Source organism: Pongo pygmaeus, chromosome 21 (genome assembly GCF_028885625.2).
Source record: "Pongo pygmaeus isolate AG05252 chromosome 21, NHGRI_mPonPyg2-v2.0_pri, whole genome shotgun sequence".
Classification (NCBI taxonomy): Eukaryota; Metazoa; Chordata; class Mammalia; order Primates; family Hominidae; genus Pongo; species Pongo pygmaeus.
Window position 1 is genome coordinate 29,558,261 of NC_072394.2, and position 63,575 is coordinate 29,621,835.

Consider the following 63,575-nt stretch of genomic DNA (forward strand, 5'->3'; position numbering starts at 1 on the left):
CTCAAAATGATGTATCTTGCCCACATCACACCCAGACGGTAAATGGCAGGGCTGAAATTCGAACCCAGGTGGGTCTGACCCCAGGGAAGGTACAGAGACAGAGAGGAGCCCGTACAAGATGCACCTGGCAGGAGATACTGCTCAGCAAAAGAATAAAAAAAAAAAAAGGACTTTTCACGTCCTAGGGAGCTGCTGAAGAATTCTGAACCAGTGACACCATCAAGTATGAGGGTTCCAGAGGTTACGCAGGGTATGTGGGGAGAACTGAAGGGGGGCCTACAGCAAGACTGGGGGCCGGAAGGGCAGTGAGAGGCTTTTGCAATTTGCGGGTGCTTTTCATCAGCCCATGGTTACCTTGCGGTCCTGTGCTGCCCCCAAGCGGTAGTTCGGCAGAATTGATTCCTTCACTGAGGACCCTCTTGAGGACACTTGTTCAGCCTGGAGCATGCATTAGAATCAGCTGGAGGATTTATTAACACACAGCGGTCTGGGGTGGGCCCAAGAATGTGCCTTTCTAACAAGTTTCCAGGTGATGCTGATGGTCTGGAGACCACAGTTTGAAAACCACAGGCTTAATTGCTTTCAAGGGGCCACCCAATCAGGCTGCCTCGTGGGGAGAAGGCGGTTACAGAGGATCCTGGCCTCAGAGCTGCGACCTCAGAAGGGAGGCGCCTGAAGCAAGTAGGGAAGGCTTCTGAGGGCATGGGGTCCGAGAACAGTTAGGACTCAAAGGAGCCAAATTTCAGGGGAGGCAGGAGATTGGGGAAAACTGTAAAGTGGCTGCCCCACGTTCATGTGTCATTTCTGCATCTTAAACAATAGAAAGCAGGCTGGGGGCCAGGCGCAGTAGCTCATGCCTGTAATCCCAGCACTTTGGGAGGCCAAGGCAGTGGATCACTTGAGGTCAGGAGTTCAAGACCAGCCTGGCCAACATGGTGAAACCCCGTTTCTACTAAAAATGCAAAATTTAGCTGGGCATGGTGGCACGTGCCTGTCATCTCAGCTACTCAGGAGGCTGAAACAGGAGAATCACTTGAGGGAGGAGGAGGTTGCAGTGAGCCGTGATCGCGCCTCTGCACTTCAGCCTGGGCAACAGAGCCAGACTCCATCTAAAAAAAAGAAAGAAAGAAAAGAAAAGAAACAGGCTGGGTATGGTGGTGCACGCCTGCAATCTTAGCGACTCAGGAGGCCAAGCAGGAGGATCGCTTGAGGACATGAGTTCGAGGCTGCAGTGAGCTATGGTCATGCCACTGCACTCTAGCCTGGGTGACAGAGCAAGATGCTGTCTCTAAATAACAATAATAGTAGTAGTAAAAAGCATTTTCTATTCGTGTTCTAAGCACTTTACGTGTCTTAATTCAATCAACTCTCAAGTTTGTGAAGGAATAAATTCTGATATTATCCTCCAGTTAGGGGCTGATTTATGTCCCCCTCCAAATTCACGTATTGAAGTCCTGACCCCAGTCCCTCAGAATGTGACTGTATTGGAAGATAGGGTCTTTGGAGAGGTAATTAAGATAAGGCTGCTAGGATGGGCCCTAATACAATATGATTGGTGTGCTTCTAAGAAGAGGAAATTTGGACACAGACACAGACAGAGGGAAGATCCTGTGAGGACACAGGGAGAAGGTGGCCGCCTATCAGCCAAGGAGAGAGGCCTCCAACAAACCAGCTGAGACACCTTGAGCTCAGACTCCCAGCCTCCAGAACTGTGAGTAGATAAATTTCTATTGTTTAAGCAGTCCATTCTGTTGTACTGTGTTCTGGCAGCCCTAGCAAACTGATACACCGTCATGTTACAGGTAAGGAAACTGAGGCACACAGGGTTTAAATAATGGGCCCAGTTGCTTCTTGAACTCAAGTAGTCTGAGTAGTAATTAGTTCCCTCCCCTGAGTGGTCTGTAGATCTGGGGCTGACGTCTGGTTGAGACCCACACCAAAGGCCACACGGTAAGAGTTGCTCCCCTGAGCCCAGCATCAGTCATAGCTTATGCTGCAACAAAGACACACAATTCAGTGGGACATAATTTAGGTCCAAGCCATGTTTTGTTTTGTTTTGTTTTGTTTTGTTTTGTTTTGTTTTGTTTTGTTTTGAGTCAGAGTCTCACTCTGTCGCCCAGGCTGGAGTGCAATGGCATGATCTTGGCTCACTGCAACCTCTGCCTCCTGGGTTCAAGTAATTCTCCTGCCTCAGCCTCCCGAGTAGCTCGGATTACAGGTGGCTGCCACCACACTCAGCTAATTTTTGTATTTTTAGTAGAGACGGGGTTTCAACATATTGGTCAGGCTGGTCTTAAAAACCTGACCTCGTGATCTGCCCAGCTCGGCCTCCCAAAGTGCTGGGATTATAGGTGTGAGCCACCGTGCCTGGCCCCAAGCCATGGTTTTTTGTGGGTTTTTTCTTTTTTTCTTTTTTCTTTTTTTTTTTTTTTTTTTTTTTGAGACAGGGTCTCACTGTGTTGCCCAGGCTGGAGTGCAGTGGTGTGATCTCAGCTCACTGTAGCCTCGATCTCCTGGGCTCAAGCAATCCTCTCACTTCAGCCTCTAGAGTAGCTGGGACTGCAGGCAAGCCACCATCCCTGGCTAATTTTTACATTTTTTGTGGAGTTGGGGTCTTGCCATCTTGTCCAGGCTGGTCTTGAACTCCTGGGCTCACCCAGCACTGGGAAGGCCTGCCTTAGCCTTCCAAAGTGCTGGGATTACAGGCGTGAGCCACCATGCCTGGCCTTTTTTTGAGACAGTAGGCACTGTGCTGCTCCTAATTGTGAGTGAGTGAGTCTTGCTTTCAGCCCTTCTCCTCTACTGCCTTTCCCCCCGGCACCACAGAGCGGGAGCTTCTCAATCTCCTTGGACTATGAAGATGGTCAGCCAAACTCATCTTCTCTCCCTATGCGCTTCCTACTTCCATCCCCTCTGCCCCACTGCAGCACCTGAGAGGGTTTTCTCTGGCCCTCTTCAACCTCATCCCTCCTCTGCCTAAAGCCTTAAGGATGCAATTTTTTTTTTTTTTTTTTTTTTTTTTGAGACAGAATCTCGCTTTATCTCCCATGCTGGAGTGCAGTGGTGCAATCTCGGCTCACTGCAAACTCCACCTCCCGGGTTCAAGTGATTCTCCTGCCTCAGCCTCCCGAGTAGCCGGGATTATAGGCACCGACCACCATGCCCACCTAATTTTTGTATTTTTAGTGGAGACAGGGTTTCACCATGTTGGCCAGGCTGGTCTCGAACTCCTGATAGGTGATCCACCCGCCTCGGCCTCCTAAAGTGCTGGGATTACAGGCGTGAGCCACCGCGCCTGGCCAAGGATGCAACTTTTAAATGCCCATTGCAGATGTCATGACACATCACCCCTCGATACCCCAACACATGTGGTCACCCCACAGAGGCACAATGGACCCCAACAGTTGGCACAGCAAGCAGGGCATGTGGGCAGTGACCATGATGGCAGGGGTCTCTCTTCCCTTGCTTTGGCTTGTGAACTGGCTCTGCTGGCTGCTGGCCACCTGCCCTCTGCTCCTCTGCCCACTGATTCGTTTGTGTTTGGAGCTGTGCTGCTTTGTGCTGCATTGGCCAAGTCCTCTGAGCATCTGTTACAGATTTTACCAGTGCAAACTGGAAGTTTCAGTAACTGGTGTTTAGGGACAGAAGTATGGGATTGGAGCCCTCTTTAACGTGGCTCTGGGTCATGGACCTTGGCATGGCCCTATCTGTGTGTCTCACTGAATTGTGTGGTTCCAGCAAAAGCTATGGCTGATGCTAGGCTCAGGGGAGCAACTCTTACTGTGGGGCCTTTGGCTGTGAGTCTCAACCAGACGTTGGCCCCGAATCTGAAGAGCACTCAGGGGAACTAGTAACACCTTGTGCAATATTTCCACCCAATGATGGTCACTCATGTGGTGCAGGAGCTGTCACCATGTGGCCTGCTGAGGTCCACACCCCTAAAAGGCGATGGCTTTCCAAGTGCCACCTGCTGCTGCTGCTGCTACCTGTGCCTCTCTCACACCAAAGACCCTGATCCCCAGGGTTATAAGAAAAAGACATCCATGACACCCCATTGACAGACTCCTGTGAAAAAGGCCTGAATGCTTTATCTCAGCCCCTCCTAAGGGGTTAGAGGATACCCTGGCCCTATTGGACAACTGTAAAATGGACCAACAAAGATTCTGGGGTCAGCTGAGTGCCACAACTTATCAACACGCAACAGGACTGCTCTGCCCCTGTGAAGTCTGTGTCCCTTAGCCAACAAGGTAACCACTGCCCTGGGGGAGGCCCCGCCCTGACCATGCTAATGTGAGACCCTCTGAAGGATGAAGCTTACAAATATGGCAAAGCTGGAGGGGACCTGCCTCAAACCACAGTAAGTAACCACCTCCCTCCAGATACCTGGATACAGGGGGAGAAAACAAAAAACCGAGGTCCACAGTTGGGGATGACCCAAGTAGAAATCCAAAATAATTTTTTGTTTTTTGAGACGGAGTCTCGCTCTGCTGCCCAGGCTGGAGTGCAGTGGCACAATCTTGGCTCACTGCAACCTCCGCCCCCTGGGTTCAAGCAATTCTCCTGCCTCAGCCTCCGAAGTTGCTGGGACTACAGGCGAGAGCCACCACGCCCAGCTAATGTTTGTATTTTTAGTAGAGATTGAGGTTTGCCATGTTGGCCAGGCTGGTCTCAAACTCCTGGCCTCAGGTGATCCACCCATCTGGGCCTCCCAAACTGTTGGGATTACAGGCGTGAGCCACCGCGCCCAGCCGGGAATCCAAAATTTACTGAAATAATTTATACAACAAAAACATGAAAGGGTGCCGAATGGCTTTTGCGCCTCTACAACATGAGTTTTGGATTAAGTTCAACGTCTGCTGAAATGTACCGATTGGGAAAATGTCATTTTCTTAATCGTGGGGCTCAAATTACAGTTATACCAGTGATCCCACTAAATTAAGACAAGGTACCCTTTGTAATCTTAGGGAAGTTACTAAACATAACAGGAGAAACAGGTATGCCTCGCCTTAACCATCTGAACTATTGCCTTGCCTAAATTCCCTGTAGTCATAGCACCCATTATTCTAAAATGTCCTATAGTGGGCATGGACTCTCTGATCCAATGACTAATACATTAAAATTCATTTAAGTCTTTGGCACTTAACAATCAGGTTGACAAAACAGGACCCCATGGACCTACCTCTTCCTTTTCATTTAAAATAGTTAATGTGGCCCAACATAAATTAAAGCAGGGCCTTCAAGGATTGAAACTCATTATACAAGATTTATTCAGAAAAGGGGTGATTATCCACACTGTTTCTCCATTTAATAGCCTGTTTGTGAACCTGGAAAGAATGAATGGTGCCTCACAGTGAATTACCACAATACTTTTTTTTTTTTTTTTTTTTTTTTTTTGAGACAGGGTCTCACTCTGACGCCCAGGCTGGAGTGCAGTGGCTCAATCTTGGCTCACTGCAACCTCCGCCTCCCAGGTTCAAGTGATTCTCCTGCCTCAGCCTCTCCAGCTGGGATTACAGGTGCCTGCCACGACACCCAGCTAATTTTTGTATTTTTAGTAGAGACGGGGTTTCACCATGTTGATCAGGCCGGTCTCAAACTCCTAACCTCAAGTGATCCACTCACCTCAGCCTCCCAAAGTGCTGGGATTACAGGCTTGAGCCACCGAGGCCAGCCCTTTGCCCATTTATAAAATTGGGTTGTTTGTCTTTTTGTTGTTGGGTTGTAGGTGTTCTTTATATATTCAGGATATTACAACCTTATCAAATATGATTTACAGATCTTTTCTACCATTCTGTCAGTTGTCTTTTTACTCTGCAATAGTACCCATTCTTGATTGGGCTATTTTTTTTTATTATTGAACTGTAAAAAGTTCTTTATATATTCTAGAGGCAAGTCCATCATCGGATATATGAATTGCAAAAAAAAATCTTTTTTATTCTGTGGGCTGTGTCTTCACTTGCTCCTGGTGTCCTTTGAAGCACAAACATTATTAATTTTGACAATGAATACTGGGCTCTTGAAAAAGATGTTTAACAGAACTTTCACCTCCTTTATTGGCCTCAGACTCAAGGCGTCATAGGGCACCATAATGGTTTGTTTAAACAAGTTCAAATGAAATCAAATGAAACATGGCACATTTCAGTCATCGGGGGGACCTGTAATGAGTTTGACTCCATTTTTTTAATTTTTTTTTTATGTTTTGAGACGGAGTTTCACTCTTGTTGCCCAGGCTGGAGTGCAATGGCACGATCTCGGCTCACTGCAACCTCCCCCTCCCGGCTTCAAGTGATTCTCCCACTGCAGCCTCCCAAGTAGCTGGGATTGCAGGCATGCGCCACCGTGTCTGGCTAATTTTGTATTTTTAGCAGACACGGGGTTTCTCCATGTTGGTCAGGCTGGTCTCGAACTCCTGACCTCAGGTGATCCTCCCACCCCAGCCTCCCAAAGTGCTGGGATGACAGGCGTAAGCCACCGCGCCCAGCCAATTCTGACTCCATTTTTGATGATTAACTGCTGACAGCTGTCAAGCCCCATCCGTCCCTTTTTCCCTCTTGCCCTATAGCTGGACAAACCAATAAAAAAGCCCAGCTGCTCCCTCCCTTGCTGCTGGCAGATAGTTTCACCCATGCAAACCCAGCCCATGGGTAGGAGCCCTCACCCCAGCCTCACTTCCAAACACAAAGCCAGGCCAGCTGCCCCTCTCTGCATTCTCAAGCTACTTTGGGGCCTGTTTAGGAACCTGCTGTACTCTCCCCAGAATGACTCATTACATCAGTCACAAATCTTTTCATGCCTTCTCGGTGTGCAGACAGCATCATCGGTCTCAACATCCAAACCAAATTTCACATGGGTTAGGGGAGATCTATCCCATATCTGTGGGGTGATCACAGCAATGCACATCTCCTAAAACTCTCAACATCCTCCTACGCCAAGGCCAATACCACAGCTAAAATAATTAACAGTAAGTGGTGCCGATTATTTAAATCTATATACAAATATCCCCAGTTGTTTCCAAAATGTCTTATGTAGCTACATTGTTTTGATTTGTATTTTCTTAAATCAAAATCTAATTATTGTTTGTATCTGGTTTCTGTCTCTTTTGTGTCCTTTAATCTAGAACTGGACCATTCAATACAGAAGCCACAAGTGGTTAGTGGCTAGCTATTAAGAACTTGAAATGTGCCTGATCCAAACTGAGATGTGCCATAAGTATAAAACCCACAATGAATTTCAAAGAACTAGTACTCATAAAAAGTAATGTAAAATAGCTCATTAATAAATTTTTTATGGCTTACATATAGAACTGAAAATTTTTTTGATATATTGAGGGTGAGGCAGAATAATGCACCCCAAAGATGTCCATGCCCTAATCCCTAGAACCTGTGAATATATTACTCTACAGAGCAAAATAGATTTTGCAGCTGTGACTAAGTTTAAGGATTTTACTATAGGGAGATTATACTGAATTATCTAGGTGGGTCCAATCTAATCACATGAGTTCTTAAAAGCAAGGAACCTTTCCCAACTGTATCGGGGAGATGCAACCTGAGAAGTACTTGACCTGCCATTGCTGGCTTCAAAGATGAATAAAGAAAACCACAAGCCAAGAAATACAGCAGCCTCTGGAAGCTAAGAACATCCCTCAGCGTATAGCTAGCAAGAAAACAAGGACCTCTGCAAGGTAGTGAATTCTGGCAACAACCCAAATGAGCAAGAAATTGATTCTCTCCCAGAACCTCCAGAAAAGAACACAGCCTACCACACCTTGGTTTTAGTCTGATGAGACCTGTATCAGACTTCTGACCTATAGCACCGTAAGATAACAAATTACTATTAAGTTTGTGACAGCAGTAATAGAAAACTATTACATTAGGTTAATTATTTATTCTAATTTAATATTAATAAATTAGTAACAATTATTAAAACTAATTTAACCAGTTTCTTTTTACTTTTTTTTTTTTTTTTTTTGAGACAGAGTTTCACTCTTGTTGCCCAGGCTGGAGTACCATGGCGCAATCTGGGCTCACCACAACCTCTGCCTCCCAGGTTCAAGCGATTCCCCTGCCTCAGCCTCCCGAGTAGGTAGGATTACAGGCATGCGCCACCACGCCCGGCTAATTTTGTATTTTTAGTAGAGACAGGGTTTCTCCATGTTGGTCAGGCTGGCCTCGAATGCCTGATCTCAGGTGATCCACCCACCTCAGCCTCCCAAAGTGCAGGGATTACATGCATGAGCCACCACACCTGGCCTTTACTTTTTTAATGTGACTACTAGAAAATTGAAAATTACATACTGTATATGACTCACATTTTTGGTTCACTTTGTTTCTGTTAAACAGTGCTGATCACACACAGGCACATCACCTATGTTTTAACCCACGACACTACATTGACTTTTTATATAGAGAGAGAGAGACGAGGTCACTATGTTAATAAAACTGGAGTGCAGTGGCACAACACAGAGAGAGACCTTGACTATAGCTTACTATAGCATCCAGCTCCTGGGTTCAAGCAATTCTTCCACCTCAGCCTCCCAAGCAGCTGAGACTACAGGCACCACCGCCTCTGGCTTGACATAGACTTTTTGAGGACAGCACACTAGTTGTCTTGCAGAATATTCCCCCTACTCTGGACTTGTCAGATTGCTTTATCATGGTGTCATTTAACTTACTCCTCTACCCTGTATATTCCCTGTAACCTGGAAGTTCATTCAAACAGTTTCATTAGATATGGGTTAAACATTTTTGGCAAGAATACAAAGGTGGCACTATGACGTCATGTTGTATCACATCAGGAAGCTCATAATATTTGGTTGTCTGACTATAAATGATGGCAAGTTCGATTATTCGTTAAGGTCGTGTTGTGAGTTGAACTGTGTCCCCCGAAAAGATAAACTGAATTCCCAACCCCTAGTACCGGTGAATGTGACTTTATTTGAAAAAAGTGGTTTTTGCAGATATAATCAAGCTAAGATGAAATCATACTGGATTAGGGTGGGCCTAATCCCATACTGTCCTTATAAGAGAGAAATTTGGACACAAAGACACAGAGATGTTCAGGGTGGATGCCAAGTGATGACAGAGGCAGAGACTGGTGATGTGTCTATAAGGCCAAGAATGCCAAGCATCGCTGGCAACCACCAGAAGCCAAGAAAGAGGCATGGAACTGATTCTTCTTCAGAGCTCCCAGAAGGAACCAACCCTGCTGACACAATGATTCAGACCTCTGGCCTCCAGAACTGAGAGAATACTTTTCTATTGTTTTAAGCCTATTGTTTATTCTATTGTTTAAATTATTGTAATAATTTGCTACAGCAGTCCCAGGAAATAAGTTCAGGTGGTGACATCAGATCTTTCCAACACAAACGGAAGAAGGGCTGGGCACGGTCGCTAACACCTGTAATCCCAGCACTTTGGGAGGCTGAGGTGGGCGGATCACCTGAGGTCAGGAGTTCAAGACCAGCCTGACCAACATGGTGAAACCCCGTCTTTACCAAAAACACAAAAATTAGCTGGGCGTGGTGGCGCATGCCTGTAATCCCAGCTACTCAGGAGGCTGAGGCAGTAGAATCACTTGAACCAGGGAGGCAGAGGTTGCAGTGAGCCGAGATCACACAACTGCACTCCAGCCTGGGTGACAGAGTAAGACTCCATCTCAAAAAAAAAAGAAGAGGTTTATAGTAATATTCCATTGTGGTTTAATTTGCATTTCCCTATGACTAGTAATGTTGAGCGTTGAACATCTTTGTGTGAACTTATTTGCCATGTGTATCTCTTCTTTGGTGAAGAATCTTTTCCCATTTTTGTTTAAGTTGTTGGTTTTCTTAATATTGAGTTTTAAGAAGTTTTTAAAAAATATATTCTAAACATACATCTTTTATCAGTTATTTAACTTGCAAATATTCTTCTTCCAGTTTGTGGATTGTCTTTTTGTTCTCTCAAAAGTGCCTTTCAAAGAACAGGAGTTATGGCTGGGTACGGTGGCTCACACCTGTAATCCTAGCACTTTGGGAGGCCGAGATGGGCCGATCGTTTGAGGTCAGGAGTTCTAGACCAGCCTGGCCAACATGGTAAAACCCCATCTCTACTAAAAACACAAAAATTAGCCGGGCATGGTGGCAGGTGCCTATAATCCCAGCTACTTGCGAGGCGGAGGCTAGAGAATCACTTGGACCTGGTGGCAGAGTGAGACTCTGACTCAAAAAAAAGAGAACAGGAGCAAGATCACAATATTTTCCCCTGTGTTTTATTTTTGGTTTTATAGTTTTACGTCTATGATCGCTTTTGAGTTTATATTTATATGGTGCCAAGTATAGATAAAAAGTTCATTTTTCTGTATATGGATAAACAAATGTTGATGCACTGTTTGTTAAAACAGAAACTACCCTTTCTCCAGTGAATTGCCTTTGCACCATTGTCAAAAATCAATCGGCCATATATGAGAAGGTCTATTTCTGTACTCTATTATGTTTCATTGTTCTGTTTTTCTTTCTTGATGCCAATTTCACACTGTCTTGATTAATGCCAGTTTCTAAGTCTTAAAGTCAAGTAATGTAAATCCAACTTTATTCTTCTTTTACAAACTGGTTTTAGCTATTACAAGTCCTTTGCACTTCTATGTTAATTTTAGAATCAGCTTATACGTTTCTACCAAAAAAGACTGCTGGGATTTTGATTGGAATTGCATTGAATCTACAGATCAATTTGGAAAGGAATGATATTTTGTAATATTGAGTCTGCTATCCATGAACACATTATATCTCTCCTTTTGTTTAGATCTTCTTTAATTTCTATCAGTAATTTTCATTGTGATGTCTTGTACATCTTTTGTCAGATTTAGCTCTTAAGTATTTTATGTATCTCATGCTGTTGTAAATGGTTTTGCTTCATTTCAATTTTCTATTATTCCTTGCTAGTATATGGAAATAAATTGATGTTTGTGCCGGGCGCAGTGGCTCACGCCTGTAATCCTAGCACTCTGGGAGGCCGAGGCGGGCAGATCATGACGTCAGGAGATCGAGACCATCCTGGCTAACACAGTGAAACCCCGTCTCTACTAAAAATGCAAAAAATTATCCAGGCATGGTGGCGGGTGCCTGTAGTCCCAGCTACTCAGGAGGCTGAGGCAGGAGAATGGCGTGAACCCGGGAGGCAGAGCTTGCAGTGAGCCAAGATCCCACCTGGGCGACAGAGTGAGACTCCATCTCAAAATAAATAAATAAATAAAATGAATTGATGTTTGTATTGTGATCTTGTATCTTACAACCTTGCTAAACCACTTATTAATTCTAGTAGCTTTTTGTAGATTTCATAAGATTTTCTAGGTAGACAATCAGATGACTTGATTACTTTATCATCTGCAAATATAGTCTTACTTCTTTCTATTCAATGTGGATGTCTTTTTTTTGCATGGGATACACCTCCAATACAATTTCAAGTAGAAATAATATAAGCACACGTTCTTGCCTTGCTCCTGAGCTGAGGGAGAATGCACCACTAAATATGACATTAGTTAAAAGTTCTTCATAGATGTATGCTCTTTATCAAGTTGAAGAATTTCCCCTCTCTTCCTGGTTTTCTGAGAGTATTACCAGAAATGGATTTGAAATTATGTCAAATGATTTTTCTGCATCTATTGAAATGATCCTTTTTTCTTTTTTAGTATATTTATGTTGTGAACTACATTAATTATTCCAATGTTGGAGCAATGTTGCATTCCTGTAATAAATCCCATTTGGTCATGATATATTACTCTTTTTTTCTCCGCCTCCCAGGTTCATGCCATTCTCCTGCCTCAGCCTCCCAAGTAGCTGGGACTACAGGTGCCCGCCACCACGCCCGGCTAATTTTTTGTATTTTTAGTAGAGACAGGATTTCACCATGTTAGCCAGGGTGGTCTCGATCTCCTGACCTTGTGATCCACCCGCCTCAGCCTCCCAAAGTGCTGGGATTACAGGTGTGAACCACTGCGCCGTATTACTCTTTTTATATATTGTTAGATTTGCTTTGCTAAAACTACAATAAGAATTTTACATCCACATTCAGGAGAACATTGGTCTTTAGGGTTCTTTCCTTGTAATATCAATTTCTGATTTTAACAACAGAGTAATAATACTGGTCTTGGCCAGGCACGTTGGCTCACGCCTGTAATCCCAGCACTTTGGGGGGCCAAGGCAGACATATTACTTGAGCTCAGGAGTTCGAGACCAGCCTGGGTAACATGGCAAAACCCTATCTCTACAAAAACATACCAAGAAATAGCCAGGTATGGTGGAGTGCTTCTGTAGTTCTAGCTACTTGGGAGGCTGAGGTGAAAGGATCGCTTGAGCCCAGGAAGCAGAGGTTGCAGTGAGCCAGGATTGCACCATTGCACTCCAGCCTGGATGACAAGACCCTGTCTCAACAAGTAATAATGCAAGACCCTGCATTATTGCAAGACTTATTATTGCAAGACCCTGCATTATTGCAAGACTGCATTATTGCAAGTAATAATGCAAGACCCTGCCTCAACAAGTAACAATAATAATAATAATAATACTGTCCTCATAGAATTAGTTAGGAAGTAGTCTCTTCAATGTTTTAGAAGATGCAATGCAATGTTATGAAATGCAATGCTACGTAATGTTATGCATTTAGTTCTAAATATGTTACGAATCCCATGATAATTGTTAATCAGTTTGCTTTAGGCAGTCAATTATTATTTAAAGAAAAATTTTTCCTTTAAACAATTTTTAAATCATAATTTTTTAAGTCTTTACACTTACCCAAGAAGTTACTATTTCCAGTGCCCTTCATACTTTTGTGTAGATCAACATTTCTAGCTGGCACAATTTTCCTTCTGCCTGAAGGACTTCCCTTAACATTTTATTTATTTATTTATTTATTTATTTAGAGACAAAGTCTCACTCTGTTGCCCAGGTTGGAGTGCAGTGGCATGATCTCAGCTCACTGCAACCTCCACCTCCCAGGTTCAAGCAATTCTCCTGCCTTAGCCTCCCAAATAGCTGGGATTACAGGCTCTTGCCAGCACGCCTAGCTAATTTTCGTATTTTTTAGTAGAGACAGGGTTTCACCATGTTGGTCAGGCTGGTCTCCAACTCCTGATCTTGTGATCTGCCCACCTTGGCCTCCCAAAGTGCTGGGATTACAGGCATAAGCCACTGCACCAGGCCAACATTTCTTATAGTGCAGATCTGAGGTTGATGAATCTTTCAACTTCTGTATGCCTGAAAAAAAAAAAAGTTTTTATTTTCTCTTTAGTTTCCAAAAATGTGTTTACACAGTGAAGAATTCTAGATTGACAGATGTATTTATTTTCTTTGAGTAAAGATGTTAATCCACTGTCTTTTAGCTTGCGTTGTTTCCAAGAAGAAATCTGCTGTCATGTTTCTCCATACATTATGTGTTGTTGTTTGTTTATTTGTGTGTTCTCCCCTCCTGGCTACTTTTAAGATTTTCTCTTTATCATTGGCTTTAAAAAATTTAATTATAGTGCGATTTGGCATAGTTTTATTCATAGCTCTTGTGCTTGGGTTTATTGTGGTTTTTGGATCTCTGCGTTTATAATTTTCATTGTATTTGGAAACATTCTGGCTACTATTGCTTCAAATGTCTTTTCAGTCTCCTCTTCTCAGTCATCTTTAGAGATTCCAATTACACACACTTTTTGTTAAAGTCATCTCACAGTTCACTCATGATCTGCTCATTTATTTTCAGCCTTTTTTTTCCTCTGTGCATTTTATTTTGGATAGTTTCTATTTCTATGTCTTCAAGTTTACTAATTTTTCTCCAGTAATATCTAATCTTCCATGAATCCTCTCAAGTGTATTTTTCATCTCAGACATTATAATGCTCATCCTTAGAAATTTGGTTTGAATCTTCTTAATATTTTATGTTTCTAATTATCATGTTTGATCTTTCCTCTATCTTCTTGAACATATGAAATGTAGTCACAATAATGATTTTGATGTCTTTGTCTACTAATTCCATTATCTGTGTTTTGCTGTGTTTGTTTTAGTTGATTTTTCCCTCTTGTGAATAATGTTTTTCTGATTTTCACATGTCTAGAAATTTCTTGAGTTTTTTCTAAGATGTGGTTAGATTACTTAAGAACAGTTTTATACTTCCAGATCTTGCATTTAAGGTTTTTGGGCAGGTTGTACTGCCCTGCATTATGACCTGGCGATTCTCTCCAGGCAGTAGGGTGGGGCAATTGTAGGGCTCACTCATTTTTTTCCCATCTCTCTGGGATCACTGTCTTTCAGTATCTAATGTCCAATGTCTTTAGAGCCATTGTTTTATACATTTTTCAAAGTTTTATTTGTTTCAAGTAGGAGTATATATTCAGTCCATCTTGACCAGCTGTGTGTGTGTGTGTGTGTGTGTGTGTGTGTGTGTGTGTGTGTGTGTGTGTATTAATCTTACCTTTGTTACACTGAGCAAAATGAGGAAGACAGGAAGAAAGGAAGTTTTCATTGTCTAGGGGTATTGACAATTATGGAATAATTTGTGTTCATTCAATCAACAAATACATATTGAACATCTGGGTGTCATCTCTTAATTTCATGCCCAATATCCTGACTAACAGTGCTCCAACTCTGTTTAAGGTACTTATATATCCAGCCCTACGTAATGTATTTTTTTTTCTTTTTTGAGACAGTCTCACTCTGTTGCCCAGGCTGGAGTGCAGTGGCACAATCTCGGCTCACTACAAACTCTGCCTCCCAGGTTCAAGTGGTTCTCCTGCCTCAGCCTCCCGAGTAGCTGGGATTACAGATGTGTACCACCACCCTCAGCTAATTTTTGTATTTTAAGTAGAGATGGGATTTCACCATGTTGGCCAGTCTGTCTCTAACTCCTGACCTCAAGTGATCTGCCTGCCTCAGCCTCCCAAAGTGCTGGGATTACAGGCATGAGCCATTGCGCCCAGCCCCATGTAATGTTTCTTGATTGGTCTTAACGTGCACTGGCCAATGTGATAGACCCTAGCCACCTGTGGCAATTGAGCATTTGATATGTGACTAGTCTGAATTGAGATGTGCTGTTAAAATAAAATGCACAGCATATTTTTAATATTTAGTAACTTAATCATGTATATATCGGTTTCATGTCAAAATAATATTTTTAATATATTAGGTTAAATAAAATACACTTTTTGTTTTTTGAGATGTAGTTTCCCTCTTGTTGCCCAAGCTGGAGTGCAATGGCACAATCTCGGCTCACTGCAACCTCCATCTCCCAGGTTCGAGTGATTCTCCTGCCTCAGCCTCCCGAGTAGCTGGGATTACAGGCATGCACCACCACGCTCAGCTAATTTTTGTATTTTAAGTAGGGACAGGATTTCGCCATGTTGGCCAGACTGGTCTCGAACTCCCGACCTCAGGTGATCCGCCCACCTTGGCCTCCCAAAGTGCTGGGATTGCAGGTGTGAGCCACTGCACCGGGCCTAAAATACACTATTAAAAGTAATTTCATCTCTTTCTTTTTATGTTTTTAATATGGTTACTGGAAGATTTTCAATTACACATGTGACTCACATTATATTTCTATTGGCCAGCACTAATTTAAACCAATCATGAGAATGCTATTGAGTATTAGAGTTCTCCAGGGAAACAGAACCAATAGGAGATATACATATACATATATATCTCCTATATATAGGCAAGTTCCAAGATCTGCAGAGTGAGTTGGCAAACCAGAGACCCAAGAGAGCTGATGGTTTCATTCTAGCCCAAGTCTGAAGCCCTGAGAACCAGGAGAACCAATAGTGTAATTCTCATCCAAAGACCAGCAGTTTCAAGGCCCAGGAAGAGCTGATGTTTCTGTTCACGTCCAAAGGCAAGATAAAAGCTGATGACCCAGTTTGAAAGCAATCAGGCAGGAGGAATTCTTTCTTACTCAAGAGGGGGTCAGCCTTTTTGTTCAATTTAGGCTTTCAATTGATTGGAGGAGGGCTCACATTAGGGAAAGCAATCTGCTTTACTTGGTCTAACAATTTAAGTGTTAATCTCATCCAAAAACACTCTCACAGAAATACCCAGAACAATGTTTGATCAAATATCTGGGCACCCCATGGCCCAGTCAAGAAGACACACAAGGCCAGGCGTGGTGGCTCACTCCTGTAATCCCACCACTTTGGGAGGCTGAGGCAGGCGGATCTCTTGAGGTCAGGAGTTCGAGACCAGCCTGGCCAACATGGTGAAACTCTGTCTCTACTAAAAACACAAAAAATTAGCAAGGTGGGGTGGCATGCGCCTGTAATCTCAGCTACTTGGGAGGCTGAGGCAGGAGACCCACCCACCTTGGCCTCCCAAAATGCTGGGGTTACAGGTGTGAGCCACCATGCCTGGCCCGTGCAGGTCTTTGGGGGCCATGGAACATAATTTGGACTTTACTGTAAGTGCAGTGGGAAATTCTTGAAAGCTTTTTAGTGTCATAGCCAAATGGTGTTGAGTGAGTGAGTTCTGGTTGCAATGTGCAGTGTGGAAGCAGAAAGACCCATAGGAAGAGGCTGGAGTATATACAGGAAAAAAAATAGGTAATCAAATACAAGATTGCATAGCTAAAATGAGAAGTCTGGTGGAAATTTAATAGGCAGCAAGATCAGTATGATTTGAGATGGTGAAGCTCTCTTGAATGTGTAATTACACGTTAAGTTCACCCATTACCTCCAGGCTACAGAAGCTTGTCTGATTCTCTCTGCTTGACAAAGACATGGTAGCTGGCTCAAGGCTACAGAAATCACTCCCAGCATCAAGCAGCCCCTTCAGACCAGCTTCCTGGCCTAGCCTTCATGATGCCAAGGTTTCCTAAGGAAGACTACCAAACATCGCCCCAGTAAAGCCACCAAACCCAGGGAGACCCCGTCTCTGCAAAAAATTTAAAAATTAGCTGGGCATGGTGGCACACACCTCTGGTCCCAGCTACTTGGGAGAATCGCTTGAGCCCAGGAGTTTGAGGCTGCAGTGAGCCATGATTGCACCACTGCACTCCAACCTGGGCGACAGGGCAAGACGCTCTCTCAAAAAAAAAAAAAAAAAAAAGCCATCAAACCCTTTGCTTGGAAAACTACCTTCAATCTCACCAGCTGCGAATTATCACCCTGATCCCTTCTCCCACCGTTCCTAAGTCCCAATGAGCCACTTTTGGAAAAAACAAGCAGCCTAGGGAAAAACTCTGTGGGAATCACCACCGTTCTCAGCGGGCCCACGAGAGGGCGAAAGAGAGTCAATGGGCCTGGGACATCTTTTCTCTGGCTCCCGAGATCAGGGAGGAAGTGGAATCCAGGGCAGGTGTGAGGCCGATTCTGGGCTTGGGTGGGTAGGTGGGGGCTGAGAGAAGGGAGGCCTCGGGAGCCTGGCGGCTGCTTCCCTTGCCCTCACCCTCACAGCATGGTAGGAAAGGCCGCTGTCACCCCCCACTGCTGGGCAGAAATGTATCTAGCCTTGGCTGACCCCACAAGGACATTGGATCGCGGCACCTCAGATAAGATTCACTTGGTGGCAACGCAGCAGGGCTTATATGTCAGTCATCCACAGGCTGCAGGCTGTGGGAGTGGGCGTGACTCCCACTGGGTGAAGGGCAATTCCCTAGAGAAGAGAGAAGGTCCCTGTGACCCAACAGGCACAGCAGCCGCAGATGCACCCTATCCTGCAAAGGGGTCTGGGAAAGGCACCCACAGTGTCCATTTCAGTCCCCTATCAGTTTACTGCTGACCCCAGCCAGCCTCTCTCCTCCTCTTTCCCGGGTAAGAACAGACATGGCCCAGGGTTTTCACAGTGGCTGGGACAGTCTGTGAAGTTCTAAGGGGTCCTGAGACCTGACCTCCTGCAGCTGGGATCCCCTGTCAGCTCCCCTTCCCAGGCCCAGGGGAATCTTTCTTACACATTTGCCTCCTCTCGTTTCTCCCTGATGACGCAGGGATTCAGCCATGCTCTTCACTTGTGATTTATGTCTTTTCCTCCAGGGGCCCAGACTAACTTTCTCCTCTTTACAGCTCTGCAAAAAGCAAAGGTCCCATCCCCACCACCTTATCACTTACACCATAAGGGGTTTGTGACTTTTAACTAAAAGAACTTTTATTACAGCAGAAATGCCATGTGCCAGATAAGATACCCACACAGCCCCCAGTGGCTTTGGGAGCCTGCTAAACACAGTAAAGGTTGAGAACAACTGAATTTCCAGCATCTTTCCTCATCCTAGGAATTCCTGGGAATCCTCCACTGACCGACTCAGCACAGAAATGAAATGAAAACTGGAGGCTTAGCCAATCAGATGCTTCCACCCAGCTCTTTGAGCCTGTAGTGAGTGATACAAGAAGGCAAGGACAGTGAGCTATTCATCCTGGTGGTGGTAGCGGCAGCAGCATCCTGAGGCCTGGCTACATGGTGGTGATGGCCACAGTGTCCCCCAGACGTTCCAGCAGCATGGTTTTCATCATGGTCTTGGCTATCCAGCTGCTACCTTTGGTGCCTGTGTGATTTCTGGGTTCAGTTTTCAAGACATTCTGTGAGCTAATCAATGCCTTTCCATTAGATTTTTTTTTTTTTTTTTTTTTTTTTTGCCATAGTCAGAGCCTGTTTCTTCTGCTTGCAACTGTGAATGGACTAATACAGAGTCTTTGAAGGGTATGTGCAGGGAGAAATGATGGGACCTGGCTTGTACTTTGAAGAAGTCATGCAGGCTGTTGTATGGCCAAGATAGTAGAGCACAGCTAGAGTAAATGTGAGTAGATCAGCTAGACAGGTTCTTTAGGGCTCCTTGGACTGGGGTGGTGGTAATGGGAAAAGTTGAATGGCGTTTTGGGGGGTGAAAATCAAATTGGCTTGGTGAGGTAGCAGATGTCAGAGAAGTGAGAGGAAGGACTCAGGATGTCACCCAGGTTTCCGTCTTTCACAAGTGGGTGTTGTGTTAGATTGATTGCAAAAATGGCCGCAATTCTCCACCCCTCCCTTTGCAATGTGAGTTAGTAACACCTCTCATCAAGAAGCAGAACTTTGCCAGGTGCTGTGGCTCACATCTGTAGTCCCAGCTACTCGGGAGGCTGAACTGGGAGGACTGCTTGAGCCCAGGAGTTCGAGGCTATAGTGAGCTATGATTATGCCACTGCACTCCAGTCTGGGTGACAGAGCAAGACCCTGTCTCTAAAACAAACAAAAGAATCAGAACTTTTTCCCAAACTCTTTCAAGTGAGGCTTGGCTTTGAGAGTTGTTTGACCAAAAGAGTTTGGCAGAAGTGACAGTATGTCAGTTCCAAGTAAAGACCTTATAAGATCTTGCAAGTTTTCATTTGTTTTCCTGAACCCCTGCAATCACTATATGACTAAGCCTAGACTAGCCTGCTGCATGGCCACACTACACCAGCCAGCTTCCAGCCAACCCAGCATCTGATTGCAAAAGCCTAGAGAAATAATAAATGGTTAATGCATTAAGCCAGTAAGTTCTGGGGTGGTTTGTTATCCAGCAAGGGCAAACTGATATACATATATATATATATATACACATATATATACACACACACACACACACACACACACACACACCCCTATATATATAAAACCATCAGATATATATATGTGTGTGTATATATGTATATGTATGTATGTATATAACATATATCAGCTATAACATATATCAGGTATGTATATATTTATATATACACACATATATACATATACACATATATATGTGTATATATGTATATACATATATATATATATGTCCATACATATATATATATATATGTCCATCCACATCCCAACCAAGCCCACCATCCTCTAGACTTTCGAGGGCTCCTGACTACCTGGACTTTCCACTGTTCTCCTTGGCCCATGAAATTGGATGTCCCTGTCCCAAGGCTGTCTGCCATACACTTGAACTTACTCTGCCCTTGAACTTGCTCTTGGGCATATCAGCTGCCCCTTAGGCCAGCCCCTGGGCTTTCTATATCTCAGAAGTCTGCTTTTATCCCTGGACCCCACATTAGTCCCTGTTCCTGGCCTTTGGGATTTGCCGTGGTTCCGGTTGGGCCCTCCAACTGGGTGAGGGCCCAACTGCTCACTCCCAGAAGACCAGCACCCCCAGCACAGGGCAGGTGAGAGCTCCCACACTCCTTTTTACCCACTCTCACGGCCTTACTATGTGCCCTTCTGCAGCTTCTGTGACCCATTGATCTTCCTACGACCTCCCCGGCAGGATCTCTTTGCTCCTCTCCATCCCATACTCAATACCGGGCCCCTGCGGAGCGCCAGGCTCTATACTAAGGATCCTGTGTGGGTCCCCCGAGGGCAGAAAGCATCTTTCCCCACCAACTCAAAGTCTCCTAGGCATAAAAGCTGGGGGTGGAGGGCTGAGGACTGACCCAGGATCTCTATTTTGCCTCCTGTAAATAAAGATATCTCAAAATACAGTGAGAAGGCCAACTAAGTGGGTGAAACTCCACCAACTGACAGATAATTGTCACATCTTAACTACACATCTTTCCTCGGCAGGCAAGACACATCTAGGCCTGGTGAAGACAGAAACGCTAGTCCCCCCCTTATTTGCAGGGGATGCATTCAAGACCCCCAGTGGATGCCTGAAACCGCAGATAGTACCAAACCCTATACATACTATGGATTTTTCTATATGTACATACCCACGATAAAGTATAATGCATAAATTAAGCACAGTTAAGAGATTAACAATAATAACTGATAATAAAATAGAACAATTATAACAACTGTTCTATTTTATTATCAGTTATTATTGTTAATAATAATTATGTTGTGAGGATGTTAAGCATTACCACTTTTGCACCCAGGGGTCATTATTAAATGAAGTAAGGGTTACCTGAACATAAGCACTGCGATACCTCAGTAGCTGATCTGATAGCCAAGACAGCTACCAAGTGACTAATGAGCGGGAAGAATATGCAGCATGGACGTGCTGGACAGAGGGATGATTCACGCTACTCAGCATGGCAGGCAATTTAAAATGGGAGTTGCTCATTTTGTTTTTTGGTTTTCTTTTTTTTTTTTTTTTGAGACTGAGTCTCACTCTGTCACCCAGGCTGGAGTGCAAGGGTGCAATCTTGGCTCACTGCAACCTCTGCCTCCCAGGTTCAAGCGATTCTCCTGCCTCAGCCTCCCAAGTAGCTGGGACTACAGGCACACACCACCACACCCAGCTAATTTTTGTATTTTTAGTAGAGACGGGGTTTCACCATGTTGGCCAGGCTAGTCTCAAACTCCTGACCTCAAGTGATCTGCCCGCCCCAGCCTCCCAAAGTACTGGGATTACAGGTGTGAGCCACCGCGTCTGGCCAAAACATGAATTGTTTGTTTCTGGAATTTTTCCATTCAATATTTTCAATCTGTGATTGACAGCATCTAACTGAAACCACAGAATGCAAAATTGCCAATAAGGTGGGGGACTATTGTAATTTTCTTTTTCTTTTGTGAACCACTCCCTCCCAGGGCCAAAAAGAGTCAGATCCTCTGCAGCAGGGGTCTCCAGCCCCCACAGTACCAATCCATGGCCTGTTAGAAACTGGGCCTCACAGCAGGATGTGAGCTGCAAGTGAGTGTGCATTACCGCCTGAGCTCCGCCTCCTGTGAGATCAGTAGCGGCATTAGATTCTTATAGGAACGTGAACCCTATTGCAAACTGCGCATGTGAGGGATCTAGGTTGCACGCTCCTTATGAGAATCTGATTAATGCCTGATGATCTGAAGTCGAACAGTTTCATCCCAAAACCACCCCCTCACCCCTATCCCGTCTGAGGAAAAATTGTCTTCCACAAAACCAATCCCTGGTGCCAAAAAGTTTGGGGACTGCTGGTCTACAAAGAATGCGCATGGATCAGGTGGGGACATGCTATGGTTTGAATGTCCCCTCCAAAATTCATGTTGGAATTTAACTCCCATTGTAGCAGGCTTGAGAGGTGGGGCCTTTAAGAGGTTGGTGAATGCCATTATCACTCAAATGGGTTAGTTATCTCGGGAGTGGTTTCCTGATAAAAGGATGAGTTCGGCCAGTTTTCTGTCTCACACATGTGCTTCCTCACCATGTGATATCTTCCACCATGGGATAAAGTACCATGAAGCCTTCATCAGTCAGACACCAACGCCATGCTCTTGGCCTTGCCAGCTTCCAGAACCGTGAGCCAAATACATTATTTTCTTTATAATTTACCCAGTCTGTGGTATTCAGTGATAGCAGCAGAAATGGGCTAAGATGGAACACAAGAGAGGTAAGGAAGTGCAGAGGGAGGAGGAAAAGAGGGAATAAAACTTCCCCAGAGCTGCGGAGAGCCTGCCCCATCTCTTCATCCCTGGGAACCAGGGAGGGGCTGCAGACACAGCCCCTAAGCCTGCTCTGCATGATGAGAAGCATAAAGACCTGACCCTACGGCATAGTACCCTAAGCATGTTCTTCCTGCCTGCGATGAAGGGGGCTATCTCCCCACCCACATCCAACCCATCTGCCTCAGGTGTCCACACCATGGAGGCAGAATGTCATGGGCTTGCTGTCAGACCATGTCAGATCATGCTGGGAGATAAATTCCCACCATTAACTCAGAACATGGTGGTGCTGGTGGTGGGGTCCTATGGCCAGAGCCTGTGCCCTCACTGTCCATGATAGCTGCATGGCGGGTGTAGGCTGGCACCAGCTACAGATACCCTGAGAGCTGCTGTCCAAAGAGCTGTTCTGAAGAAGTTTTGCCGAGGGGCACAGGGCCGTGGGGGGAGAGAAAGACGGCCCTGGGGGGAGAGAGAGACGGTCATGGGCGCGCCCCAGAGGTTGCCCCATGCCCCTCCAGGGCCTGCCTGGAACTGAAGACTCGAGCCCTTGTGAGAGTCAGAGGCACTCAGTCGGGGGCGGTGGCTCACGCCTGTAATCCCAGCACTTTGGGAGGCCAAGGCAGGTGGATCACAAGGTCAGGAGATCAAAACCATCCTGGCTAACACGGTGAAACCCCGTCTCTACTAAAAATACAAAAAAATTAGCCGGGCATGGTGGCGGGCGCCTGTAGTCCCAGCTACTCAGGTGACTGAGGCAGGAGAATGGCGTGAACCCAGGAGGCAGAGCTTGCAGTGAGCCGAAATCGCGCCACTGCACCCCAACCTGGGCGACAGAGCGAGACACAGTCTCAAAAAAAAAAAAAAAAAAAAGTCAGAAGCACTCATCTGAGTTCCCACTTCAAATTGGCAGAGGGCAGGGAGTCCCCACGATAGGACCTAAAGGCTGGCAAAGAACGTGCAGGTGGAGGAGGCAAGAGAGTGAGGTCACACCAAGGGGCCGGAGAGAGGTCATTCCATGACTGATGTTCTTGGAATCCGGAATCTGTCCTACATGCACAAAAATGCCCTCGGAGAGCACGGGGCTGGGGAGCTGGCAGAATCTTCACAGGTGCTGAAGAGAGGCACAGCGCAGGCCCTCCCCTGAGTCTTCCCTGATGAAAAAAGGAGGCCAAGGGCAAAGCGGAGAGTGCTGGAGAGCCCTCATTCCTGTTCCCTCGCCACCTGGGGCCCGGGAACCAGACGGACCCTGCGTTGGGATGTGCAGTTGCCTGCCTGACGTAAGGCTGGAAAAATACCACGTCCAAGAGTTGGCAGGGGCTGTGGCTGACCACCAGGGGGCAGCTGTGAGCCCCATGGCCAGGCACCTGCATATCTCTCCTCTTCAGGGAAAGAAAGCCAGGTTTTCACTGGCTGAGACCCTGCTTAAAAATCTCAGCCAGTAGCGGCTCCCCTGAGCCCATAAGGAGTCCTCAGGTTGAGAGGTGTGCAATGTCCTCCAAGAAACATTTGTCCCAATAGGCAGACCCCTAACTACCCCAACCAGGTTTCAGTACCAAAAATGGGATCCTATACTTTAAAAACCTGACCTTGGTGTGGCCCCTAACCCTGGCCTCAGACTTCCCCCAAACCCATTGCAATCCTACATTTATTTAACCAGTATTTATTTAGCATCTACTATATACCAGAAGCCTATTAGACACTTGGGATTCTTCAGCAAACAAATCAAAGACCCCTGCCCTCCTAGGACTTCTATTCTCTGAAAGGAAGGTGCCATTGAACCATCCACAGTTGCCCGTGATTGGCCAGAATGATTTGGGTGGCTCTGAATGAAGCCATCATGCAATTCAGCTTCGGACAGGTGACTCAAGTGGTTCTAAGGAGCCTCGCCTTACAGCTTGAGCATTAGGCCTCCTGACCATCAGACCCAGAGAGAGTGAGGAAGACTGAGGACGTCTGAGTCTAGAAGAGACTTCAACTTTTTGGCGTGTGACTTCGATTTCTTTCTCTCAAAAGTAGAGGATAGTCCCTTATTCTTTGAAATTTGCAATGTGCTGCCTTTTGACTACAGTGCTTTCACAGAGCAGAAATTTGTTGCTTATTTGATCTGAAACTTCAGTGCTCAGAGAAAATTTTCACCTCGGTCTCATTGCATCATTCTCTGAAGAAGGGCCTCTGGGTACCAGTGGCCAAAATCTCATCCTCTTATTCCAAAGATTGGTTCCCCCCTCTGTCTTCTCTCTCTGCGTGTTTATGGCACCATTCTTCCCCAGAGACCTCAGCTGGAAATCTCAGCCTCACATCTAATTCCTCTCTCTTTCTTCCCCAGATCAATCAAGACACCCATCAGTTCTACCTTCTAAATGCCTCTTGATCCTGTTCTCTCCTCTCCACCCCATAGCCACTGCACTGGCCAGGCCACCATCTTTGCTCACCCACACAATTGCTATGTCACAGTTGATCCCCAGATTCCCGTTCTGAAGATAGTACTATCAAGCCCCTGTGCATGGTGTCCTTCAGGCTCATTCGCTTCACCTGAGGGTCCAACCAGGCAAGCTCTCTCCCTGCTGCCTCCTGCCATCCCTACCTACCCCTCAGGACCTCTGCTCCTCTCCTGGCACCTGTACTTCCTGCAGCTCCTCTCTAAAATTTACCAAAATACTCTATCTCCACTTTCACCCTCCCAGGAAGCTCTCCCCAACCAGGCCACCCAAGTAATTCCTTCCTATATAGCATCTTATTCTTCACTATCCAAGCTTACCTGGAGCAAAGTCCTGTGTTCCAGCAAAACTGTGAGCTCCTGAAGTCCGAGTCAGTCTTTGTCTCCTCTTTGGCCTCAACTAGTGCCTGGTCCCCATGAAGGACCTAGAAGATACCTGCTGCATGGCAGATAGAGCTAAAGGCATCAGTGGCATGGTTAAATCAATCTATGACACTTCAACTCTCAGAAATATGGAGTAGATGTGTTTTTTCCTATTCTTTCCAGTAAATATGGCTGAAAACCCTAGATACTGCCTATAAAACAAGCATCTGAAAGTGGAGAGAAGAAGGCAAACCAGCTAGGGACTTTGGGGCCTAGGGAATGACACAACAATGAGTTCTCTGGGTTTATCTTTTTGGCTCATATATCCCAGATAGTGTGCAAAGAAACCAGCAATCTGGAAACAACAATGAGAATAGATGCCCCCACAAAAGCCCAAGAAAATCCTGCTCTTCTTGCTAAAGGACCAAAATGGGGTGACCTAGCAAAACAGAAAACTTTTAGACAATGATTGTTCTATGCCAGCCAAACACCATAGGAGAAAATGTAAGACTCCACCCCCACCCGCACCATCAAAGGCTGAGTGGGGAGCCTCGGCTTCATGGCTAGGCTCAGGCTGGACTTCACGGCTTCAGACTGTCATGAGGTTTCAATCTCCTTCCCCCTGGCCAGGCTAGTGTCAGAAAAAGCTGGGTGGGAAGCCAGGATTTTTATCCCACTGGGCAGCAATGAGGTCTCCCTTCCCAGGGGTGTCAGTGGAGACCACATGGGAAGCCTGGACTTTCACTCCCATCTGGTGGTAATGAAGCACTCCTCCTCCTTTCCCCCTCCCCCTCTCCAGTGGTCTCAGAGGAAGCCTGGTGGAGACTCAGGACTTTCGCAACTGCCAAACGGTAACAAGGCTACCCTGCTTCCCCACAGTATCAGTGGAGGCCGCATGTGAAGCAGTGACAAGGGAACTCTGCCCCTCCCACCCAGGATGTTGTCGATGGAGGCCTAGTAGGAAGCCTGAATCCTACCCACTGCCCAACAGTGATGAGGCACTCCTTCCCTGACCCTGAGTGCCAACAGAGGCAGAGTGGGGAACCTGGACCTTCACCTCACCTGACAGGAACAAAGTAGCAGCCCCTTTCCCTAGAGCAAGTCAGAGGAGGCCTCTGCTAAATCAGATTTAAAGAAGCTCCAAGGTCTCACAACAGAAACTCAAAATGTTGAGGTTTCCGTTGAAAATGACTCATCAAACCAAGAACCAAGAAACCAAGAAAACCTCAAATTGAATTAGGAAAAATAATCAACAGACACCAGTGCCTAGGTGACCTGGATATTAGAATTATCTGACAAGAATTTCAAAGCAGCCATCATGAAAATGCTTCAATGAGCAACTACAAACACACTTGAAAAAAACACACAAAAATAGAAAGTCTCAGCAAAGGAACAGAAGTCGTGGGTCTCAACAAAGAAACAGGAGACATAAAAAAGAACCAAATGGAGGCCAGGCACAGTGGCTCACGCCTGTAATCCCAACACTTTGGGAGGCCAAGGCGGGCGGATCATTTGAGGTCAGGAGCTCAAGACTAGCCTGGCCAACATGATGAAACCCCATCTCTACTAAAAATACAAAAATTAGCGAGGCGTGGGTGTGCATGTCTCTAATCCCAGGTACTCAAGAGGCTGAGACAGGAGAATCATTTAAACCCAGGAGGTGGAGCTTGCAGTGAGCCGAGATGATTGCGCCACTGCACTCCAGCCTGGGCAACAGACCAAGACTCCATTCTCAAAAAAAAAAAAAAAGAACTAAATGGAAATTTTAGAACCAAAATATACATCAACAAATTTTAAAATTCAATGGATGGATTGAACAGCAAAACAGAGATGACGCATAAAGAATTAGTGAACTTGAAAATAGAACAATAAGATTACCCAGTCCAAGCAACAGAGAGAAAATAGAGTGGAGAAAAAAATGAACAGAACCCAAGAGACTTGTGAGGCTGTAACAAAAGATCTAACATTTGTGTCACTAGAGACCCAGGTGGAGAGGTGAAAGGATCTACATTTGAAAAAGTATTTGAAGAAATAATGGCTAAAAATGTCCCAAATTTGACAAAAGACATGAACCGACAGATTCAGGAAGCTAACTGAAACTCAAACAGAATAAACCCCAAGAAGTTCAAATCAAAACATATCTTGGCCAAACTTCTAAAAACTAAAGCCAAAAAAAAAAAAAAATCTTGAAAGCAGAGAGAAATGACGCATTGCCTACCGGAGAAAAATAATTGGAAAGACGTCAGATTTCTTATCAGAAACCCTAAAGGCCAGAAGAGAGTGGCACATTACTTTTCTAGTGCTGAAAAGAAAAAAAGGAACTCTCAACCCAGAATTCTATATCCACTAAAAAGATTATTCAAGAATGAGGGGAATCCAGATGTTCTCAGATTAGAAGAACAAAGAGAATATGTTGTCAGCACCTGCCATTTAGGAATGACTAAAAAGAAGTTGTCTAAACAGAAAGGAAATGATGAACAAAGGAATTTTTCTTTTTCTTTTTTTTTTTTTGTTGTTGAGACAGAGTCTCATTCTGTCACCAGGCTGGAGTGCAGTGGTGCGATCTCAGCTCACTGCAACCTCTGCCTCCCAGATTCAAGCGCTTCTTCTGTCTCGGCCTCCTGAGTAGCTGGGACTACAGGCACACACCACCATGCCTGGCTAAATTTTTTGTATTTTTAGTAAAGACGGGATTTCACCATATTGGCAAGGCTGGTCTCAAACTCCTGACCTCATGATCCGCCAGCCTCGGCCTCCCAAAGTGCTGGGATTACAGGCGTGAGCCACCACACCCGACCGAATGAAGGATCTTAGAACAACAGTAAAGAGGAAAGAACAATGAAAAGCAGAAAAATACGGATAAATACAACAGATTTTCCTTATCCTCTTGAGTTTGCTTTCTTTCTTTCTTCCTTTCTTTTTTTTTTTTTTTTTTTAGACGGAGTCTTGCCCTGTCGCCAGGCTGAAGTGCAATGGTGCAATCTTGGCCTCCCGAGTTTGAGCAATTCTCCTGCCTCAGCCTCCCGAGTTGCTGGGACTACAGGCATGCGCCACCAGGCCCAGCTAATTTTTGTATTTTTAGTAGAGTCGGGATTTCACCACGTTGGCCAGCATGGTCTCGATCTCTTGACCTCATGATCCACCTGCCTCGGCCTCCCAAAGTGCTGGGATTACAGGCATGAGCCACCGCGCCAGGCCTCTTCTTTAAATACAATGATGGGGTCTCACTATATTACTCAGACTGGTCTTGAACTCTTAGGCTCAAGCAGTCCTCCTGCCTCGGCCTCTCAGTGTTGGGATTACAGGCATGAGCCTCTTGATTTTTCTAAATTATGTTTGACAGTTAAAGTAAAAAATATACTTTGGGATGCCAACGCAGGCGGATCACCTGAGGTCAGGACTTCAAGACCATCCTGGCCAACATGGTGAAACCCCGTGTCTACTAAAACTACAAAAATGAGTTGGCGTAGTGGCGCACACCTGTAATCCCAGCTACCTGGGAGGCTGAGGCAGGAGAATCGCTTGAAGCAGGAGAATCGCTTGAACCCGGGAGGCAGAGGTTGCAGTGAGCCGAGATCACACCATTGCACTCCAGCCTGGGCGACGAGAGTGAGACTTCGTCTCAAAAAAAAAAAAAAAAAAAAAGGCTGTGCGTGGTGACTAATCCCAGCATTTTGGGAAGCCAAGGCAGGCGGACCACGAGGTCAGGAGTTTGAGACCAGCCTGGCCAACGTGGTGAAACCCCGTTTCTACTAAAGATATAAAAAATTAGCCAGGCGTGGTGGCGTGCACCTGTAATCCCAGCTACTCGGGAGGCTGAGGCAGGAGAATCACTTGAACCCGGGAGGCGAAGGTTGCAGTGAGCCGGGATCGTGAGATCATGCCATTGCACCTCAGCCTGGGTGACAGGGCAAGACTCTATCTCAAAAAATAAATAAATAAATAAAGCAAAAATTATAACACCATATGATGTGGTTCTCAATTAATATAAATATTTAAGACAATTGTATTAGAAATGGAAGAAAGTAATGTGATGTTAGGAAGGTAGGTTTTACACTTCACTTGAACTAGTTAAATGTTAATACTCATAGATAGTGTGACTTGAGAGATTTGAAATCACACAGAGTGTGTTCTCTGACCACAATAGAATACATACAGAGACAGAGATATGAATATAGATAGATATTTCAATAGACAGATATAAATATAGATAGCTATATATCTAGAACAACTACTGAAAAGGGTATACAAGAGATATACACTCACAAACACTATCAATGAATCAAAATGAATGAAAACATTCAAGTGGCCCGTAGAAAGGCAGGAAAGAAAAAACAAAGAGAACAATAGAAAACTTAAAAATTTAATGGCTGACTTAATTCCTAACATAAATAATTCCATTAAATATAAATTTACCCAAGTATACCAATTAAAATACAGAAATTCACAGAGAGGATTTAAAACATGACCCAACTATATGCTATCTACACAAAACTCATTTCAAATGTAACAATACAGGTAAATTGAAAGTTAAAAAATGGCTAGGCATGGTGGCTCACACCTGTAATCCCGGCCATTTGGGAGGCTGAGGCAGGAGGATCACTTGAGCCCAGGAGTTTGATGTTGCAGGGAGCTATGATTGTGCCACTGCGCTCTAGCTTGGGTGACAGAGTGAGACCCTGTCTCTAAATAAAAATTTAAATTTAAATTTAAAAATTAAAAAGATCAATTTTACACCACAAACATAAATCAAAAGAAAGTGAGAGTGGCTATATTGATGTCAGACAAAGCGACTTCAGAGCAAAGAAAATTACCAAGGCCATTCTACAATGATAAAATGGTCAATCCACCAAGAAGGCATAGTAATCCTAAATGTGTATGCACAAAACAACAGAGCTGCAACATATGTGAAGCCAAACTTGATCAAATTGAAAAGAAATAGACAAATGCACTATTGTAGTTGAAGAATTCATTTTTCTCTCAGCAATTGATAGAGCAACCAGACAGAAAATCAGCAAAGATATAGAAGACACCAACAATACCATCAAACAACAGAACCCAACTGACATTTATAGAACACTCCACCCAAAAATAGCAGAAACCACATTCTTTTCAGGCACCCAGGGAACATATATCAAGATAGGCCATATCCTGGACCATAAAATACAACTCAACAAATTTAGAATAATTGAATCATACTGTGTTTTTTGACCACATGGAACAAATAACAGAATGGTAACAGGAAAATCTCCAAACACTTGGAAATAAAACAATACACTTTAATCCATGGGTTGAAGAGGAGGCTCATGGGACATTAAAAAAAATACAGTGAACTAAATGAAAATGAAAATACAATATACTAAAATGTGTGGGACACACTTAAAACAGTGTTAAGGGGGAGTTTGTGAAACTAAATATTTACATTAGAAATGAGGAAAAAACTCAAATCAATAATCTAATCTCCCATCTCAAGAAACTAGAAAAAGAAGAACAAAATAAACCCAAATTCAGCAGAAATCAGGAAATAATAAGAGCAGAAATCAATGAAAGTGAAAACAGAAAACAATATAGAAAAGCAATAAAACAAAAAGTTGATTCCTTGACAAGATCAATAAGATGGACAAACCTCTAGCAAGACTGACAAAAGAAAAAAGAAAGAAAACACAAGTTACAAATTTCAGGAAAGAAACAGGTATCCGTTGTTATCACTGAACACCCCAAAGACATCAAAAAAAGAATAAGATAATATTACCAACGCTACACACATACATTTAACAACTTCAATGAAATTGACAAATTCCTCAAAAACCGCAAACAACCACAATTCGCCCAATATGAAGTGAATAATTTGAGTAGTCCTTTCACTCTAAGGAGAATTGAATTCAAATTTTTAAGACTATTAAAATGAAAGAAGAAATCTTCAACCCTGATGATTTCACTGGCGAATTATACCAAATGTTTAAAGAAAAATTAACACCAGTTCTACACAATCTCTTCTAGAAAATAGAAGAGGAAAGAATGTTTCCTAATTCATTTTATGTAGCCAATATTACTCTAATACCAAAACAAGACAAAGTACAAAAAAGAAAACCATAGTCCAATATCCCCAATGAATACAGATGAAAATGTCCTTAACAAAATATTAACTAATAGAATTCAGCAATATACTAAAATACACACACATACACATTATATATAATATACATATTAGAGAGAGAGATTATAACCAAATTAGGCTTATTCCAGGTATTAATGGCTTGTTCAGTATTAAAAATAAATCAGTGTAACTCATCATATCAATAGGCTAAAGAAGAATTATATCTGCTGGGCGCGGTGGCTCATGCCTGTAATCCCAGCACTTTGGGAGGCCGAGGAGGGCAGATCATGATGTCAGGAGATCGAAACCATCCTCGCTAACACGGTGAAACCCCATCTCTACTAAAAAAAATATAAAAAATTAGCCAGGCGTGGTGGTGGGCACCTGTAGTCCCAGCTACTCGGGAGGCTGAGGCAGGAGAATGGCATGAACCCGGGAGGCGGAGCTTGCAATGAGCCAAGATTGCACCACTGCACCCCAGCCTGGGTGACAGAGCAAGACTCCGTCTCAAAAAAAAAAAAAGAATTATATCTATAGGCATTTGACAAAACCCAATATCCATTCATAACTTTTTTAAACTCTCAGAAAAATAAGAATAGGGGGAATTTTTCTTCAACTTGATAAAGCATAGCTACAAAAGAACCTACAACTAACTCATATTTAATGGTGAAAGACAATGCTTTTCTGCTAAGATGAGGAACAGGGCAAGGATATCTATTCTCACCATTGCCATTCGATACAGTACTGTTACATTTAGCCAGAATGAAAAGGCAAAGAAAGGAAATAAGACACATACAGACTGAAAAGGAGGAAATAAAACTCTGATGTTTGCAGATTACACAATTGTCTATGTAGAAAATCCCAAGGAATCTACAAAAAAGTCTTCTAGAACTAATCAGGTTGTAGGATACTAGCTCAACATAACAAAAATCAACTGTATTTCTGTATACTAGCAATGAATATGTGAAAAACAAAACTTAAAACACACTATCACTTACGATTGTTCAAAATAAGTGAGATATTTAAATGTAAATTTAACAAAACATATACAGGACTTGTATGCTGAAAACTGCAAAACACCAATTAAAGAAGAAATCAAAGAAAATCTGAACAAATGGAGAGATACATTTGTGGATTGTAAGACTCACTTTAATAAAGCAGTCAATTCTCCCCAAATTGATATATGAGTTTAACATAATCACCATTGAAATCCCAGCAATATTGTATAGAGAGAATATTATTCTAAAATGTATATGGAAAGGAATTAACAATTTCGAAAAAGAGTAATAAAGTAAGATGAATCATTCTACTTGATATTAAGACCTGCTATATAGCCACAGTAATCAAGATAGTGTCTTATTGGTGAAGTGATAGATACATAGCTCAATGGAACAGAATAGAGAATCTACAAATAACCCCATACAAGCACAGCCAATTGATCTCTGACAGAGGTGCAAAAACTAATGGGAAGAGAGCTGCCTTTTCAACAAGGGGGGCCAGTTTTGTATATACAGGCAAAAATATGAACCTAGATCTAAACCTCACATCTATACAAAAAGTAGCTCAAAATGGATCATGGATTTAAATGTAAAACATAAAACTATAGGCCTGACGTGGTGGCTCATGCCTGTAATCTCAGCACTTTGGGAGGCCAAGGTGGGCGGATCACGAGGTCAGGAGATCGAGACCATCCTGGCTAACACAGTGAAACCCCGTCTCTACTAAAAATAAAAATAAAAAAAATAGCCTGGCATGGTGGTGGCAGCCACCTGCAGTCCCAGCTACTCAGGAGGCTGAGGCAGGAGAACAGCATGAACCTGGGAGGCGGAGCTTACAGTGAGCCAAGATCGCACCACTGCACTCCAGCCTGGGTGACAGAGTGAGACTCCGTCTCACCAAAACAAACAAAAAAAAAAAGCATAAAACTGTAAAACTTTTAGAAGAAAACGTAGGAAAAAATCATCAGGACCTAGGGCTTAGTGAAGAGTTCTTATACATGACACCCATTCCATGAAAGGGCCGCATATGCAAAGCAGTCCTCAAATGCCAAAGAAGCCAAGAAACCAAAGAAGGAGGCAGGCAAATCCAGTTCGTCAGTATAAGGTGGCTTATTAGGGGCAACTTATAGACAGAAGTGTGGTCTTGGGCCACCACAAGACAGGTAGATCTCTACACCATACCTCCCCAGGCAGGGGGCTTACATCTTGGGTGAAAAGTATATGTGCTCTGGAAGGAATGTGTAGTTGGCTATGAGTGTCACAGCCTATGATTTCTGCAACAGCATCAAGAGTCGTTTTGGAGGGAACTTACAATCATTAGGTGTTTCTACATAAAGAGTAATACATCAGCTAGACATGTTGGAGGCATTCCCGGACTTGTGGTTAGTCACTGGATTAGCATTTAAAATAAAGCCTCTCTTGTCCCCACAACATCAAAATCAATAAATTGGAATTCATCAAAATGAATAACCTTTTCTCTACAAAAGACCCTCTTAAGAAGATAAAAACACAAGCTACACCTAGGAAAAAATATTTGCAGACCACGTATCTGACAAAGGATGTGTATCAGAATATAGAAAGACTATCGAAACTCAACAGTTAAAAAAAAATCTAATTAGAAAATAGACAAGAAATATGAGAAGATATTTTATGAAAGAGGCTATACAATGGCAAATAAGCACATGAAAATATGCTCAACATCATTAGTCTTTAGGAAAATGCAAATTAAGACCATGATGATATATCCCTACACACCTATTAGAAGAGCTAAAATTAAAAATAGTGAACATATCAAATACTTGAGAGGATGTGAAGGAACTGAATCTCTCATCCATTGCTGGTGAAAATATAAAATGATAGAGCCACTCCGGATAATAGGTGAGCAGTTTCTTTAAAAACTAAACATAAAGTTACCATACAACCCAGCAATGCACTTGTGGGCATTTATCCCAGAGAAATAGAGCTATGGCCACACAAATACCAAAATGGGAACAACCAAAATGTTTTACAATAAGTGAATGATTGAACAAACTGTGGTACATTTACACCAGAGATTACCACCCAAAATTAAACTATTGACACATGCATCAGCCTGGATGGATCTCAAGGGCATGAATCTGAGTGGGGAAAAGAAAATCACAAAAGGTCACATACTGTATGCTTCGATTTATATAACATTCTCAAAATGACAAAAATATGGAGAACGCATTAGTGGTTACCAGGGCTTAGGGATGGTGGGGAGAGAGGAGGGTGTGACTATAAAGGAGTTGCAAGAGAGAGATCTTGGTGGTGATGGAACAGTTCTGGATCTTGGCAGGGTGGTGGTTGCACAAACCTGCACAAGTGATAAAATAACATAGAACTATACATACATGTATCAATGTCACTTCCCAGTTTTGATATTATATTATAGTTATGTAAGATGTAATCGTTGGAGGAAACAGGGTGAGGGGTTCATGGGTCCTCTCTGTACTATCTTTGCAACTCTGTGAATTTCTAACAATTTCAAAATTTAAAGTTTTTTTTTTAAATCAATACATGAACATTCACAGTGGTGAGAGCCTCGGCTGGGTTTGGAGACTGGGTTGGGTTTGAAGTTCTGGACTGAGAAAGCAGTAAGCATATTTTGGTATGTGGGGAGAAGGGGAGAGGAATCAGTACAGACATAAGTTTTGGCTGTGGGTTGCAAACACTTCTTCCTTCTTGATGGCAGGAAGTGTCAGGCAGGCTGCAAAGACCTGGAAGCTGAAGACTCCGAGGAGGAGCGGAACTGCTGCGACCGCTTACACTGCAGTTCCTGGACCCTAGAGGGCTCCCTACCCCACTGCGGGATTCTCTCTATCCAGAGCACAGCTGGTGCCCTGGGGCCGTGACACCCCAGAAACTCATCTGTTCTGGTCTTTGGCAAGTCTCCAGACCAACTTTGACCAATAGAGAACTAAGGCAGCAAATTTCCCAGTGTCATACAGATAGACAATTGCATCAGGATAGAGACACGTGACTTCTGAATGCGGACTGGAGGAGATGAGGTTGGAGGGCAGGGAGGATAGTGAGAGAGGGAGCAGGGAGACCAGTTAAGGGCCACTGAAGTAGTCAAGGTGTCAGACAAGAGCTTTGAGACAAGAGGACTGTCTTAGAGATAGATTGCATGAGAGCCTTGAGGTAAGGGAGGTGTCCGAGCTGACCTCAGCCTTCTGGCTTGTCCACTGGTTGGATGGGGTCACCATTTAATTGTAATGGGGGATTCTGGTTGCAGAGAACTGAGTGTTGGGGGACCATGAATGAGCTCCATTTAAGATCTGCTCAGCTTGAGGTCCCTGGGAGACAACCACAGGAGTTGTTTAGGAGACACCGGGCTACTTCAGCCTGGAGCTCCAGGAAGAGGTCTGCATTGGTCGTTGGAACAATAGGACCAGGCAAGTACATGGAAAGAATGTCAAATTCCATCAGGCATAAAAAGAACAGTTGAACTCAGGTGGTAAAGGGGCAAGAAGGGAGGAGTGGTTTTCAAAATTCCCAAACAGATGATCAAGTCAGAGAGAGGTAGTCAAATAATTGAGTATGGGGGTTGTTAAAGTGACATTGATTCTTGCTGTCACATTGACAGATTACAGAGAAAGTTGAGAGTCAAAACCATCTGCTAAAAACATACAATTAGTAAAAAGTGCGTGGCTCCCAGGCAGCTGGGTGACTTTCCACAGCCTCTCACCTTCCCAGCCAGATTGTGCCCCACCCCCAATCCCAGTGCCTCCTTTATAGAAATTCTGGAGCTGTAGTGCCTCTTCTCACATCCAGCAGGGAACCATGACTCAGGGCTGGGCAAACTGGCACAAAAACACTTTGGTTCATCCAAGCCAGCTGTCCCTGCGTCCCAAGTCTCTTTTGCAGATCCATTTGCATGCAATTTGCACTTTGCTACAAACCCTGGCTTCCCCTTTAAAGGGCCAGTGCCTCTCTTTCCCATCTCATCCTCATCTCTTAACCAGTCACCAAGAAAAGTGGGCTCTGATGATGAAAAAGAATCGGCGGGGGGGTCCCTACTCAAAATTCATTTATTGGCCAGATACCGTGCTCACACCAGTACTTTGGGAGGCCAAGATAGGAGGATTGCTTGAGGCCAGGAGTTCAAGAGCAGCCTGGGCAACACAGTGAGACCTTGCGTCTCTACAAAAAATAAAAAAAATAAATTAACAGGCATGGTGGCATACCCCTATAGTCCCAGCTACTCAGGAGGCTGAGGCAGGAGGACCACTTGAGCCCAGGAGTTTGAGGTTACCAGTGAACTATGATCACGCCACTGCACTCTAGCCTGGGTGACAGACCAAGACTCCAGGAGTGGTTTACAATGTTCCAAAACAGATGATGAAGTCAGAGAGAGGTAGTCAAATAATTGAGTATGTGGGTTGTTAAAGCAACATTGATTCTTGCTGTCACATTGTCTCTTTAAAAAATAATAAAAATAAAATCCATTTATTGAGGGTCCAAAATTCCTTTATGGAAGCACAAGCTGCCTTTGAGAACTGGAGGATATGGATATGTCCTGCTTCCCTCAGTCCCCAAGAACAGCTCATAGAAATAGGAAAGTGGTACACCCCCATACCCCTAAGTCTTCCAGACTAGAGACTGAGCTGGTGGCATAGGGGAAGGACTGGGGTCTGAGGACCTATACTCTCAGCCTAGGAGACAGCTCCCTAGGGAAGAGCCCAGAAATTAGAACTCCCTGCAAGCTCAGATGGAGTGACCTGTTCATAAAGCACATGGCCAGATACTAAAGTTCCTTAATAGATGAACGGTGAGTCCCACTCCCTGACCTGGGAGGCAGGAGAGGCCTCATGTGACCACAATTTGGGGACTGACATTGCCTTGGCTTCATGGCACAGAGGAGACCCACACACACTCCTTCCCCTGCCAGGGAGACTCCAGGCTGAGAAAAGGACAAGTCCTCAGGTTTGAAGATGCCTCCTCATCAAAATACTTCTACATCGCTCTTCATTTGAACCTTGACACACTAGCTGAGAGGCCGCCTGGAGGGTCCTGGGCCCTTGTTTTAGGGCACATAAAAATGAAGACCTCATCACCAAGGGAAGACCCCTGCATCAGGTCTAACTAACCTGCACCAAGCCACGCCGCACACCAGGCCACTCCAGCTTGACCACTGCTCCTCTGCCTAGACCCTTGATGAATACTGCAGTCTTCTGCAGCCACTGCCACTGTTACAGCTCCACTGGCCCCGCAGCCGCCACACAGATTCCTCCAGGGATCCTCAAGACTCAATGCACCAGAATCTCAAGGTTCCGTGTGTGTGTGTGTGTGTTTATGTGTGTGTGTGTAACAGAGGAGGCATGGCTGCATTAACCCCTGTGGTCATCAGCCAATATGGCCCCCAACGATTCCCTCCTCCTTGTACCGTTTTACACTGACACCATAGGCAAGTTTTAAGTGCTTTTTTTCTGCAACTCATCTCAGCAAAGATAAATATCATTGCCTGTTATTCTAGGACATGGCAGGCTGCAGGACCCCAGTTGCACCAAACTGCCATCCCCTCCTGCCTGGTTTCCCTTCTTCATGAACGGATCAATGGGCCATAGGCAGGTTGGGATTGGGATGAATGTCTTCCACAGGATGGGAACTACCTCCAGCTGATCAGGTACATGGCCTCGGAAACCATCCTACACTTTAGAGTCAACAAAGGCTGTTCCCACATGTGCCCCGAGCTCCTCCAGGTTTCTCCATCCTATGGACACAAATGAGGTGGCATTAACAGGGAAAACACACACTTTATGGGCTTTTGCCCCCATCCACAGACTACAGGTGCTCCAGGGCCCCTCGATTTGTCCCAGTTATTTCTGAATAACTGGGATATCTTACATCTGCTTAGCACAGGTCCCCTCCTAGAGAGCTATGGCCTTAGAAGCCACTTAGGGGCAGTACCTCACCGCTGCCCCTGCCAGAGTGCCCTGATGACCGGCACTATAGACCCTCCTAAATTCCATCTGTTCTCCCCCTACAGCCTCCAATTTGGCAACCTGAGACCATAGTAGGTCTGTGTATCATGCAGAAATGGGAGAAGGACCCTTGTAATGGATTCTGTTGGTGCCCTGCCCAGATCCCTGTCCTTGGCCAGTGCACCCACCCACCAGCTATTGCTAAGATCTCCCCCAAAAGTAATAGACACAGAGGTGCAAAAAAATCTGTCCTGCTTACCCCAAGGGGGGACAGCTCTGTGGCCGATCCACACCCCAGAACTTCCCCTGGATCAGGCTGAAGTCAGACCCCAGCAGAGACCACATTCATGCTTAGCATCTTCCCTGCCCTGGCCTGCTTCATTCCCTCCCTCTTATGTCTCTCTAAGAGTACTCTCTCAATAAATCACCTGCTCAAGAATTCTCATCTCAGCCTGTCACTCTAGAGAAGAAAACATACCCTTCTTCCCAAGTTTGTGTCTGGAACCCTGTCCCAAACTTGCTTCGGCCTCGGAGTCTCGTGAAATCAGTTCCTGCTTCTGCCTACAACCCTCTCTGTATGCCTTGGGGGCAGTTATATGGAGACCAGATGGGAGGACAGACACCCCTCTGTGTTTCTCCACTACACTCCTCATTCCACCCCTCTCTCCCCTAGAAGCCCGCCTGAGCCCTTTCCCCCCTGCAAAGCTGCCTTCCTGCCAGATTCCACCCCCAGGACTCCCACTATATATGGTGAATGTATTTGACCTTCAAAACCATTCTGTTCCATCAGTATTAAGTCTCCTATTTTTTCTAGTGGAGAAGCCAGAAGCAATTTACCGCAAAGCCAATGCAGCTTAAGCTCACTTGCATGGACCCCTTCCAAAGCCCTGCAATTTCGTAATCATAGTTTTTATTCTTCTGCTTGAGGAGGGCTCCCAAATTGTATCACCCTCAGGCCCCATAAAACCTAACTCTACCCTTGGAAAAATGGAGGCTCTGAAAGGTGAGGTGATTTGTCCCAGGACACAGGCCTGATGAGCAACAGAAGCAGAAGTTGACCCAGGTTTGCTGCCTCCCAAGTTCTTTTCCCATCCCCTGTCCTAAGATCCATCCCTGCAACTCCCCTGGGCCTACTGCAGCAGCCTCCAGGACCCAGCCCTTGGCTTCCCTCTACCTCCAGCACACAGCCTTCCCAGTTGCCAGCCATCAGCCCCTCCTCTGCTCTGGCACAGTATTGTGGGAGCTTGCCAGGCCAGAGTGGGCTTGGCAGAGCTACATTTAAATATCAAGGTAGAAGAGTGTCTACATGTATACCATCAATGGATGCGGACACCCACAGAGCCTATGGTAGCTGCAAGTTGCCCCTATATTTGCCTGTGTTTTCTCCATCAGCTGAGTGGCAGGCTGTTAGGATACCTGTCCTGGGAGCACTGCAGAAGTTAGACCGTGTATCAGTTAGCTCTTGCTGTGTAACAAACCATGCCAAAACTTAGTGGCCTAAAACAACAACTATTGATTTAGCTCACAGTTCTGCAGGTCAGCAATTTGGGCCATGCTCTCCTGGGCAGTTTGATCTCAGCTGGGCTCCCTTTGGGCATATGCAGTCAGCTGCCAGGTTGGCTGGGAACTGGAGTCAGCTGGTACATCTCATCTCTGTTCCACAGAGTCTCCCATCCTTCAAATCAAGATTGTCTGCCTGATGGCTTGGCAGAATTCAATGAAAGCGAATGGACTTGAGCAAGGCCTCTTGAGGCCTAGGCGCAGGACTCAACAGCTTTACTGTCAGCACATTCCATGGCCCAAAGCAAGTGACAGGCCAGCCATGATGGTTAATGTTGTCATCTTGGCTGGGCCGTAGTGCCCAGGTATTTGATCAAACATTATTCTGGATATTTCTGTGAAGGTGGTTTTTCTTTCTTTCTTTTTTTTTTTTAATGCAGTTAACAGTTCAATTGGGGACTTTGAGTAAAGTAGATGACCCTCTATTAGGTGGTTGGGCCTCATCCAATCAGTTGACAGCCTACAGAGAACAAAGACTGATCTCCCCCCAACAAGAAGGAATTCTCCAGCTGAATGCCTTCGGACTGAAATGACAACTCTTCCTTGAATCTCCAGCCTGCCGGCCTACTCTGCAAATTTTGGACTTACCAAGCCTCCATGATTACATGAGCCAATTCCTTAAAATAAATGTCCTTCTATATATATACACATCCTGTTGGTTCTGTTTCTCTGGAGAACACTGACTAATACACCAGCCCAGATTCAAGGGGTGGGGAACACACTCCACCTCCTGATGGGAGGAATGGCAAAGTCACATTGCAAAGGATGAGGGCACAAGGAGGGGACTAACACAGTCACCTCTGCTCATGAGCGACCACAGGCTGGCTTTAGGAATGGGTGGGTGTGGGCAGGGTAACCTCAGCTCTTGGTGTCCACCTTTGAGCATCGAGCTTCTGCTGGGCCAGCCAGGTGGAATTCCCAGTCATCTCCACCTCCTTTTGGGTATCAAAGACTGGGAAGAAAACTGTTTCCAAGACTCTGTGAGCAGTAAGGGGGGAACCTCACAACTGGATTTGAGAGTATGTCTTTGCCCTCAAACTAGGGGCTTCCTGAGGCTGTGCTTTTTTCTACCATCCAACTCAGGACTCAATGTAGAATGGAGGCTGGGCATGGTGGCTCTGGAACCTTTAATCCCAGCATTGTGGAAGGCTGAGGTGAGAAGATCACTTGAGGCCAGGAGTTTGAGACCAGCCTGGGCAACAGTGAGACTCCCAGTCTCCACAAAAAAAATTTAAAAATTAAGTGTGGTGGTGCATGCCTATAGTCCCAGCTACTCGGGAGGCTGAGGCGGGAGGATCACCTGAACCCTAGAGCTGAAGGCTGCAGTGAGATAGGATCCTGCACTCCAGCCTGGGTGACAGAACAAGACCTTGTCTCTGGGCAAAAAAAACAAAAAACCCTATAGGCTGGAGGAAGCATTTTATCCCCCCTACAGGACCCAACAGGTTCTGAGAACAACCAAATGTCTAATTCTCCCACGTGTCCCCCAAGGTTGTTGACACTCTAGCTGGGACATACTGGGCCCCCATAAGTAATTCCTAGACGAACACACACAGCCTTCAGTGCTGAGGCCTGAGACATCTGCTCCCAGCTATGCAAACAGTCCCATGTCACAAATAACCAGGCAAGGGGCAGGGGGCTCAGACTTGCCCAGCCCACCTTTCGGTCCTCTGGACTGCCCTCCATGCTGGTTCAGTCCTGTTCTGTCTACCTCTGCTCAGCACGCCTTCCTCCCACACAGCTTGACAAGTTGGCCACCTCCCAGCTCCCCACCCCACCCTGTCTCCTGCTTACCCTCCTCCCCAGGCTCTGCGAGTCTCACGTAGACACTCGGTAAGAAGCCAAGCCTTGCCACATGTGCATGTCCTGCAGGCTTCCCTTCCTGCAGGTATGGCTTTGGGCTCTGGACTCTGGGTAGACCCAGGAAGTGGGGGTCATCAGGGGAGACAATGCAGCAGGCAGGCATGTAGGGCAACGAGAATCAGCCTATGAGATACCAAGGGCAGGTCATCTCATGCCCGGAAGATTCATAACAATGGCATAAAAAATAGTGGAAGACCCTGGACCCACATGCTCTGAGCTCCAGCCCCTCATTGTCACAAACTGCAGTGTGATTTGGGACTGTCACTTTGCTTCTCAGTTCCCCCATCTGTCAAGTGGAGATGATAACCATTGATAGTGGATCCTACAGGCATCCCACTCACTCCTTGAGGCCTCACCACTTCAGGGAGCTCCCACTGCCTTCCACCTGTGAATCTGCATGTCTGCACCTGAGAGCTTTCTTTCCTAAACTGCAGAAGGCCAGGTAGCATGCTGGAAGTGCCAGGGAATTAACAACCCTTAGAGGAGCCCTTCTTCTAGCTATAACTCACAGGAGTTGATGGATAAATACCCCAGCTCCCTCGCTCCTCAGGCAGGATAACTCTGGGGCATGTGTTCTACTCTGATGCCCAGATTTCCTCCACAAGACTAAGCTCCAGTTGCCCACAGTGGTAACTAGCTTGATAATACACCTGCTGTGGGCTGCCTTCCTTCCCCATTTCACAGAACTACTTGCATTCAAAGCCTTGTCCCAGGGTCTGCCTCCAGGGCAGTCCAAACTAAGACATCATCCCAGCCCTGTCTGCAATACCATTAGCCCATGTGTGATCAAGATGATGGCAGAGGCTACCAGCAGGTGTTTGAGCCCAGGGCTGGGTGAGGGTCTTCCCAGCCCTTATCTCTACTCTGGACCCACAGGAAACTCCACAAGAAAGTGTCAGAGGATGTTGGTGGGACTTGCTCTGTTGTCCTGGAATGGCAGCCAAGGCCTGAAACTGAGGTCAGGAGATGCTTGGGACCCATATTCCGGAATGAGCAACAAGTGAGTCACCAACAGCTGAGTGCCCAACTCCTCCTTTAGTGAGAGGCAGTGCAACCTGCTCCTCCACGCATTCCACCCAAAGAGAGGACTGGGGAGGGGGAAGACGGGCCATAGTGAATTTCATTCTCCAGGATGACAGGATTTCCCTCTGTCTCCCTGAAGCAAGGGATGAAGGGATTCCAAGCTAATCAGAGGAATAGTCAGTGTGCCCAATTGCACATCCCTCCAGACCAGGCTTAGACCTTTTGTTGAGACCAGCTAATTCTGTGTCTCATGCATTCTACAACTCTAAGTCCCTCCCTTCTGTCCACTATGAGGACCAACCACTGAGCTCTCAACGTCTCCCGCCTGGAAGCTCCAGCAGTCTCCTTTCCAGCCCTTCTGCCTCTCTCAGCCTCTTGTCTGTTCCAATCCATCCCTCTAAAGTGGATCTTACAAAACCAGGCTGGAAAACTACAGCCCATGAACCAAACGCTGCCTGTGCCCTGTTTTAGTGTAGCCTATGTGACATGAATGGTTTTTACATTTTTAACATTTGTTTTTAAACAAAAGAAAACTACGTGACAGAGATGTTTGCCAACCTCTGTTCTAAAGCATAAATTTCATCCTGCTTAAAGGAGTGGCCTCCCTACCGGCCTCATCCCACACCATTCACCCCTGCACACCCTAAGCCTGTCCTCTGTGTCTGATACACCCTCCCTCCCTCCCTGGTATGCCTGGTCAACTACCTACACTTTCACACTCACTCTAAATATCCCTTAGGCCTAGGCTTATTGGCCTCACATCATGCTTTGACTTCCCCTGCTCTAAGCTAGAGAGCAGAGGTTGGCCCCCGCAGGTTCCTGTATAGACTGGATGACAACTGATTTTGACCAATGGGTGGGAGATGAAAGAGCAGGAAGAAATGAGATTCTTCCAAGAGTCTCTGACCCTAGCTGGGTTTGTCCAGGGCTCCAAGCTCCCAATAGGTACACCCACCATGGTTCCAGTCCTAGTGGGTGGTGATCTGAGAGCTCCTCACCTCTCTCCTCATCCTACCCAGGGTGATTGATAACAGCTTCCTGATGTTGCTAATCTCTGGGTTGCATCTAAGTAACTTCTCAGCTCTTCTATTACCCATGTAACGCATTCCCTGCGTGTAAACATTCCCTCTTTAAACATTGGCCTTTGGCTTTTGTTTTCCCAGTAGGACTCCGACAAATATGCATTTTTTTCAGGTATTCCCTGACCCCTAGATTAGCTCAGGCCCCTACTACTGCCCAATGACATCCTTCACTCATTGCTTCAATAGGTTATTTATTGGATGCTTACGGCCAAGGGTCAGCAAACACAGCCAGCTATTTTGTAAATAAAATTATATTGGAACACAACCACACCCATTCATTTACATATCGTATAGTTGCTTTCAAAGGCAGAGTTGAATAACTGCACCGGAGACCCACGTGTGACCCATGACACCTAAAATATCCACTCTCTGGTCCTTTTCAGAAAAAGTTTGCCAGCCCTTGTTTTAGGCACCCAAAATGTAGTCCTGGGACCAACAGCCACTTCTTCACCTAGGAGCTCGTTGGAACCACAGAATCTCAGACCCTCAACAAGACCTGCTGATTCTGAGTCTGCATTTTCACAAGGTCCTCAGCTGATGCGTGTGCACATTGAGGTGTAAGAAGTGCTGCCTTAAGGAGTCACCCCCTTATCATAGCTCTCATCCCATTCATTGGTCATCATTGACAAATTAATTTTTTTGTCTTCCCTTCCAGAGGCAAGAGCAAGGATTATTAGTGTTGGTCTTCTTCGGAACTCCGGTGCTGATAAGTTGGCTGACCCAGAGAAGATGAATGCAGTGACCCTCTAACAAATATATTGTTGAAGAGAGTCATGGAAGCTGAAGGAAGAGAGAGTTTCAAAAACAGCAGTTACCGTTTTTCACATATGAGACTGGCAAAGATCAAAAAGTTTGTTAACACGCCGTGTTGGGAGAGTACAGGAAATAGGCTCTCTCTCACACGTTGTTAGCACAACCTCTCTGGGGAGGTCAGTTTGCCAATATTCAGCAAAATTACAAATGCACGGACTCTTTGACCCTGCATTTCCACTTGTAGGCCTCTGTTTTCTGAATAGACTCAAGCCTGGGCCAAGTGATTAATGTATGCACTGCACAAGAGCAAAAGGTTGGACACAACCAAGTATTCATCAGCAAGGAATCTGCTTGGTAAGTTGTGGTATATAATAAAACTGTGCAACTTTAAAAAAGAAATCCATCACTGAAAAATATCTGAAAAATTTTAAAAAAAAAGAAAGAAGGAGCTAGTGCAATCTCCAAGGTATGTTGCGTAATAAAGAAAGATGTGTACTAGTACACATCAGATAATAACCAAAACAGGGCAGGGAGACAGAAGAGGAAATATATATTTGCCTGTATATTCATAAAATATCTCTTAAAGGATGTACACAAAAAACAACAACACTGGCTGGCCATGGGAAGGGATGGCTGGGTTGCAGGGGGCAGGGATATGAGGAGACTTTTCACTACCTACCCTTTGGTACTTTTTGAATTAAAAACAGATGGGGGGAAAAAAACAGGAAAAACTACAGAAAATACAAAATGTGTACAAAAAAATACAGAAACGTATACACAAAAAAAGAGAAAAGTAGAGACACGTTTTAGATGTCCAGTCTAGAACCTTCCTACTCAAAATGTAGTCCACAGACCAGCAGCATCAGAATCACCTGAAAACTAGTTAGAAATGCAGAACCCCAGGTCCTACTCCAGATAAACTGAGTCACAATCTGCATTTTTAACAAGAGCCCCAGGGAATTAGCGCAGGAGTTACTAATTGTGACACACTGATCCAGGCAACCAGAGAACTCACTTTTAGCAGCCCCACCTGGTTTCCATGGTCTGCTACTAATAAAACAGCTGCCTTTTCCCCCTAACTGGGGCTCTGTCCCGGTGAGACATCAGGGCCCAGGCTGTTCCCATTAAGGGGCAGGTTTCCAGCAGCTCCTCCCAGGCCCTGGCTGGCCCGAAGCCCAGTGCCCTGGCGGGTCCCCAGCCAAGGAGACAGCTCACTTCCTCCTTCTGGAGCCGCTGGGGCTGCTCAGAACGGAAACACTGGAGAGGTCTCCACTCCCCCAGATATAAACTCTTTCCAACACGAATAAAGATGCATGTGTCTGGCTCAGGTTTATTTATAAATGGTATCTATCTGTCTATCTGCCAGGACCCCTGGGTACCTGGTACCTGACCTAGTGGTGGAAGAGAAGTCAGGGGAGGAGTAGCAATGGGTAGGCCCCATTGGAGAAGGAGGGAGAAAGAAAGGCCAGGAGTTTGGCTGCTGCCTCTGCATCCTTGATCCTCTGGAAAAACTCCAGGCCACATCTGGAGGCCACATCTGGAAGCAGTGACTCTGCTGGACTTTTCAGAGCAGCAAAGAGGAGGAGGGAGGGAGGAGTGGGGAGCTGCACTGACGTCGGTCCAGACCACCCAGGACTTTGCAATTGGGGGACTAGGCAGGGAGACTAATTTTCCCACCACCCGACTCCCAACTCTCTGACCCCAAGGACTGGGCAAGCACAGAGCCAGTCATGACTGAATGCCCCCCACTGCTGCTGTCCTGAGCTCCCCATGCCTCAAGCTGGAGGGACTCTGTACAAGCCGAGCCCTCTCTGTTTCTGGATCCTTCTATTCCCACGGCCTCCTAACAGTTGCAGCCTCTCCCCCAAACAGAACCCCAGGTCCTCCTTTTCTCCCTTCACATTTCCTCCTAGGTCCCTCATCTGTGTGGCTAATGTCTCTTCAATTTAAAACAAAACCATAAAACCACTAAAAAGTGTACGGTCCAAAAGAGTTTACAAAATGCTTCGCCACAGTGAGCCCTAACTCACTCCCTCCCAGCCCTGCAAGGTTCACATTCCTATCCCTACTCTGCATAGCAGAACGCTTAGTGAGTGCAGGAAATGCTAATGGGCTTCACAAGACCTTTCGGCCTGTAGGTAGCGGAGGCCTCAGGACTCAGCTGCACACCTGGGCTGCCGTCTGCCAAGGCCTCAAGGCCTTCTCAGTGCAGGACTCTACATCAGACAGGCCTTGATCCCATCAGCCGCCTGCTGACATCTCCAGTTCTGCGAATGGTTATGTTCCTTGCCTGTCCCACAGGCCCCAAATTCAGAGACCTGTTTCCTCCCCATCCCCTCTATTGTTCCCACCTCAGGCCTACCCCATCTTAGAGTCTGGGCAAACATCCTATCCCTATCTTCTCAAACACTACTGTCATTGTTTCCCAACCAGCCCCCATGTCCCTGGGGCTTTTCTCCTAGTATTTCATGTTCCACAGCTGCCCTCAAACCTTCCAGGATAGACTAATTACAAAAGTGGCCCCAATCCCCAGAGTTCAAGACCAGCCTGGGCAACATGGCAAGACCCCACTCTACAAAAATAAAAATTAAAAAGTTAGCTGGGGCATGGTGGCATGCCTATAGTCCCAGCTACTCAGGAGGCTGAAGTGGGAGGATCACTTGAGCCCAGAAGTTTGAGGCTGCAGTGAGCTATGATTATGCCACTGCGCTCCAGCCTGGGAGTGAGACCTTGTCTCCAAGGTCTCCTAAAAAAAAAAGGAGGGGGGCCACAATGATTCCTCTTCCTGTAACCACACCCTTTGCAGTGTGACTTTGTATCTTCTCCCATCAAAAGGCACAGTCTATTCTCCTACTCCTCGAATCTAGGCTGGCCTCAAGAATTGCTTTGGCAGTTCAAATATGGTAGAAGTGAAGCGGTAGAATTGCCCATTCTGAGCCTAGGCTTCAAGATGCCATATGCATCTCCTCTTCTCTTGGAAATCTGTCTTGCCACCATGTGAGTAAGCCCAGGCTAGCTTTCTGGAGGATGAGAAACCATGTGGCCCAGGCACCCCCATTGGCCCAGCCAATAGCCAGCCAAACCAACCATAAGATGAGGCTGTCCTGAATCCACCAGCCCCTCCACCCCCTGCCAATCAGCTGACTGCAGATGCATGAGGAAATTCCATGATCAGCTAAGCCAGCCCAGACCAGAAGGACCACCCAGCAGGCCCATAGATGAGTAAGAAGTAATAAATGGTTGTGGTATTAAATTACTAATTTTGAGGTGGTTTGTTGCACAGTAAAAGCAAACTGGTACACCCTTTGTCCTCTATTCACAGAAGTCCTCTTAAGGACTTCTGAAGCAAAATTCTTCATATTCAAGCCTTCCTAAAGAAGTTGCTCTCTCAGTTTCATTTCCCACAACTTCTCCAAAACCTGGTCGCCACAATGTCCCCTGAAATTTCTTGTTCTTTCCATCCTCAAACTTTTGTTTATATAAGTCTTTCCTCCTCTCATTGCCCCTGCCCCTACCCTGAATATCATCACCCTCCTTTCTCCACCTCTCAAAATTGTGTCTTTTTAATCCCTGACTGTGGGTCTACCTCACTGTGAAGGGTTTCTGTTCCAACTCCTTTGGCAAACTTAGTCTCAAACTTTGCTCTAATTTGCTGTGCTTGCCAAAGAAGCACTTAATCATATCTTTATCCTGCCTTGTTTTATCCTGCATTGGTTCATTATAGACCAGGAAGGGCAACTAAATTTGACCTCATATGTCTCCACAGATGAATTAGTAGAAAATGCCTAGAGAGCATCTGGCATCTGCTAGAAAGACTGCCATGATTGATTCATAATGTCTGCCATAAGCACAGGCAGGTCAATACTGGCCATTCCTGCTCTAGTGCAGGGATTCTTGCACTTTTTGTATTGTTAACCTTATAGACTCCTTCTAAGAATATTTTTAAATGCATAAAATAAAATATATCAGATTACAAAGGAAGCCAATTATATTGAAATATTGTTATCAAAATATTTTAAAATGCATAATATAAGAATATGTATGCTTCAGGCCGGGCGCGGTGGCTCACGCCTGTAATCCTGACACTTTGGGAGGCCGAGGCGGGTGGCTCACCTGAGGTCAGGAGTTCAAGACCAGCCTGACCAACATGGTGAAACCTCATCTCTACTAAAAATATGAAAATTAGGTGGACAAGGTAGCAGGCACCTGTGTAATCCCAGCTACTCAGGTGACTGAGGCAGGAAAATCCAAGATCGCGCCATTGCGCTCCAGCCTGGGTGACAGAGAAAGACTCCGTCTCAAAAAAAAAAAAAAAAAGAGAGAGAAAATTTATGTGTCTCTTCCTTAATACACTACATACCAAGATATCTAAGAGAAGGCCTAATAATTACTGCAATCTTGAAGTATAAATGAGCTTTCAAAATATCTATAACTGTCATGTGATGTGAAAATATCTGTGGCTTCTGCTAGTGACAAAGACTCAGCTGTGTGGTTTGTTGCCTAAATCCATAACTGAAGGTAGTGCTCAATTTAATTTAGAGCAAAGTATAGATGTCATTTTTTTCAGCTAAGTTTTATTGACCCTTTTACACTGTATCTGCAGGACCCTAAATTAAGAACCCTTAGTCTAGCCTGTAATATACTTGAGAAGCAAGGGCTGCTAGCAAATTATTTTATAACCTTGAGAGGGATCAAGGCTGGACCACAGTGGATGATCGGGCGTGATATAAAATAGTCACCACTGTGACTATGCAGAGCCTGCAGGGCAGGAGGCGGTAAGGATTTTCACTGCACCTTTTCTGCTCCATTCGGTGGCCTCATCAGTTTCCTTCCTCTCACAGGAACAAGGCCACAGGCACCTATTAGGAACCTCATCCCTGCATTCCAGGCCCAGGGAAATCCCTCCAGGCCCCCTTCCTCCCTGTGTCCTGGAACCTGCTGTCCTTCCCACTGTCTTGCTTGGGCCTCTGCCCAGCCCTGGAGAAGCAACATGGCAGAGCCTCTGCCAGCTCAGCTCCCTTTCCAGCTTCCCCCTCCTTTAGCCCCACACTGGAGTGGGGGGGCCAGGTCTCCTCCACCCCCTATCCTTCCCAGGGCCTCAGAACACCAACCCTGGGTGCCTTGTTACCTATATATGGAATTCAGCCCAATCCTTGCAGTGTCCCTTTGAAGTGGAGACACCCCCCTCACATTAAAGATGAATGTGTTAGACACACTTGGGACACCACCTCAAAAACCTCTTGGGCAGATCTCTTCCTCCAGCCAGTGCTGAGCTGACCCCGGGGTTTCTCCACTACAGCTGGGTGGGACACCCAAGGGAACATGCTTGGCCCTCATGCACGAGCAGCCCAGCAACGTGGGAGGAACTAAGAAGCTGTGGGATGTCCCTTGACCAACAGTAGTGAGAACCAGTGAATAATGCTTCTGCCTTTTGTCCCCCAGCAGGGAGTTCTGAGACATTTCAGAAAACTCCATGAAAGGCTGTGATGGCCCCCACCTCCAGACACCCATAGATAGCACTGGCTAACTTGGCGTCACATCTTGTATTGGCTCTCCCTCATTTCTTGATTCAATGTCCCTGTCCCTCCCTCCTGCTCCCTAAGATCACATTCTTAAATAAACTACTTGTTCGCAAGCCTTTGTCTCAGGTTCTGCTGGCGGACAGCAGGAGGGGTGGGGCGAGGACCCAAGCTAAGACAACAGGGAACTAAGGATCAAAGAAGTGAAGTCACTTGCTCAAGGCCACATGGCTTGTAAGTGTGATCTATTTGATCTGATATATTTGATCAAATAATAAATACACATTTAGCTTTCGGCTGGAACCGCCATCTTCCGGTAATTCGCCAAGATGATGAACACAAAGGGAAAGAGGAGAGGCACCCAATATATGTTCTCTAGGCCTTTTAGAAAACATGGAGTTGTTCCTTTGGCCACGTATATGCGAATCTATAAGAAAGGTGATATTGTAGACTTCAAGGAATGGGAACTGTTCAAAAAGGCATGCCCCACAAGTGTTACCATGGCAAAACTGGAAGAGTCTGCAATGTTCCCCAGCATACTGTTGGCATTGTTCTAAACAAACAAGTTAAGGGCAAGATTCTTGCCAAAAGAATTAATGTGCATATTGAGCACATTAAGCACTCTAAGAGCCGAGATAGCTTCCTGAAACGCATGAAGGAAAATGATCAGAAAAAGAAAGAAGTCAAAGAGAAAGGTACCTGGGTTCAACTAAAGCACCAGCCTGCTCCACCCAGAGAAGCACACTTTGTGAAAACCAACGAGAAGGAGCCTGAGCTGCTGGAACCTCTTCCCTATGAATTCAGGCATAATAGGTGTTAAAAAAAACAAAAGACCTCTGGACTGTAAAAATGTTTCTCTTCGTCGAGTAGAAGTATGGTGTCCTCTCCCCCAAAGAAATATTTAAAGCAAATTTTAATTGTGTCCTAATTCATTATGTAATGTCTTTACTATTCAAATTTAATGTATTTCTTGCTGAAAGACGTTAAGTAGCTTATTGTGCAACAAATTACTCAATTGGTTAGAAAATGGCCAGGTATTATGTATTAAAGATTTGTACTGGTTTGATGATAGTCCCTCTAAGTCATCAAGGAAGAAATAAAATAATTTACAAATAAATAAATAAGTATGCTTTTTTTTTTTTTTTTTTGAGACAGAGTCTCGCTCTGTCGCCCAGGCTCAAGTGCAGTGTTGCGGTCTCGGCTCACTGAAAGCTCCGCCTCCCGGGTTCACGCCATTCTCCTGCCTCAGCTTCCCAAGTAGCTGGGAGTACATGCGCCCGTCACCACGCCTGGCTAATTTTTTTGTATTTTTAGTAGAGATGGGGTTTCACCATGTTAGCCAGGATGGTCTCGATCTCCTGACCTCATGATCCGCCCGCCTCGGCCTCCCAAAGTGCTGGGATTACAGGCATGAGCCATCGCGCCCAGCCATAAATATACATTTAATATTGCTTGCTTGATTGACTGACTGATATTTCTCCCAACATAGCCCTGAGGACCCAAATGCACAGAGCATGAATATATGTAAAAAAGTTATATTTAATTTTTAATTATCTAAGTTATACTGGAATACAGTTTCCATGTAGAAAATTTAAAACATTACAGATAAGTTTACAGTCCCTTTGGCTGTCTCCTCCCCAGTCTCCAGTTCCTCCCAGGCAACCACTTCTCTATGCATTTATAGACATGCTTGGGATTATTTTGCATGTATATGTTTATGTATTCTAAATGCATTCTGCAACATTTTCATTTGCCAGTTTGTCTTGGAAACACCCGACAACAGTAGAATGGATACATAAATTGTGGTATACACACGCAATGGAATAATACACAGCTGCTAGAATGAACAAACTATAACTACACATATAATTTTGATAAACCTCACAAATATGATGCTGAGCCAAAGAAACTAGACACAAAAGAGAACATACTGTTTGAATCCATTTATACAAAATACAAACACAAGAAAAACTGAAAGCAAAAGAACTAAAACCAGAAAGCAAAAAACAACGGTTTTTTGCTGTCAGGCACAGCGGCTCATGCCTGTAATCCCAGCACTTTGGGAGGCCAAGGCAGGAGGATGGCTTGAAGCCAGGAGTTCAAGACCAGCCTAGGCAACATAGGAAGACCCCCCCCCACCCCAAACTCTCTACAAAAAAAAAAAAAAATTTTAATAGCCAGGCATGGTAACATGCACCTGTGGTCCCAGTTACTCAAGAGGCTGAGGTGGGAGGATCCCTTGAGTTCAGGAGGTTGAGGCTGCAGTGAGCCCCACTGTGCTCCAGCCTGGGCAACAGAGCAAGACTCTGTTTCAAAACAAACAAACAACTAAAACTCGGCAAGGATATCATGGACTATTTTCTTTAAAGAACAGAAAGGGGATTCTGGTGGGTGTGGACACATGGGGACTTCTGGGGTGTTGGTAATATTCTGTTGATCTGGGTGCTGGTGACATGAGTAGGTTCAGTTTACAGAGTGCCAGGAAGCTGCACACTTGTGATGTGTGTACTTTTTGTATGTCCATTCCCTATAGGAGATGGCATGTCATCACTGTTCAGTCAGCCTCAAGAGTTCACAGCCTAGAGGGGAGAAGGGCAGGGAAACAAATTGGGCAGTAAATCCTGACAAGACTATGCCAAAGACCTGAACAATGTCAGCAGGAGCTCAAAGGAAAATGCTCACTTGTCTTTTAGGGGATAGAAAAGAATCTCCAGAATGAGTGACTGGTAAGATGACCCCCTAAAAGATGGCTGGGTGTTCACCAGGTGAAAGGGAGGAGAAAAGAGAAAAGGAAGTAGAAAGGGCATTACAGTCAGAGAAACTGAGCAAGGCATGGAGTGCAGGCAGCCTGAAATGTTAAGGGTCCCGACTGTCTGCATCGCTGAGATATAGGGTGTGCAGTGAGATCCCCGAGAGGAATGATGCTGTCAGAGAGGTTGGCACAGCTGGAATGATGGGAATAGGCCAAGGTGAAAGACTTGGAAATGATCCTAAGGTAATGGGAAGCCATGGAAGAGTTAAGATCAGGGAGGACATGATTGGATTCAAGATCAAGAAAGATAAACCGACTACAGAATAACATGGGCCATGCAGGAGACAGAACAACGAAGACTAGGGATGAGAGGTGGGAGGGGTAAGCTAATGCATTCACCCCGATAGGAGAAATAGATGATGAATGAAGAGGCGGTGGGGTTGGAGAACCGGAGCCAATGCTAGCAGATACTCAGGAGACTTGCTGATAGATTGGGCAAACAGAGTGGAGTAGAGGGAAATTAGTGCCTAAATTCTAGCTTGGGTGACTGATGCCTGGCCCACATCCTGGGCATGGGAGAGACTGCTGAATTCTATTGACTAAAATTCAAAATGTGGTTCTCCCTTTGACCCAGCACTTATGCAACATACTAAGCAGCAGTAAACAGAATGAGAGAAAAAAAGGAGGCAAGTCCATACGTGCTAACATGGAAAGACCTCCGTGTCACGTTGTACAGGAAAAGAGCAAGTTTCAAGAGAGCATGTACAATATGCTCCTATTTGCATTTGAGAAAAGACTACACACATACCAGCCAAAGATCTGGTATTTTTCTTAATTTAGAAAAAAGTAGGCCAGGCGCAGTGGCTCACACCGGTAATCCGAACACTTTGGGAGGCTGAGGCGGGCGGATCACAAGGTCAGGAGATCAAAACCATCCTGGCTAACACAGTGAAAGCCTGTCTCTACCAAAAATACAAAAAAATTAGCCGGGCGTGGTAGCACATGCCTGTAGTCCCAGCTACTCAGGAGGCTGAGGCAGGAGAATTACTTGAACCCAGGAGGCCGAGCTTGCAGTGAGCTGAGATCGTGCAATTGCACTCCAGCCTGGGTGACAGAGCGAGACTCCATCTCAAAAAAAAAAAAAAAGAAAAAAGAAAAAAGTAACTACATACAAAACTAAGTATTGCCGTATGTACAGTAAGTAAAGTTCTTTTAAAAATCTGATTTTTTCAAGGCAAATATTTTCAAATATTACTTTTGTAATTTGAAACTATATATAACACACAGATAACAGGGGCTACCACTGAAGAGGGAAGAGGGTTTGGGGGATAAATGAGAGCTGTCTTTATTTACATTGCCTGAATTTCTTACAAACACCAATTTCTTCCTGTTTAATTTAAAATAAGTATATTGGCCGGGTGACAGAGCAAGACTCTGTCTCAAAAAAATTTAAAAAAATTTTTTTAAAGTAAAAATAAAATAAGTATATTTTACAAATGAGAAATCCAGGCCTGGTGCCCCCTCCAGCCCCACCAGGTCCTCAATCTAGGCCCAAAAATTATGAAGGTAAGAGAAGGTCAAAGGCAGAATTCTGCTTTTTTGGTTTTGTTTTTGTTTTGAGACAGAGTCTCACTCTGTTGCCCAGGCTGGAGTGCAGTGGCATGATCTCAGCTCACTGAAGCCTCCGCCTTCCAGGTTCAAGCGATTCTCCTGCCTCAGCCTCCCAAGTAGCTGGGATTACAGGTGCCCACCACCATACCTGGCTAATTTTTGTATTTTTAGTAGAAACGAGGTTTCACCATGTTGGCCAGGCTGGTCTCAAACACCTGAACTCAAGTGATCTGCCCGCCTCGGCCTCCCAAAGTGCTGGGATTACAGGCATGAAGCACTGTGTTGGGCCCAAAGGCAGAATTCTTATCCTGATGTCAATAAACTTGGGCAGAAAAAAAAGTTTCCCCATTATTTTCACTGCCTCTAACTGAAATATGGTATTTCCTTGCATTATGAATGTAGGCAATAGATGACAGTAGTATTTAGCAGTGTCTGCAACTTTGTCACCAACAAAAATCACAGCTATTTCCCTAACATATTAGAGTTATTGCAGATATCTTAAAATATCATTTATGATATTATGAAATTATGATAGATATTAGATCCTCTCTTAATCTGTTTGCTTCTGCTATAACCGAATACCTGAGACTGGGTAATTTATCATGAACATAATTTATTTGGCTCACAGTTCTGTGGACCACAAAGTCCAAGAGCATGGCACCAGCATCTGGCGAGGGCTTCATGCTGTGTCATGTTGTGGCAAAAGGCAGAAAGGCAAGAGCAGGCAGTAACAAGAAAGCAAGGGGGGCCAAACTCACTTCTTTTTTTTTTTTTTTTTTGAGACGGAGTCTTGCTCTGCCACCCAGACTGAAGTGCAGTGGCTCCTTCTTGGCTCACTGCAACCTCTGCCTCCCGGGCTCAAGTGACTATCCTGCCACAGCCTCCCAAGTAGCTGGGATTACAGGCGCCTGCCACCATGCCCAGCTAATGTTTGTATTTTCAATAAAAACAGAGTTTCGGCCGGGGGCGGTGGCTCACGCCTGTAATCCCAGCACTTTGGGAGGCTGAGGCGGGCGGATCATGAGGTCAGGAGATCGAGACCATCCTGGCTAACATGGTGAAACCCCGTCTCTACTAAAAATACAAAAATTAGCCAAGCATGGTGGCAGGCACTTGTAGTCCCAGCTACTCGGGAGGCTGAGGCAGGAGAATAGCTTGAATCCAGGAGGCGGAGCTTGCAGTGAGCCAAGATCGTGCCACTGCGTTCCAGCCTGGGTGACAGAGTGAGACTCCGTCTCAAAAAACAAAAAAAGTTTCGTCATGTTGGCTAGGCTGGTCTCAAACTTCTGATCTCAAGTCATCTGCCTGCCTCAACTTCCCAAAGTGCTGGGATTACAGGCATGAGCCACCACACCCAGCCTAAACTCACTTTTATAACAACCCACTCTCATGATATAATGGCATTAATCCATTCATGAGGGTTCTGCCTAAGGTCCCACCTTCTTAAAGATCCTGCCTTTCAACGATGTTGCAATGGAGACTAAATTTCCAACATATGATTATGGGGGGCACATTTAAACCATAGCAGATCCACTGCTAGATTTTCTTCTTTAATGTGTTAAAAAGATCTGCTAGATTTTCTTCTTTAGTGTGTTAAAAAATTCATTAGTATATATCACATTTTTAAAAAAAATGTTTTTAGGACAGAGTATCTCTGTCTCCCAAGCTGGAGTGCATTGAGCAATCATGGCTCACTGCAGCCTCAATCTCCCAGGCTCAAGCACTCCTCCTGCCTCAGCCTCCTAAGCAGCTGGGAGTACAGGCACGTGCCACCACTCCCAGCTAAAAAAGAAAAGAGAGCTTTTCTCTCTATTTTTTTTAAGATGGAGTTTTGTTCTTATTGCCCAGGCTGGAGAGCAATGGCACAATCTCAGCTCACCACAACCTCCGCCTCCCAGATTCAAGCGAGTCTCCTGCCTCAGCCTCCAAGTAGCTGGGATTACAGGCATGCACCACCACGCCCAGCTAATTTTGTATTTTTAGTAGAGACGAGGTTTCTCCATGTTAGTCAGGCTGGTCTTGAACTCCCGACCTCAGGTGATCCACCCGCCTCGGCGTCCCAAAGTGTTGGGATTACAGATGTGAGCCACCATGCCTGGCCACACCCAGCTAATTTTTTAATTTTTTGTAGAGACAGGGTCTCACTAGGTTGCCTAGGTAGGTTAAATTTGTTTTTTTAATTGACAGATGACTTCATATGTATTTATCATGTGCAACATGATGTTTTGAAGTATATATATAGTAGAATGGTCAAATGTAGTTAATTAACAAATACACCACCTCATGACATCTTGTAACTACTCATATTTATGGGATACAATTTGATGTTTCAATACATGACCCAATCAGGATGTTTAGCATATTCATCACCTCAGGCGTTTATCATTTCTTTGTGGTGAGAATACTCAGAAGCCTCTCTTCTAGCTATTTAGTAACATACAATAACTTACTGTTAACCATCATCACCCCACAATGTAATAAAACACCAAAAATTATTCCTCCAATCTAATTGTCACTTTGTACCCATTGACCAACCTCTCCCCATCCTCCCTTCTCCCCTCCTTTCTCAAGTCTCTGGTAACCACTGTTCTACTCTCTGCTTCCATGATATCAACTTTTTGAAAAATTCCACATTAGTGAGATCATGTGGTATTTGTCTTTCTGTGTCTGGTTCACTTTGCTTAGCATAATGTCCTCCAGGTTCATGCATGTTGTCACAAATGACAGGGTTTCCTTCTTTTTATGACTGAATAGTATTGCATTTTGTATATAAACCACATTTCCTTTATCCATTCATTGATGGACACTTAGGTTGGTTTCATAGCTTGGATATTGTGAATAGTGCTGCAACAAACATGGAAGTGCAGCTGTCCTTCAACCTTGATTTCATTTCCTTTGGATATATACCCAGTAGTGGGATTGCTGGATCTTATAAATATTAAAATATGTTAATATCTGCATTTTAGTGTAATTGGTTTCCTTTGTTATCCAGTGTATTTTACCTTATGCATTTAAGAGCATTATTCTGAAGAGTTTCATGGACTTCACCAGCCTGCTAAAGGAGTCCACAACCTGAACAAAGTTATGGGAAGGGACAGGGGTGCTCAGCCCAGCCCAACCCCACATATCCTGGGACAAGAGCCCTGGTCTGGGAGAAGACTGAGAAGCCATCCTGAGACAGCTTGCCATCCCCAGTGAGGACCTTCCTTTGAGTGACCCAGACATGACTCTGGAAGAGGTCGAGGAGGGTTTAGAGGAAGTCCTGTGAGTTGGGACCCAGCTCTTCTCTAAAGAAAGGGCAGAGACCTTGAGGCTCAGGAGAGCCCAGACCCCAGGCAGGGCAGAATATGGGGTGAGTAAGAGGCCTCTGCAGCCAGCTGCCTGCCTACTGATCGTCCTACCTACCAGTGGTTGAGAAGCCTCTGGGGCACCCTTTGTTGCAGCTGTCATCATTCCCATGACCCCTGTGACAGTTTCTCCCAGACCCATCCCAAGCAAGCCACCCAGTCCAATTTGAGCACTGCGCAACAGTGGCAGCCTCTCCCTCTCTCTCTTGGTAACAAAATCTTTGGAGCCACAGTTTGGACTTAAGGAAGAACTTCCCTGCAAAAAACACTGAGCACAGGGGCTAGGGAGTGGAGGCAGCTATAATGAGGACAGCCAAGAAGGTTAGGAAGCTCCTCTAGCAGCTTTCAAAACCCAGCGACATGTGTCATTGTCTTAGGCTTGAAATGGTCTGGGAGTGGCCAGGTCCGAGACTGAAGACAGGGGTGGACCCATTGAGTCCCAGAACACCCTAGCAGACGTCAGACCTCTCTTTGTTTAGGCGGGCAGCCTCACTCTTGCCTGTCCAGAGAAACTGCAGGCTTGCTTTAGAAGGAATATGTTTCCTTCCACAGGCTTGCTTCACTGCTAAGGAAAAAACAATCTAAAAATAACTGAATTGCAAACTGGAGCTGATGACGGATATTGGGAGAACAAGAAGAGGTGGGCAGTGTTGGGACCTCTCCCCCAGAGCCCGGCCCAGTCAGGACAGGAGAGAGGCGATGGTGTCACCGCTGGGTGCAGCCCTTCGGGTACTCTGTTCGAGGTGCCTGCTCCTAGTAACTCACCTAAGCAGCATTACCCTAAGCTAGCCCACACTGTCCTTCTGTCCCCTGCCTACCCAAACTCCACCTGTGCTCCCAGGCCCAGCTTGATTTCATCATTTCCTAAAGGCTTCTCCAATTCCCAAGCCTACACTGAACTCACGTAGGCTGTGAGACTAGGAGCTTTTGGTGGCTTGGCCTAATGTTACAGGCTTAGTCTGTTTTCTGCTACTTAGAATACTTGAAAGTGAGTAATTTATAAGGGAGATAAATTTATTTTTTACAGTTATGGAGGCTGAGAATCCAAAGTCTAGGGACTTCATATTGCGAGGGACTTCTTGCTGGTGGGACTCCGCAGAGTCTCAAGGTGGCACAAGGCATTGCATGGTTGGGGGTGCTGAATGCGCTTTCTAGGGTCTCCCTTCCTCTTCTTGTAAAGCCACCAGTTCCACTCCCATGATAACTCATTAATCCATTAAGCCATTAATCCTTAAATGGATTAATCCATTCATGAGAGCAGATCCCTCATGACCTAATCCCTCTTAAAAGTCCCACCTCTCAGTACAGCCACATTGAGGATTAAGTTTCTTTCTTTCTTTCTTTCTTTCTTTCTTTCTTTCTTTCTTTCTTTCTTTCTTTCTTTCTTTCATTCTTTCTTTCTTTCTTTCTTTCTTTCTTTCTTTCTTTCTTTCTTTCTTTCTTTCTTGAGACGAAATCTTGCTCTGGCGCGATCTCGGCTCACTGCAACCTCCACCTTCGGGGTTCAAGCAATTCTCCTGCCTCAGCCTCCCAAGTAGCTGGGACTACAGGAGCGTGCCACCATGCCCAGCTAATTTTTGTATTTTTATTAGAAACGGGGTTTCACCATGTTGACTAGGATGGTCTCAATCTCTTGACCTCGTGATTCACCCGCCTCAGCCTCCCAAAGTGCTGGGATTACAGGTGTGAGCCACCACGCCCGGCCGAGGATTAAGTTTCAACGTGAGTTTTGGAGGAGGTATTCAAATCATAGCAGGCACCTAAAACTCTGAGGAGACAGAGATCCCCAAAGGATGCTCTTAGCCGCCTCTTAATACACACAACACCAAACTAGTGAGCTAACGTTGGAAGCTGCCAGATTTGATTCTCCCTTTTAGGTGCTCCTAGGCCCCACTGTGTCTCTTATTTGAGTGCCTATGACAAGGCCCCTGCTGTTCTGGGCACTAGGGATACAAGTGCATACTAAGCAAAGTCCCTGCACTGTGTGCCTGACATGCTGATAAGCAACACAGACAGACAGACAAATGACAACATATAAACCAGTAAACAGAATGTGTCAGACGGTGGTAAGTACTATAGAGACAGATAGAGCTGGTGAAGTTGATAGGCCTGAAGGAAAGTAAAGGAGAGAGCCACATGGATATCAAAGGGAAGAGCATTCCATTCAGGGTAACAGCCAGTGCAAAGGCTGAGAGGCAAGGGCAACTTTAGCATATTAAAGGGACACGCACAGAGTGACCAAAGAGGAGAAAGTAGGGAGATGATAGGAGGGAAGTATGATGGAGATCACCTAGGGCCTCACAGACATTGTAAGGACTGCGGCTTATACTTAGAGTGGGCTGAGAGTTATTGGAACATTGGAGGGTTTCCAGGTGAGGAGGAACATAGTCTCAGCCTCTAAAGGATTAATCTGGCTGCTGTGTTGAGAATCACATCAGAAGCAGAGTGAGTTGGAAGAGAAACAAGGGTAGAAGCTGGAGAGAAGGAAGAGAAGGATACTGCAGTAATCCAGGTGACAAGTGATAGTGGTCCAGACCAGACTGGTAGCAGAGGAGGGGATAAAAGTTCAGGTATTTTGAAAGCACTTATGATCAGATTGCCGCGATCGTTTGGTAGAAGAATATGAGCAGAGAGGAGTCCAGGTTTCTAGCCTGAGCAACGGGTCCAGAAACACAGTGAGAGACTGTGGAAGGAGTGAGTTTAGGGACTGATATGGTTTGGCTGTGTCCCCATCCAAATCTCAACTTGAATTGTATCTCCCAGAATTCCCCCGTGTTGTGGGAGGGGCCCAGGGGGAGGTAACTGAATCATGGGGGCCGGTCTTTCCCATTCTATTCTCGTGATAGTGAATAAATCTCACTAGATCTGATGGGTTTATCAGGGGTTTCCACTTTTGCTTTTTCCTCATTTCCCTTGCCACCAATATGTAAGAAGTGCCTTTTGCCTCCCGCCATGATTCTGAGGCCTCTCCAGCCATGTGGAACTATAAGTCCAATTAAACCTTTTTCTTCCCAGTCTCGGGTATGTCTTTATCAGCAGTGTGAAAACGAACTAATACAGGGACATAGATGAGAATTTCAGTTTGGGATATGAATTGTAGCTTCATGAAGAAACTCAACTCATCCGTCTTGCTAGCTGAGGTCTATTGCTAACTTGGCAGGGAAGTTTTCCAGTGGAGCAGGACCGCAAATCAAAACCCTGTATAAAAAATGATCCTTGGCCAGGCGCGGTGGCTGTAATCCCAGCCTGTAATCCCATGCCTGTAATCCCAGCACTTTGGGAGGCCGAGGCGGGTGGATCATGAGGTCAGGAGATCGAGACCATCCTGGCTAACACGGTGAAACCCCATCTCTACTAAAAATGCAAAAAATTAGCCGGGCGCAGTGGCGGGCGTCTGTAGTCCCAGCTACTTGGGAGGCTGAGGCAGGAGAATGGTGTGAACCTGGGAGGCGGAGCTTGCAGTGAGCCGAGATCACGCCACTGCACTCTAGCCTGGGCAACTGAGCGAAACTCTGTCTCAAAAAAAAAGAAAAAAGAAATGATCCTTGACTGCAGAAAGACTTGTACATGAATGTTCATAGCTTTATTCACAAGAATAAAAAACCAGAGAGAGACTAAATGTCTATCAACAAGGAAATGGATAAACAAATTATGGCATATTCATACAATGAAATACTACTGAGTGAGAAAGAGGAACCAACTACTAATACATTCAACAGTTTGGAAGAATCTCAAATCATACAGTTTGTACTCTTTTGTGTAAGGTTTCATGCTGGGCTCTCTGACATGTTTGGGTACTAGCCAAACATGGTGCAAAAATAAAAAATAATTAGCCCGACATGGCAGTGTGTACCTATAGTCCCAGCTACTCGGGAGGCTGAGGTGGGAGGATCACTTGAGCCCAGGAGGTTAAGGCTACAGTGAGCTATATGATTGCACCACTACATTCCAGCCGAAGTGACAGAGCCAGACTCTGTCTCTAAATTAGAAAAAAAAAAAAAGAGAGAGAGAGAGAGACCCCTCCCTCCTTGAGTCCAGACCATGGGAAAACATGGGAATAAGCCACTGGGAGCCCTGGAGGCCAGTCCTCATCTCTGAGTGGGAACCAGAAGGGAAGATGAGACCGAACATGCCCTTTCTAATGACAGGGACTCACCAGGAGAGAATAAAAATAGGGCACAATTTTAGTACCTCTCATCTCTCCTCCCTTGCCACCTCCTCCTGGGCACCAAGCTCTCATTAACCCCCCAACTCACATTGCCCAGGGCTCCTTCCTGGAAGGACTCCAGGCTCTTCTCCCAAATTACTCCAACTTCCTCCAGCTTTTCCCAGCTCTCTCTCTCCACTCCTGCTCTCTAGTAGCTGCTGGGGAGGAATGAATCTGACAAATTCCATCTCTTTTGAGGTCAGGATAGGTTTGGCCAATAGGTTTTATCTCTAAGCAGCAACAGTAGTGCTACCAATAGCTTCCATTTATTGGGCACCTACTGTGTGTCTCGTGCTAAATGTCCATCAGAGATTTTTCTGGGATTATTCCTTTTACATTACAGGGGCTGACTAGAGCACTCACTCTCTTGAGAAGGGTTATGAGGTCTTATCTGAAAGAGTCTTGTGATCAATGAGCACTGTCCTCATGGTTGTAGGAGAAGGCAGTGACAGCAGCCATGCTGGGTAGGGACAATGCCTCCCCATGACAGAGGCAGAGTAAGGCAAGGTGAGGCCTGCCTGCATTTTAAGGAGAGCTCTACATTGGGAAAGGTTAAGCTGTTCTGATTTTCAATGGACAAACTCACTTGAGTTGCTCAGGATTTGTGGGACCACATGTGTAGCAGATACTGCTCTGAGCTCTTACCACTTCCAATTACCAGTACCTGGGATTATTTTTGTCAGAGCTTTCTCTGGCCACCTGACCCTGTTCTGTCCATATGTAACCAGGACTCAACATCCTATCCCAGAAGTCCTCAACTAACGATCAATGGGAATTGGTGTATAAATACCCCAGCTCCCTCACTGCCTTCTCTTCCCAGTCTCACTTCCTCACTCTTCTACTGGAGATCCTAGGTTCACTTCACAAATAAGCTACTTGCACTCGAATCCTTGTCTCAGGATCTGCTCCTGGTGGGAGGCAGGTAAGAGCCCACCTTTAGTGAGGCCAGCGCTGCCAAGCAAGTGGTCATCCGGAAGGCCCACTCCAAGACTGGCCTCTTCTCAGTAGCTTTGGGCTGCTCAATCAGAAACCATCTCTATTCCCAGGCACTCAAACTAGAAGACCTAAAAAGCAAACTTACTTTCCCTTAAATCTTCCCTCACCCACCTAGGGGGTCCTCCAGGGTGGCTGTCAAGGCCTCTTGACAGCACGGAGATGACACATAAGTTCCATTTCAAGTGCCACCTCTGATCAATTAAGAGAAGCTACCAGGCTTCTCTATCCAGGCTTGGGGTATGCAGATATAATTAGTAACGTCTGCCTTGAACACTGGAATGGGTGAGCAGTGGCCTTCTGTCTGCCCCCACCGCCATAGCTCTAGAAGCAAATGAGTTCCTTCACGGTGAAGATGGCTCAATTTTTCATTCACATTCCAGAGATTGCAAAGCTATCTCTGCCTCTTGCTGAGCTACTTTCTTCATTTACTTGCCCCTTCCCAGACAGCAAGCCTATGCAGTGAGCATGGCCACCCATTTTATGGATGAGAAAACTGAGGCTCTGAGATGTTAAGTGGCTTTCACAGCATCACAGAATTTATAAGGATAAAACAGAGGTTTTTGAATCAGATCTATGTGACACCAAAGCCCCCACACTATATCTTTTCATAGAGAAGGCAGTAGTAAAGATCTGTAACCAAACGGAACAGCTCAACACTCCTCTTTTTTGTTAAGACAAGAAGCCTTCTGCTGACTGGCGCAACCACCCCCCTCCACCATCCTTCATTGTCTTCTCCAGCC

The 63,575-nt window shown here is 45.3% G+C and overlaps 1 pseudogene; it reads left to right on the plus strand.

The window, feature by feature from the left end:
- The first annotated feature begins 50,251 nt into the window (after positions 1 to 50,251).
- Positions 50,252 to 50,742, plus strand: LOC134738898 (large ribosomal subunit protein eL21-like; annotated as a pseudogene).
- The last annotated feature ends 12,833 nt before the right edge of the window (positions 50,743 to 63,575 follow it).